The 72,089-nt window shown below is 44.2% G+C and overlaps 2 protein-coding genes across 2 annotated transcripts in view; both read right to left on the bottom strand.

The window, feature by feature from the left end:
* Positions 1-23,025: 23,025 nt before the first annotated feature.
* On the bottom strand, positions 23,026-56,516 carry NSG2 (neuronal vesicle trafficking associated 2). Its single transcript, XM_029960301.1, has 4 exons — positions 56,344-56,516; positions 43,124-43,243; positions 25,044-25,154; positions 23,026-23,490 (listed from the first exon to the last, which is right to left on the bottom strand). Exons 1-4 carry the CDS (start codon positions 56,470-56,472, stop codon positions 23,299-23,301), a joined length of 552 nt encoding a protein of 183 aa, XP_029816161.1. The 5' UTR covers positions 56,473-56,516; the 3' UTR covers positions 23,026-23,298.
* Positions 56,517-66,524: 10,008 nt separating this feature from the next.
* Positions 66,525-72,089, bottom strand: part of CUNH5orf47 (chromosome unknown C5orf47 homolog) — a 9,581-nt gene continuing 4,016 nt past the window's right edge. The window contains exons 3-6 of the mRNA XM_029960265.1: positions 71,878-71,969; positions 70,333-70,435; positions 68,111-68,157; positions 66,525-67,739 (exon numbers count right to left, since the gene is read on the bottom strand). Coding sequence (XP_029816125.1) covers positions 67,713-67,739; positions 68,111-68,157; positions 70,333-70,435; positions 71,878-71,969 — 269 coding nt within the window. The 3' untranslated portion in view covers positions 66,525-67,712. The remainder of the gene's footprint in view (positions 67,740-68,110; positions 68,158-70,332; positions 70,436-71,877; positions 71,970-72,089) is intronic.

The raw sequence follows: 72,089 nt of genomic DNA on the forward strand, positions 1-72,089 counted from the left end.
CTTCTCTTCTCCAGACTGAACAATCCCAATTGTCTCAGCCTTTCCTCATAGCAGAAGTGTTCCATCCCTCTAGTCATCTTAGTGGCCTCCTCTGGAATCATTCCAACAGGTTGATGTCCTTCTTGTGTTGGGGACAGTAGCTCCTTGCTCCTGTTGGGACCTCCAATTGCCTCAGCAGTGTCTTACCCAGCAGGACGAAGTGCTGGCGACACACTCAGCAGTGTGGAGAGAAGAGCTGCATTTGGCCCTGTGATTGCAGGGCTTGGGGGCAGGAGGGGAAGAGACATTTATCCCAGGACAAGATAGTGCCTTATTATGGTCTGAAGTGTGTTCTGCTCTAGCACACACCAATTCTTCACTGCAGGGAACTGCTGAGCTTTAGGACTCAAATCCTCACCCACAGCAAGCACACCTGCTATTGGAGTCTGTGATGCCAGAAAGAGTTTCTGAAGTTAGGAGCAAAGCAGATTTTCATATCTTTTGCAGTTCCCTGTCCTGCTGGTTCTCCTCAGTACATCTGGGCATCCTAGCTGGCTCTGCACCGGGGTTTGTCTCCTTGCACCAACATGAAAACTCAAAAGGCAACAACTGTAGTTGCAGGAGGTTCAGCCCTGGCTGATCAGCACACATCCCATCACCCCAGAGGAGAAGGGAAAAGAAAATGTGTGACCTGCTGAGGACAAGCTGAGCACAGTGAGGGGATGTGCAGGCTCCAGGCAGAGGAAAGCAGAGCTTGTTTTGGGAGCAGAAACTGAGCAAGCCTCAATCAGCAGCACACGGGAGTGAGTAGAGGCAGCTCCCTGTGTTATGTATGATCCTCCCATTGCCAGGCTCGAGGCTGGGGAATCCAGGTGGCAGAACAGCAAGGGAGCCGAGTCTATTCAGTTATTATTCAAGGACTCCCACAGCTCTGCAGGCTGCAGTGCCACAGGCAGAGAGATGCCTGCAGAAGGCAGAGAAGGGGGACAGGGACACAGAGAGGAGCCCAGGTACGGACAGTGCAGTGCAGAGCCAGGGAACTGCATTTCATCCTGAACCTTTAACCTTCTGGTGCTGTGCAGGGTCTAAACACTGAAACACAACTGGGAAAGCAGCAAACACATTGAATAAGGAGCTGTCCCCCAGAAACCTTGGATCTGCCTGGAGCAGCCCCCACTCTCCTGTCTCAGAGCACCAGTCAAGGTAGAGAAACTCTCACAGAGGCTCTTTGCCCCAGGGAATGAGCAGAGAAGGACAAAGGGAAATGTTCCTCTAAACCTTGCACGCTCACAGCCAAGAATTTAATTACATGCCATCTTTTGAGTCTGTCCCATACATTGCACCCTCAGGGGTTTGCTGATTTCTTTTCTCATTGAAACTAATCCCAATCACTTTGTTTGGATGGTTTAACTCCTTGGCTGGCCCAGATGCCTTATTGCTTCTGCCAAGATGCTGTTTCATTCTAAAATTCATGTTTCATGACAGAAGACTCCTGATGATACAGATGATTTTCCTCAATGAACAAGAGCAATTGGGAAATAAGGAGGACCAAACAACAGAAAAGAGAAGTGTCAGATGGATCACAAATCTGGAGAATGGCGTGTTCCTGGATGCCTGTTTTCTCAGAGGACCTATATTGTGATGTTAAAGTTCCCTAAGTAAAACAGAAAGTCACGTCTAGGAACATTTCCTTTCCATTCCTGGGGATTTGCAGTCATACTTCCACAGCTGTTGGGAAATAGCATCTTGTGAGCATCTGCCAGTAGTGACAATGTGCCAATCCCAGCATGAGGGGGTGTGTGTCTGGTGTTAGGGATATGGGTAAAGATGCACAGATAATCTTCAATATGAGAACAGATCTGGGAGACCTTTGGTGGTCCCTCATAGGCCAGAATTTGGGGCTATCCCCAACGGAAGGACTTTGGATTCCAGCTTCTTTGCTTCCACTTGTGACCCAGTGTGGCTCAGAGACACTTATTTCTCACAGGGACATTGCTTTGGTTTCAATCATTGTACATTTTATGTCCAGCAATTCTCATTGCAAACCCTGCAGGACTGCAAATTTGTCTTTGTTTTGGGTTAAAAAGTAGAAACTTAAACTCTGACTAAAGAAAGGAAGCACTTGGAGAATTTTTCTTTGGGATCCATTAGTGAGCTCTTTCCAAGTGATGTCCTGGGTGGATGTTTAGTTCTCAGCATAGTGTACTAGTCTGTGTGAAACTGGCTCTCTCTCGCCCTCCTAGTTTGGTCCTGGCTGTCCCTACATTCATCCTCTACTCAGTCAATGCAGACTTCATTACAATCCTGGCTTAGGCCTCAGGTTTTGCTACAACAAGGGAAAGTGAAGGGAGACAACAAAAATTATATCCATGGGCCAGGGAACGTATGTGACCCTTGTGTTTGTCACAGCTGCTTAAAGAAGAGGGTCTTGTTTGCTTCATAAGTGTTGCAATATTCTTCACAGGTGGCTAATGCATTCCACCATCACAGGAAAGAATAATTGGACAGCCACTTTTTTAAGCTGTATGTAACCAACCATATCAAATTTATCACTAAATGTCACATTTTATCATAATCTAATCACCAGAGAGCAAGAAAAATGAGCATACTTGTCTCCATCAATAAACAAGTGATTACTCAGACAATAACTAGGTTTATTTTCTTTACTTCTGTAAATGTTTGAAGTCTTATGAAGATGCTCTGGAGAAAGGATTATTATTTATTTTGGCATCCAGACGGTACAGTGACAGGAGGTTTAGAAAAGCTAAATATGTTAATTTAGAAATGCTCCTAAAAGTCTTACTCATTTTCATTCTGTGGAAGGAATTTTGGACATCAGATTATTTATCAGATTAAAATGCACTGCCTGTTCCATCTTGTACCGTGCAAGTCCAATGCACAAGCACATTACTGGAAAGCCAGTAACAAGGAAAGAGCCAAAATTCTTACTTTAGCTTTTATTTTTAAGGTAACATGGCTGTTCTTCTGCCAATTGGCCCTTCTTCCATGCCCCATTTTTGGAAGTTACGTAGTATCAAATGCTGACATTGCCAAAGACAAACCCTCCACTGACAATAGTAAAAATAGTTTTGATCCACATCAGGGAAAAAAAAAAAGGAAACTATAAAATATGACCTCGAGTCTCCAGTATGTTCTAACATGAAGGAAGTAATGGCTTGTCCCCAGGGGGATGACAAACTGCATCTCTGGTGGCTGAGCAAATCTAACACCACGTGGCACCCGTGCGCCCACCCGTGCCAGGGGACAGGTGTGTGCTGCAGTATTTCACACAAACAGATGTCCTCAGCCAATGCACCGAGCTGCCTGAGCCTCCTGTGAGAAAATAGAGATGTCAGGAAAGGAAAACAATTTCCTCCATGATCCATTTGCCCTCGCAGCTATTCCTCACGCCTCCAGACTCAAGAGCAAACATCTGACGGGCATTCAGGCGGCGGCGGCTCCGCGGCTGTGAGGAGGAAGCATATGAGGAAGAGCTGGGAAATATTTCTGTGGCAGAAATAGCAATACATCAGCTTGAGTGAACGATAAGGGATAAGGACTCATTTTCCTCGCTCAAGTGGAAATGCTAGCGACATCAGTCCAGGGAAGCTGTGCCAAATTTGGCTTCCAGAGTCCACAAGGTGCTTGCAGGACACTTGTGGTTAAGCAGAGAATCAGAGCATGGTTTGGATTGGAAGGGATGGTAAAGATGACTTTTCTCTTTACCTGCAGAGAGCTACCAGTCTGAGAGCATTTCCCCTCGATTTCCTTGGAAATCCAGGGGAGATCCCATGAGACAAGGTCTTTGTGAGTTCCTCATCCATCTCAAGTGTGTGTTCAGGGTGACAGACTGAAATCCCTGAGCAGGAACCCAGGAGACCTGGCTTCAATGCTTCTTTTTCTCTTCACAAGTTCTCTCTCCTGGCCTGCCCTTTGAAGCTGATGCATCTCTCTAGACACAGCTTCCCAGCTTTATTGATGGGGAATAACCAAGATGACTCTTCTCTATCCCCGCTCTATTTTATCACATTACGCAAGAAGTTCCTAGCAACAACAAATTTGGATCTTTTCAGTGCTGCTCTAACATAACAAGAAGACAGCTCCATATATTTTCTCCTAGGGTTTTTTATGTAACTTTCTGTGTCTCTGGTTTTCCTGGAAGAACCGAGAAAGGACCTGAGCTAGAAAATAAGCAAAGCCATTAGTCCTTAAAAAAAAGGTTAAATGAGAACTAAGGCAAATTGAAATCTAGGTCTAGAGCAGGATCGCCACTTCACAGCTTGGGTCTATAGCTGCTGGAGATCTCCTTTGAATATGTCCTTTAACCTCTTTCAGACATTCATTTTAAAGCCCTTGTTAGCTGACCTTTCTATAATGTCACTGCAAAATATCTTCTTAACAGTTGCTGCCAGCTCATGGTGTCTTGGTGACCTAAATGCTGCTTTTGTGCAACAGTGACCTGCAAACAGCGAATGCTGTGGATTATTTTGCATTTCCTACAGCCCTGATGTTGGGAAGAGGGAAAGGGGAAACAGCAACAGCAGGAGGGACAGGCAGTGGAGGACAGGAGGCAAGGGAAAAGCTGGAGAAGATGGATGGGGGTTCAAGAGGTACCGTTTCTGCGAAGAGAGAGTGCCCTCTGCCCCTGGCAGCTCCTGCCCTACTTCTGCCAGTGCCCACTCAACATCCCCCCAGTGCCTTGAGCAGACCCCTGCTTTCCATTCTGCAGCAGTTCTTCTGCAAGGTGAGATCTTGGGCAGCTACTTTTCCACTTATTTAACTGTAATTAAGCTGATTAGACCAGGGAGGCTAATGAGAGCTCAGTCCTCTCCATACCTTTTACAAGAAGCAGAACAAAGATCAAGAAGATTTTTGGTTTCCTCTTTTTAATTCCTTCATGCAAAATGAGCTAAATATACATTTGATCTTTCTAGTGAACAATGCTTTTTAAAAAGGCAGATGGTGCTTTCTTCTTACCTTTTTCAATTACTGTTTACAACTATTTTCTGCTGCATTTATGAACTACTTCAAAAGCTTTCTTGGAATTCATACAGCCCAGAGTCATTTGGATGTAGTACAAACCAAGCAATCAAGGAAAAGGGGGGTGAAAAAACAATAATAATAAAAAAACCCTACTTGCAGGTTAATAAGATTTCAGATGGTAGGAAAAAAGCAATAGTTCTGAGCTGCTGTGTGAGAGACTCTGAACCTATTCATTTCTGTTCTCTCCCTTCTTATTTTAATGCATCACAGTTGAATTAGCCTTAGCAGAATTTACAGCCCTTTTGGTCTATTGGGTTTGCTGAGTCTTTAATGTCCCAAGTGGTCCCATGATCTGTTAATTACCTTATTGCCTGCAAAGCTCTATAGGGCTGTTTCTCCACAAGAATTCTTTGTCAGGATCAAATTAGATCTGGGGACCCCTTTCTGTGTGATGTCGAGTGTCCTCAGCTCCACACAGGGAGTGTAAGATCCTCTACTCGTGGCAGGATGTGTTCAGCCCTTTGCAGGATGAAACATTGTGTGAAGTAAATGATCAAAGTGGTCCATTAGATAAATCCATGCTCTCATCATTAACCACCCTGAAAGTTGCAGCAGAGTGGTTTACATTTTTCATTCTGCATCAGGCTTAATTTTGACATTCCCTCTCTTTGTAGGGACAGTTCTCGTGCTTGGCTCTGGAGGGCTGAACAGCAGGGAACAGCTGAACTGGGGTGGTAAAACATCATCCTGAGTCTTCCTTACCCAGAGGAATTGTCATAAGCAAAGGCATGTTTTGAATGAATGGTGTTTCCATAATGGACAGCCCCATTCAGAAGCAATTAGTGAAAATTTGAGGTGCTGGAGCATGTCCAGAGAAGGGCAACAGAGCTGGGGAAGAGTCTAGAGAATCAGTCATATGAGGAGGAGCTGAGGGAGCTGGGGGGGCTCAGCCTGGAGAAAAGGAGGCTCAGGGGGGACCTTCTCTCTCTTTCCAACTCCCTGACAGGAGGGTGGAGCCAGGTGGGGGTCAGGCTCTGCTCCCAGGGGACAAGGGACAGGACAAGAGGAAATGACCTCAAGCTGTGTCAGGGGAGGTTCAGGTTGGACATCAGGAAAATTTCTTCACAGAAGGGGTTTTCAGGCACTGGAAGGGGCTGCCCAGGGAGGTGGTGGAGTCCCCATCCCTGGAGATGTTCAAGGAATGACAGGATGTGGCACTCAGTGCTCTGGTCTGGTTGACAAGGTGGGGATCGTGCACAGGGTGGACACGATGATCTTGGAGGTCTCTTCCAGCCTTAATGATTCTGTGATTCTGTGAACAGCCATTGCACCAAATAGTTCAGAGAGATTGGAGTTCTCCCTGTTTATACAATATCTTTCACCCCTGCCTGGCAGAAGTACCAGCAGATTAGGGACATTCACTTTTCCATCCCCTAAGCCCCATGCTAAATTTACTTGTCTTCACCCAAAACTGTTGTCCGTGACCTTCTAACATGGCAAAATACAGTAAGGACCAAAATGTCCTAACACTCTGCCCCTCACTGGAGTCTCTCCACTGGTGACATGACCACACCTTTTCTTCTCTGTGTCGGCTCCTTCCCACAGCACATCCCTCCTGGTGCCATCACCATAGCAATGGGCTTTCACCAGATGGGAGGTAAATTATACCAGGAATAGAAATGGGTAGGATTTTTCATGACTTTCCTTAAGGGAAATAATAACTGCAGTGGCATTCATAATAACAATAATTGTGCAAAGTTAAATACTGGATTCAGTGCTCATACATACAAAGAAGGACTATTCAATTCCTAAAAAAGAGGCCAATCCCAATTCTTTTTAGTAGCAAACCTGGAATGATGTGAGTCTAATGGCTAAAACTGCAGACAGTTTCTTTTTTTTTAACTTCTGAAATACATAGGAAATACCCACAAACCAATGTGGGTACTAATATACCCTTCACAGATGTGGTGGAGGACCATTTAACAGGATATTAGGAGACACTGGGAGAATTGACTTCTATAATCATTTAGAAGCTCCTCAGAAGGAAAAAACTGCTAAGTAAAATAAAATTAAGTCTTAATAAGCTAAACTTATAAGTCTAACATGCCCAGTATGGTCAGGGGAAGAGGTATATGTATGATATTCAGATACAAGAGTAAACTGGACAGAGCAAACAGAAGGATTAGGAATAATTCACAGTGTATAACATCACAGTTGAGGATTTATATGAAGATATGTTTTATGATGACAGAAAGGTCAGTGGGAAAGATGTGTGAGTGCTGCAGAATTGGAATGTGTGGGGATAGTGAACTATATCATAGATGGGCAACAGACTAATTGGTTCTAGTACCAACACAAAATGAGGACTATGTTGTAAATGAGATACAGACAATGGCAAGAAATACACAATTAAAAGAAGGGTGGGGGAAACCAAAACAAGGTGGTGTTTCCTTTGAAAAAAAGTGTTAAAAAATAACGTGGCAAATGAAAGTCTTGTCAAAGCTGGATTGAAAGAAGAAACTACAAGTATAGTCATGTCTGTAGCAATATGCAAAAGAAAAGATAAAAGGTAGAAAGATGTAATCCCAACTCTGCAGACATGCTCCAGGGTGTATTAGTGGTATTACAGGAGAGGTGCAAAGTTAGCCAGAGGTAGGTATGAAGCACAATGTGACAAATGAGGCAGGACTGAGCACTGGACACTCTGCCAGTATGAGCCACGTGTTACACTGTGAGCCTGACAAAATGATAGGGAAATAAGAAGATAAGAATAATGGAATTTCTTATTCATTGCTTCTCTTAAAATATTTCCCACAGGCTTGTAAAAAAAGATGAGAAGCATAAAAATTGTACCACTTAGAATCATAGGATCATAAAATGGTTTGGGTAGGAAGGGACCTTAAAGAACATCTAGTTCCAACCCCCCTGCCGTGGGCAGGGACACCTTCCACTAGATCAGGTTGTTCCAAGTCCCATCCAACCTGACCTTGAACACTTCCAGTTTTTTTCCACTTGTTTTCATACATCTCATCTCTCATGAAAGAGGTTATCACACCAGACAATGGAGAAACTGGATCTACCAAGCCTTTCTGAGAGCTGTGCTGATGGCTGAGTGTCTAAAACTTGGAGGAAAGCCTTCAACAGGATTCCCTGGCTTGCCTTGCCCTGTGCTTGTGTCCCAATAACAGTCAGGGACTGATGATGAAGACTTATGTATATGTCATGGTAGTGACACAGACTGGAAACAGGGAAAGCATCACTGGAGGATGTTGCCCTTCCACACTGCACGTTTATGGCCATTCCCTTTGCTCCCAGTCTGGTGATTAGACTCTGCTTCAGCATCTGGAAATGCCATGCTCAGCAATCCATATTTACTGGTTGGTACAATTTACTACAGCCTTATCCTCAAAGCCACATTTAGGAGCCTATGGAAGGTGCACAAATGTCTGATTTATAAACAAAAGCACCGTGACTGCGTAGCCTTTGTTTGGATTATAAATATCAGCCGAGTGCTTTGAGGGTCAAGGCTTCCCACTGCATCCCTTTCTGAAAGGGACTCTGTTAAATTATAGATGTGCTTGTATAAAACTGGCAGCTTTTGCTGCAAGCTGGGGTAATAAACAGGTATGTGGTACAGCTGCCTGACTCACTTTAAAGGGTGTCACCTTGTCGTGCAGAGTCACTGAAAGCCAAAGCCAGGATCATAGGGGTCAGCTTGGGTTTGATTCTTCTGGGAGTGGAGTTTCTCTGTGCATTTTCTGTTCAGCTTTGGGTGCACAGCTTTTGCAATTGCAGTCCTGGGACTGTGATTTAGGGGTAGGATTTTAATTCACTCCCTCTCTCCTATCCATTTCATAGTCTTAAGCTGTGTAGGGGAGGTTCAGGTTGGAGATCGGGAAGAATTTCTTCATGGAAAGAGTTGTCAGGCATTGGAAGGGAGGTGATGGAGTCCCCATCCCTGGAGGATCCTCCTCAATCTACTGCAGTGTCACAGCCCAGCATGACAAGTGACTTTTTGGGGGGGTGATTCCAGCACTTATCCGAGGGCTGCAGTACAACCTCCACAGGCAAGGTCATGTCCAACCTCAGAGGGACAGGCAAAGCAGGGCAGGAATCTTCTGCTCTTTTGATTCTCCTTTGTACCCCAGTCAGAGCCCAGGCCATGTCCTGCCCACCCCTCTCCATCAACGGGCTGCCCTGGGGCTGCCACTGAACCCCCGACATTTAGACAAAGGGTATTTTTGGAGCCTCCCGAACTTCAGAGAAGCACAAATGCTTTTTAATATCCTGTATCTCATTCTGATTAACAGCTGGGGGACATTAGGGCTGATACAGTCTCTGCGTGGCAGAACAAAGGCAACAACAACAAAAAAAATCTTTCTCTTATTCCTAACCCCCCGCTGGGAGTGGGTGGAAAGCGCTAAACTTTCCGGTACTTGGAAAAAGGGAAATGGTGATATGAAAAGGAGAGTGTCAAAGAAACATCCTCCATTTCCAGCTCCTCCTCCGACTTTGTACTCCCCTCCACCGCCTCCTCCCCACACACGTGCTCTTGAGCACAGTCTTGGAGAACTTTCAGACTTAAAAAATCAACTGTGCTTCAAAAAGAAGTAGTGGGAGGTTTCCCCACAAAATTGTGGCACCAGGCACAAAGGCTGGGACTGCACATCCTGGTTTGCCACGGGAGCAGGGTTTGGGAAGAGGAGGCTCTGCAGACTGGGAATTCTCCTCTGGGGAACACAACTGGTGAAGCTCAGTTTGAGACTCCCATGGCTGTGGCAAAGAGCCCAAGGTCAGAGGAAATGTGTCATTTCAGGTCGCTTCAGGCCTCATCAGCGATCCTTTAAGTGCACTTTCCCTCTGGAATGCCAGACGTTTAACCTCAAACATTAATGTAATTAATATGGGATAAAAGTGTTTACTCTGGTACCTTGGTGTTTTGACAACAGGTAGGTGCTGAGAGTACAGAATAAAATACTTTAATGAACAGGAGGAATAATTGCTCTTTATTCTAAACCTCCCTAAGTTAAATCATTTCTTTTCAGTTTGCTTTGCTCCTGAGCAGGAAAATTGCTGAAAATGGACAAGACTATTAAAGAGAGTTATAACTGGCATAAACAGACCTTCAAGAGGAGAAATGACGGGACTATATTAGACAAACAGATCTTAGTGCAGCCCAGTTTCAGTTTATATTGTAATTTTCAAGACCTGCAGGTGATTGCAGGAATACAGACAGGGGAAAAAGTCAGTGGTGTGAATTATTAAAAACCAGAGGGCCAGATCTTCCATTAATATGAATCTGCTTGGTCCTTAGCATTGCTAGGATATATAGAGAACTGCAAGGGATTTTAGCAAGACTATTTTGAAGGGCAAGACAAGAATGAGACAAAAACTCTCTCATTATAATTTGGGATGAGCTTAGTATTCATTATTGGGAAGGCTGGGAGTAAATCATCCTGACTATTACAACAAGCTGAAGATTTTCTTCAGCCACTCTGCTCTGTCATATAAATTGTGTGTGGTAAATGCTTAACTAAAAACAATTTTAAAAATGTTTTAGAAAACTAAAAATACATCCTTTGTGCTATTTACTGCTAAACCCTAAAGTGAGGTTTCTCAGCATCAGGTAGAAATCAAAGAAAAGCATTTGAAACACCTGGAATTACTTAATAATAGTCATTTGGTACCTAAATTACCTAAGAAGAACTCTGGGATTTTAAGTCAATGGAAGATTTCCTTCTGATCTCCGCACATTCAAGAACTGTGCTGAGGTAACATTCCCTGCTGTGGGGACCTGGCACAGTGCTAAGTGAAAAGCAGCTATTCAGGAAGCTGAGACTCTCCCCTTCCCACTGTTATGGAGATACAGGGAAGCTCATTCCAAAGAGTTCAGTTCCCTCATGCTTTCATGCCTAATTGTGGCTGTTCAGGTCTTCTGAAAATCTGGATACCCCCTTCAGAACTGAGGACAGCTGTGGGATAATTGCCTGGAATTACAGTGGGGTTTCTTGGAGAAAATTCCCCCTTTCCCTGGTGAAAGGAAATTCTTCCCTGGGAGGGTGGTGAGCCCCTGGCACAGGTTGCCCAGAGAAGCTGTGGCTGCCCCATCCCTGGAAGTGTTCAAGGCCGGTTTGGACGGGGCTTGGAGCAACCTGGGATAGTGGAAGGTGTCCCTGCCCATGGCAGGGGCTGAAAAAAGATGATCTTTAAGGACACTTCTGATGCAAGCCATTCCATGATTCTACAGTTCTATGAAATGATGGCATTTGCAGAAATGGGCGGGCACTCCTGCCCCACCAGCCTCGGGGACTCAGGGGGGTGGGACTGCTCCCTGTTTTCCATAAAGCTCTCAGTGGGCTTTGCCTTCACACAAGGAAAGGAAACTCCCCAGGAGCTGCCAGGCTGAATTCAAATTAGGAAGCAGCACGGAGCCAGTTGCTGGAGTGTGTAAGGACTGTCACCAAAAATCCCTGGGCAGCAACACTCCTCTCATGCCTCAGCAGCCACCACCCACCCATTTGCCATCAGAGCAATTTGGAGGTGGGATTAGTTTGGGATCCGTTTGATAGCCTTGGCAAATCTGTATCCAGGGGGATGAGACAGTCACATCCTCTTATTTCTCCACAGAGCCATTTGTCAGCAGGTGCTCACATCGTTCTGGGTTATAGAGTATCTGGTCTTTTCTATAGTACACACTCATTACATTGATAATTAATCCGATAATGCCTATATGTCTGCTGTTATCTCCGAGGAGCACACAGCCTGAGCAGGGAGCCATTAACACACCTCTTTGTCTTATAGCAACAACAAAAGCTCCCCTATGCTTCCCTCAGCTCCTTCCAGCCAGACTTTAAAGTCAATGCAAAATGATACAAAGGTAAGAGAGGTTTAAATGTCTTTTTTTTTTTTTCAATTCTGGAGCCAAGCCTTGTTCCTGTGGCTGGTGGTGGCATTCCCAGCCCAAGTGGATGGGATGCCAGGCTGAAAGATAAGTGAGAGATCCCTCTCCTTCAGCTTATTGCTGTGAGCAGCCCTCACCAGCTCTCAGAACTAAAGTGATGCCTCTTGCAGCCTGGACAGGGGACATGTGGGTTGAAATGGAAATAGAAATGGTCTCAATGGATTTATTTCATGTCTCGCAAATATTAAAAAATTAAGTCAAAATTAAGAAAATCCAGTCTCAGGTGAGATCATTCAGCAGGTTACTCCTGATCTTCACCAGGGAAAAGATGCCATCCCTGTGTCTGGCTTTAGGAAAATCCCTGATCAGAGCACCCAGCCCCCTCCAGGGCAGGTAACCCTGTGGGATCTGGATGAGCCACAGATTTTCTGTTTGTGTTTTCTCACTCCGTGTGTTTGAAGGAATTGGTGGCCAGAAGGCCACGTGGCTGGGACTGACAGGTGTCCTTTGCCTTGTGTTCCTTGGGCTGTATAAAGTCCTAATACAGGAAAGGAAAAGAACAGATTTAGGAAACAAGGGAAGGGCAGCACAGAAGTGATTTCTGCTGAAACAAATGAAACCGTGCTGCAGCTAGGGAGGAAAATCAATTGGAAAAAAAGGAAGGAAGAAAGAAAGAAAATAAAACAGAAGGAGCATTTAATCTCAATTACAATGTTCTTCTTTCCAGTGGAAGCTGAATTGAGTGGTCTTCAATCAGCCCACAGAAATATAATTCAAAATGAAATTTTCTATCCCCCACTGGCACACTGAGGATCCCACTGCTGTGGGTGGAAGGGGGTCAGCCATGGGCTCTGCTGGCCTTCAGCTCCTGCTTGTCTTCCCACCCTGCCTTTCCAAAGGGTCTTACAGCCCCTGGGAGCCAGAAACAATAATCCCTCTGGCAGCACAAACCTCTACCTCTCCCTTTAACCTCGAGGCGTGTTTCTTCACCAATCAAGAATGACTGTGGCATCAAGCTGTCGTCCTAAATGGCTGTGGTTTATTTCTCTCTGCAGGCAGCTCCCAGACAAAAGCTGCATCGTAGGTAATCAGGGATCCCAGGACAGCAGCCTCACCACACCAGCTTTCTCTCATCTTTCTGCCCAATTACATGTTGCAAAATGCTCTCCCTGAAAGTAATTAGGTTGTCTTGTTTAGTCCCTGCACAAGTGATTACAGAGAGATTCAAACTTCTGTGAGTGGTGAAATTACCCACAGCAGATCCAGATAAAAGCACCCTCACTACAGCCTTGGTGCATATCAGGAGTCTATTTGTACTGTTTGATTTTAAATACACACCAAAGCTTAAGCACATGTCACTTCAATGCACTGCACTGTTCACACTGCAGGACACCTCCCTGCCTCAGCAGCTCCTAATAAGCAAAGGAGGACAACTGCCATTTGGTAAAGAAAAAAAAGGAGGAAAAAATAAAACCCCCCAGAAATGAGTACACCATCATTTAAATGTCTGTAATCCCATGAGAGGCAGCAAATGTGACTCAGAGCCACCCAGCCAAAGGCTGTGGGGTGACCAGCATTCCTCACTTACAAACGGCACAAATTGACATTTTTTTGTTCCCATCTCAGGACTTAAGAACTCGTGTCAGGTTAAGGAGAGGGAGAACCCCCTTCTAAAGGCAGAATCCAGGCAAAGGAGAGAGTGGGCTGAGTTCAGGCCTGAGATTAAACACCCACACACATCACACCTGAGGTTCCCACTGCTCAACCAGGTTGCCCAGCTGAATTTCTCAGGCTTCAGAGTTGAGCCTCAAGGACACAGAAAGTAGAGCTCCAACAGCACCAAAATAAAAGGCAACTGGTTGGGTGTGACACAATTTCTTGTCTGGTTTATGTATTTAATAATTGTTAGAGCTCTTCCTGACTGGGGGTAGCCTGATCCTCCCCCTTCCTGGGGAGCTCTGGGCATGGGGGTTTTGCTGACAGCAGCTGCTCCCAGACTTCCCCTCAGTGCAGGGCTGTGCCTGCTCTGCTCTGTAATCACTGCTCAGGCTGTATTGACCAATGTATGGAGTGCTGAGATATAAAGCTCTAAATACCATCCTGTGGTTGTTCTCCACGTAAACTTCCCCCTTACCACCACTCTCCTGCATCTCGCTGTCTTATGTCGCTTTTAAAGGGTCCCCCAGGTACAATTTTACTACCCGTGGCAGAATGGAGGCAGATTTAAACACTCAGTGGAAGCTGCCATTCAGATTCTCAGAACAGCCTTTCTCCCCCTCATGGAGCTGTGGTTTCTGTTTGCAGGGCTCTCCCTGAGGGCCTGGTTTCGGTGGGATTTGAGATGGAGTTAGATAACAGAGGACTCTGCTGTCTGAGCATTTTATAGAGCCTTTTTTCATAGATGTGCACACTTTAAAGGGAGGCAGGGAGGGAGGGGAAACCACTGAATCACCCAGGTCATGCTTGGCTGTTCAATACAGCGCTGAGGCTCAGCCCTGGCTGGTGAGGCAGGAGTGAGGGTCCAGCCCCACACGTTTCCACACAGGTTCTGGGATCCCTTGGAGTTGCAGCATCTTCAGACCCACCCACCCCCCCCCTTGTACAGGCAGTGAGGCTTTGCCACTGCTGTGTGCACTGTGCTGTAGCTGGTGGCAATCCCTGGCTCACACAGACTTTTTCATTTGCCTTGGACAGAAAGGATGAAATAACCTGAGGAACAAATGGGAAGGCAAAAGGTACTGGAAGTGCAGAGGATTTGCCAAGTCAGGAGGTGAAAAGCTGCCCCTCAAATAATTGTGTTCCGTGCATTTTAATCAGGTGCAATATTAGCTGTGCTGGCAGGGTGATGACCAAGGAATATAGTCCTGGATACCCTTTGCTTTCTGAACTGACACTTCCATTCTCTTCTTGCCCAGAGACACACCATGACCTTGGATACGTGGGGCTCATTGTTCCTGCAAAGTTTGTTCTCTCCTTACAGTATTTGACCACCACAGTCACTGCCATTTGCTGAAGAAAAGGACTGAAATAAATAAAGCCTTGCTGAGACTCCCTGAAAAACCAACAGGTGTGGACACATGGTACCTCTCACTGCACAGCTCCCCTGGGGCACTGAGCAGGGAGTCCTTTGTACAGCTACAAATCCTCTGGGCTTTAAAACCAGTTCACCTCCAAGAGGACTTTCACTGCCCAGTGTCTGGTTCATGCTGTGAGTTTGATTCCTGAATACAGTAGGACTGTTAGAAAACACTCAGCCCTTGGGTGAGTTATTTTCCCTCTGTGCAGGGACCCACCCACCTCTGCAGTCCCCTTGTTCTGAGGCACTGCCTTTTGGCAGTGTGTTCACAGAGGTTGCACAGGGAAACCCTGAGTTCAGTTAAGACTGTCATGTTTTCCTCTATGAAGCTATAAAACATACACAGTCCCCATATAAAGCCCATTTCTTTTGTAGCAGTAAATCCCCATTGAATCATAATTAATTCTGGCAGGTGGATTATGGCTCTGTGTGCCTTCAAGAGATAATAATATTAATGATATATATATGAATATATGTATATATATATATATTTATGAAATGTAAGATTTTACCCTTCACACTCCCCTGCCCCATCCCTGGAAGTGTCCAAGGCCAGGCTGGACGAGACTTGGAGCAACCTGGTCTAGTGGAAGGTGTCCCTGCCCATGGCACATATTAATATTTGCCTGCACAAACATCAACAGCTTCTCCATCATGTACATGCCAAAATATTACTGGAAATAAAAGGGCTGAAGAGACAGCCAGGCATCCCTTTTTTATAGGCAGTCACTGCTGCGCAGATTGAATGCAGCAGGGAAAAGCAATAAACCCGGAGCTGAATAAGGCATGGAATAGATTTTTCACCCCTTCTTTGTTTATTTAGTTTGAGGAGGTTAAAGTGGCATGTCTTGTTTTTTTTTTTAAGAAAAAGCTTCACTGATATTTTTCTAAGCAAGGTCAAAACAGAAGTGAGCAGATCGTGGGGTAGGTTGCAAGGAGGGGGGAGAGGGTGGATGTGGAGCATGCAGAGATTAATGTAATTTGTATGAATCAAAGACTTTAACATCTTAATTACTCATCTTAGGGTCTCAGTGATTATGCCAATTGATCAAAACCATCAGAAAAAAGCCTTCTCCAGGGATAACATGGAGCAAGGAGGGAATGGTACATCTTTAAACGCTAAGTGACTGCAACACCTCCATGAGCTGGAGCCTGAACAGCGGTGCTGGAGCCCCACGGGGGCCACTTCTGCTGACAATGCCTCTTCCTCAGCAAACATCACAAACCCACTTCTCTCCCTCTGTTGTTCTTTTCTAGACCTTCAGCCTGAGGATCAGCCTGAGGAAAATGGTTCCCCTGAAATACCCATTACTTGAGGTATCAAACTAAAACTCCACTCCCATGAGCTTCTGCACCCTGCAACCTGCTCGTAGCCGTTGTCACCCGAGAGCTGTCGAGGGCTGTTTGAACGCTGGTCCTGCTGAGAGGTGTGGAGCAGTCCTTATCCCCAAACCACTGCCATCCCCATGGATCCACTCCTGTGGTAGAAGCACAGAAACAACCATGGTGCCTCCCCCCAGCCATGTGTTGGGTGGACAGTGAGCCCATAATTAACTGAATTTATGAAAACATATCTGGAAAATTTGGGAGGGGGTGTTTCACTGTCCTACCACCGTCATTTCAAAATTCCCTTCACCTGTATTTCTTTTTCTTTAGCATTCAAACTTGTTAATTCCCAAGGATTCTCCACCTCTACTACAAAAATTCTACTGTTAGCAGAAGAAATCATCTTATTCCTCCTCCCCCCATCCCGCAACAATTCCTTTTTTTTTTATTGATGGTAGGCAGAAGTTGTTTTTACAGTGAGCCAAAACTCCATAATTCACACAGTAATTCAAATGGCTGCTATAAAAATAGCCCCATCTTCCCAGTGGATTAAGCTGTCTTGCACACCAGACTAGCCGGTCCGGACTGCTGCCAAATGCTATATTTACATTTCCAAACTAGAATCTGTTTCTAATACATTTTTATGGGGAGTTTTGACCCTTTATATTTATTGTTAATGAGCTTTCATCTCTATAATAGCATTTCATCCCAAAGGATCCTGAAGAGTAATTGCAATAACCTGGCATACAAAATATACACAGAAATCAATTTACCCACCACTGAAATGTGGCCACAACTGGAGGGGCTGGGAGCAAGTGAGTGTTTTGCAGAACCCTGGGCTGCTGCAGCTGCTTCCACCACACAGGGACAGGCAACCTGTGCTGGCCCTGCTCCAGGTGAGATATGGAGAAGATATTTAGTGACTGCAAGGCTTGGGAGCTTGGATTTTGGGGCTGTCCACAGGTCATGGGGAGCTGCACACTGACCTAGCAGGGACATGGCACTGGTGGAGCCCCAGAAACAGCCCCTGCAGGCACCAAGTGCTACCATCACATTCAGCAGTGGCTGGGAAGCTGCTGGCAAAGCTGGAATTCCTGCTGGGATTGCTCCTCTTCCTCCAGCAAATCCTTCCTCGGATTTGCACTGTGCAACCACTTAAAGCAACCTGCTGGCCTGGACCTGCAGGCTCCAGAGGAGAGCTGGGCTCGCTGTGACCTCGCAGCCCCTCGTGGCATCAGTGTGGCTCTTTTAGCCCCTGGGACTGCAAAGGGCTGATTCTCCTTGGCCATTTGCAGCTGGCAAACACTGGCCTTCCCCAAGCCCTGCTGATGGAGGAGGGCTGGGGAGCAGTGAGGAAAATGCCACCATCCATCCCTGACTGCCACGGGGCAAACCTCCACACCTTCATTCATCTAAAACACCACTGCCCACGTGGTGCAAATATTTCATCATTGGCTGCTCAGTTTGCAGTGTTTTCCTTCCTGCTCACCCCAGTGGTGCTCACGCTCTGTGTTATCAGCAAGGGAAGCCACAGGGCAGGTTGTTTCTGCCCCCTCCCCAGAGCCCTCCGTGGAGGGACGTGATGCACATCCCACATGCCCAGCAGATGGGTCCTGCTGCAGCAGTGGGATTTGGCTTGGGCAATCCTGTCGTGTCAGGGCACTGGCCGAGCCAGGATGAACTGTGTAACCTGCTGTTAAGAGGCTTTTCCATGTCCTCTCTCTTTTTCCCAATCATCATCTGGCTGCTGCAGGACAAAAGCCTCTTCAGCACTAATCCTGGCCAGCCTTTCCCGGCGAGGAGCGGGTCAGGCATAACACCACTGCACCTCCCATCCTTCCTGTGCTTACCATGGATTATTTTCCAGGAGGAAGCAACCCAAGACCTTTCAAATCACTTGTCATCCACCCTCCTGAGTAAAGTAACATTCTCAAACAAAAGGATTTTACCTCTTTTGCCCCTCAAAGGGCACCAGTCCAGGTGAGCAGGGGAGCTGAGTGACAGAGACCCCCAACTTTGCTGGGCACTCAGTGCTCCCTGTGGGATCCCTGCAATGCCCTGCCACTGCTGGCATTTTAAAAAAAAGCAAAGGCCAAAGAGATGGAAGAAAAGAGCCTTTTCTTCCCCCATCCCTTCCTATAAGTCATTTTCCCTGGCCTATTTTACAGGAACTGAAAATCTATTAGAGGAACAGCTTAATCCGGTTTGACTGTAATAATTAGGGTGCTTTAAAAAACCCCTGACTAATCGTATAAAATGTGATTGTAGACAGTTCAGTGCATGACCCTTACACTTATCACTGGAAGTATTATTACAAACCAGAAACAGCTGGCAAGCACAGAGGGGGATAAAGGGAATAAAAAAAAAAATCACATGTAAAGGGACAGGGACTGTTACTTTTCTGATCTGGAACCAGAGGCTCTGGCAGCACCTTGAGCTGTCTTTAGTTCCAAAGCCCCAAGTTTTAGGAGTGAGCCTGTTTTAGGAGTGAGCCCCACCAGCCCTGAGGTCCTGTCACTGGCACCTCCTTTCCTCACCCTGTTCTTGCAGGCAGTCCAAGATGACTGGAGTTCCCCTCAGGGCCCTGCAGTCAGCAGAAGTTTGGAGCAACAATGGGCAGCTTTTCCAAAACAAGCCAGTCTGTGTCAGTCAAGCAGGACGCAGTGTTTTAGGGTCACTGGGTGTATTGGGACGAAGTTGGATGTTATTTTTTTTGGTCTGTGTTTGGCCCTAGCCACCTGCAGCAGTTTATGTTTTCTCCTGCCAAGTATTCTGATAAAGCAGTGAACTTGGCCTTGGAGGGAGAACTTCTGTATAAACTGTTTTAATTGGTCTGTTGTGATTGGTCAATTGCTCATCAAGGGCAGTTGGAGGACAAAGTGATGAGGAAGGTGATGAAGGCATCCCCCAGCCTCAATTGGAAAGACCCCCCCCAATTCACTGCACCTGCGTGGGGGAACTTCCAAAGTGCTCACTTCCAAAGGAGGGGTGCACTTACATAACCAAGAGGGTGGGATTGAGAGCCCCTGACGGGCAGTGCTGGCCACACCTCCCCGGGGCAGGTGCTCTCAATAAACTTTATAAAGGCAGACACGTTCCCTGAGGGTGGCTGGTTCTTCACGATGGACCAAGCTGCTTTTAGCAGGGATGCCTGCTGAAGTGGGAGCCTGCCACCCCTATGGAACTCGCAGCTGCTACAAAGAAGCTTTATTACTGGATAGAGTGGGTAAGACCTTCTTACAGGTGACACCTGGGTGAGTAGGGTGTCGAGCTATCTTTTTGGGGTCTTTTGTGCACTTTTTCCTCCGCCCTGAACCTTTTCCCTCAGGTGCCTGTTTTTTTCCCTTTTCCTTGTTTGCCACCTTTTTCTAATAAATAGCTATTTTTGCCAGCTAGCAACAGTGTTTGGTTTATTCACGTTCCAGAATTTCTCGAACCTGCTTTTCCCCTGACTTAGTTTTTGCCCTTCCCTGTTACACTGGGTTACAGCAGAAAAGCAACTCTTGCTTCCATGCCTTGGCTGGTGGCAATCTCGTTTTCTCTTCCTTCCAGTCTTTCAGGCTCCAGTAGCCATAGTTTCTTCCTTCACTTCCTAAGCCGAGACTGGGGGCAGCTGAGTTCCCACTATGGCATCACCACACCTTTAGTAAAGTTGGGGTTTTTTTCCACATGTTCTGCCAGACATCCCACAGGATTGCTGCCTGTTCAGGATGCCCTTTCCCCACAAGATGAGCTCTTTCATGTGCTGACATTTCTTGTTCCACCCTTCCTACCACTCCAGTAGGACAAACAAACAGTCCAGGCACCCACCCCTGCATGACTGTCAACTCTTCCAGTCCCTGTGGTCCACAAGCATATTTTGGTGGGGAATTCATCCTCTGAGCCCACTGTAGCATTCTAATATAATGGAGAAGATTGCCCAAAGGGATTCCTGCTTCACCAGGGTCAGTCACAGATGGAGAGGTTGGAGCTGATGGACTTGACCATCACATAAATGTTGGCCGAAGCACAGGGAAGGCTCTTATTCATCAGTACCACTCAGAGCTGAGCCTGAGCCCTCACCCAGACACCAGCTCACAAAAACACTGTTCTCTAGAGCCCATCAAGAGCTTTAGACTCCACAGAGAGATGACAGCCAGGATGAGTCTGTCAACACGCTGCTTTAATCAGCATTGAAACATATGACCAACCTTGAAGGAGGCTTTTAAAGACTGAAATAATAAGATGATGTACTACAATTCCAATTTTCTCTCTCTGTAACTGTGATTAAAATACATGGTTGATCTTGGAAGCTCTTCTGCAGTTTGTACAGAAACTGTAATAAGAACATTCACAGTGATGAAATTTGCGGCTGGAGTTGAGTTGTTTGGTTTCTTTTGCTCTCCCATGAGCCTTTCTTGGGTTTTTTTTTTTTTTTCATTCTGCTCCATACAGATTTTGATCTTTCCCTTATTAAATAGGAATGGTTATCCCCACTGACTCACTTATCTAATAATAGCTAGAACCTTTTAATTCAAATTATTTGATTCCTGGGTTTTTTAGATTAAAGTAAACATACAGTTAGAGTATTACTGGGAAACTGGCAATAGAAGTCCATGGTCAAATTATCCTGTGACTCAATCCTGCAAAGCACTGGATCCTTTTTAATACATTTTACAAGTACTCAGCAGTGACCTCTAACACCAGAGTGATTCCTCTCCTATGGTAGCTCAATTTCACAACTCTGAATACACTTTTTTTTTTGGAAGGAAAGCCATCCAAAGGTTTTATAAAATGTTCTTTAGCCTTTGGGAATGAGTCAATTTAATGCCAGGGTATCATTTCATTTCGAAGAGTTGAAGGATTTGAGGAAATACAATCTGCTTTCTGAACTATGTGAGATGAATATAGTTGTGGTTTTGTTATATGGCTCTTTTTCTGCTGGACTTCCCTGCAGTGCTCCTTTTTTTAACAGCCCTTCCTACGGAGCAGCACCAGGAGCAGGTGGCAAAAGAGACACTGCTCCCAGGCAAAGTTCCTATCATCCATTGGTTTTAAAATGGGAAAGAAGGGAAGGGCCACTGTAAAGCAAAAAATCACCAGCAGCAGATCAGCTTCTATTTGCAATTGAAAAATGGGCAGGAACACAAGGAATGAAAATGCCTCAAGAATGTGCCTCCTGAAAGCCAGAGTCACCTTTGTTCTGGTGCAAGGGTGCAGCCTCTGCTCAGCACCACATAGACCTCCCACCACCCCCCACCTCCCAGCCCAGGGCACGAGGAGCCAAACAAACCTGCTGGAGCCACGGAGACGCTCAGTCACATCAAGCTTTATTTTAATCCCGTCAGAAAAGTTCAAGAATTACACCAAAAAATACTTCAGTCTCTGCTACCTACTGACAAAAAATACACCACAAAATTATAAACTGTTCAGTGGTTCTGCTGGAGTTTGGGTTGTTGGTGGAGGGGGTGGTTTGTACATTTTGAGTGAGAAATGAATTTACAGGTGGAAAGGGAAGGGAGGAGAGGAGATCAGACAATGGCATTTGGCACTACATTTTTAGCTACACTATACAGTTATTTATCATGATGCCTGTTAGGACTGAGGAGTTCTGCCCTCACACACTGCCTACTGTCTATGTATGTGACAATGAGGACAAAACTGCCCAATGCGGGGGGAAAAGGGGCCAGTTCCTAATTTCCATCCCAGTCTAGCCACGAATCTGAAAAAGCAGCCTTAGTCAAATGTGAACCTATGCACTCTGCTCCTGCTGCTGGGCTCTCCCTGCCTGTGCTCCTGAGGAGCAGAGCTGCTCTGCAGCAAAGGCTTGCAGCTCTGAAAAAAAGAGAATCCTTGGGGTTTCTTAAAATCCCACCAGTCTCCACTAAATTTGTGGGAGATGATGCTTTACACTGCTCAGGACTGGATTAAGCTTGGGATCTGGTCTGTGTTTGCAAGCAGACAGACCCTTGTACTCTGAGAGCTACAGATACCCCTCTTTAGTGACCTGGAATGACATTGAATGCTGAAGTATCTGTAGCTGAAGGAGGGAAGCAGGAGCATCCCATTTCATGGGTGAGAGAAAATTAGGGGCTGAAAGTTAGAGGCTTAATACTGTTCTATACTGTCACCACTTTTGAGAGGTTCCTCAAATCATAATGGCATTTCTTTGTCTCTCAGTAACCCTCAGGAGAGAGGTCCCAAAGGACAAAGCCTCGTGGAATTGCCAAAGGTCATGCAGGAAATGTATGCCAGAAGCAGTAGGGCCCTGATCTCCTGACTCTGAGTCCTGTGCTCAAAAGTACGTTCATGATTTCACTGCAGCAGCCTCTGCCTGCTTCCATCCTGCTCCATGTTCAAACAGTAACTTGGATTTCAGCCTCAGAGCCCAGCCAGGATCACCAGCACTGTGGTGGCTCATTAGGAATGCTGAGATCTTTCTGGATTTACTTGGGCCACTGCACAGGGGTGTGGGCACATGTGTATTTGCACGTGTCTATGTTTGAGGGACGAGGGGATGCCTGTATTTCTCTATCAGTGAATGAACACTGACACTAAATTCAATTTGACAGCAAAATATCCCCCCTTTGGCAACTAAACAACATCATAATGTCTTTGTACCGGGTTCTTTCCACCCCCTCTTGAAAGGATTTCAGCTCTTCCTTCACTGCACGTTGAGCCTCTGTCGCAGCTTTCCAGCGATGACAAAACTTTGCATGATTCTCTTTGCTGCTTTTATCCTCTCTGGCTGTTTACCTAATTTGCTTTTTTTGTTTTTTAATTTATTTTTCTAACAAATAGTTAAGCAATGATTTAAAAATATTTTTACATCGTTAAGGTACAGTCAACATCAAACATGCCTTTGTACAAGAGCTCGACTCGGTTACAAATCAACGAGAACAATGCACGAAAAGAAATATCCATTAAGATGACTCCTGCACTTGGGTTTTATTTATTCCTGCCGTGCTGGTGGCACAGCACGCTCAGCTAGAGCAGTATAGACACGGTGTTGTCCCCCCACCCTCCCTCTTTGCCCAACCACCGCTCGTTCCCTTTAATGACCTTCTGTCTTGGCAGCCTTGGCTTCGTGGTTTGCGGATCCCGAGGACATCCAGGGCGATACGGCCCGGGAGCTGGTCTGCTTGGCCATGCTGTAGTGGCTGATGACGGTGTAGAACCTGCCCCGGGAGTTGGAATCCTGTGCAGAGTAGTAGGCGTCCAGCGAGGCCGGGATGCACCGCTTGTGCTGGGAAGGGGGAGAAAGCAAAAGTAGAGTGACCCCGCCAGCCTCTCTCCAAAGTCTCCTGGCTGGCTGTTTGCATGGAGGATGTTTGACTCAGACTTGCTGCAGTTGCCTTTCGGTGCCCCTGGGAATGCACCAAGTCGGGCAGCAGCCTTCAAAACCTGTTGCTATTGGCAACCCTGATGGCAGGCTGGTTTCAGCCCTGGATGGGAAATGGGGGCTGTGTAGGGAAGGTTTGGTGTGTTACTGACAAGCACAGATATCGAGGCCCCTTGCTGGGGGCCAGCCAGGGCTGGCTGAGCAGCTCTGCTCATGTGCTGGACCAAAAGCTCTGTAGATTCAAGTCCAGAATTAATCCTCAGACAAGCAGAGAGGACAGGCTGAGGCTGAGCAAGCAGCTTACGAGCTGCTCTGTTGCAGGGTGTTCTCCTGACCCGTGGGACGAGCACCTTGGTCAGGGATGGAAGCAAGCACAGCCCAACAGGCCAGCCTTGCTCAGAAGTGCGGGTTTGAATCTGATTCTGAAATTCATGACTGTCCAAACTTCACTTTTATCATAGAACCATAGAATGGTTTGGGTTGGAAGGGACCTTAAAGATCATCCAGTTCCAAACCCGTGCCATGAGCAGGGACACCTCCCACTAGCCCAGGTTGCTCCAAGCCCTGTACAACCTGGCCTTGAACACTTCCAGGGATGGGGCCCTGCTCTCTGTCAGAGGGAAGCCATTCCCCCTTATCCTGTCACTACATGCCCCTGTAAATAGTCTCTCTCCATCTTTCTTGTAGGCTCCCTTCAGATACTGGAAAGCTGCAATTAGGTTACCCGAAGCCTTTTTTTTTTCCAGGCTGAACAATCCCAATTCTCCCTTTTTATATAACTTAAGTGAATAATTCACAATGACTAATACACCAACATCTTACTCTATTTTCCAGCCTACAGATCATCCCTAGTGTGGTCAAGACTCCTGTGAGTTTATGAGTTTATTCACAGTGAGGAGTCAGTGAATTATTTTGCAAACTTTTTTTTTTTAATCACAACAGACCAGGCAAATAGTTCTCTGTGAATATTCAATATAAAATCACTGGGCAGTGGGGTTTTAGCAATTGTTACACGGTTTTGTTCTTGATAGAGGCTTGAAAGCACCTAAAAGTGAACTATATCTGGGCAAATCTGGATTTCTTTCACAAAGGACACGTGTCAGCACTCCAGGAGTTTGCTTTGCATTAAAATGTATGCCAGTAAACCTCAGCTACTTGAAAGTGTGGGAAGCAAAGGCAGGATTCCAGCTGCAATAAATCCATTCACAAATATGAGGGATTGTTCCTGAACATCTGTCTGTAGTGTTCACCAAATGCTAATCCCAGCAATTACAGTGTAACAGTAGCTGATGGAGGCAGATGCACATCCACATTTCCCATAACACTTTTTCCATTTCAACACGTTCTTGCCAAATGTTCTGTTTGGCCTGGTCAAAAAAAGCAGACTGGACTGTAACCATGTAGTCAATTAGAGTCTGTCATTAGCTCAGGCAATTCATCCATCTGAAGTTTCTTACCTTATAAACAAATCCATCTGGGCAACTGTGGTCGTAAGTAAAGGCTTTGTACACCACAAGAAACACTATGCAGGCAAGGAATGCAAGAGCCAGGCTGATGAGAATAGTGACCTACAAAAGAGGGATAATGTTACTCTACATATGTTAAAATGGCATATGAGCAACCTCATAATTAAATGACTTATAGGAACAGACATTCTAACAGACTGCAGCCTTCACTGCACTGTGCACTACTTAACTAAGCATGATAATTGAATGAATACTGGATCCAACAGCCCTGAATCCTCACTTCATTCCCATTCCCTCATACACTTTCAGGATTGCACATTCCTGTTTAACCCCTTGTAAATGTATGGATTTTGCTGAAGCATTTGTTGTCCTCAATGGCTTTGTGTTCCCATGCTCTTAGCTGTTGCACCAGTGTCATCATCTGCTGGCCCAACAGGAGCCCCCAGCAGCCAGAATTGTCATTTGGGGTCTGGTCTGTGTGGACAAACTGCCTTATAACCACGGAAGGTTCTGCTTTTCTGAGACAGAGGCAGGCAAGCAGAGAGGAGGAATGAGGCCTTTGTAGCACATATCCATTTGTGCCTTCTGGGTGATTAAACAAGGGCAAATTGTGCCTCGCAGAAGGAAGGGAGGGAGAAAGGGAATCCTCTATTTCTCAAAGCTGTAAAAGGACAATATCCCAACCACTGACAAAACCCAGCATGGAAACCTCACAGCATGTCCAAGAGCAGATGCTGGTGTTGGAGGCAGCAGACACAAAATCCACTTTGGGGCTCAAAAATTCCCCCTCTCCTCATTCCCAGCAGGTTACCTTGCTGCACCATTCTGTTTCTTTGCTGTAGCTCCCTTCTCTCCAGCCCTTCCAAGTCCTTCCTAAATAGTTCGTTCAACAGCAAGTTTTCTGTCCCTATTCTGTGTCTGGACTGAGGCCCTGACCCTTGATTTTTGCTGAGCTGTGTATTCCCTGAAGACTGCGCAAGGGTCTGTAAAGCACTCACGTTCTTCCCTTCCCCAAAGCTTTCTTGGTCCCATAATTCTGCAAATGCAGCATAAATGGCTCTGGACTTCCACTGCCTAAATTAGAGGTGGCTGCACCAGCAGCACGGATTTTGCAGGATGTTTTTCCTACCCCCAGGCTCAATCTGTTTGCTTCAGAATCCCACTTTCTCACCATGGCACCACAAGCTGAGCCCAGCACTGCAAATTTTCCCCAGTCTCACCAAAATCCATCTACTAAGAGAACTTCAGTGGTAGGATGTGGCAGGGACTGTGTGCCTGACCCTGGCTAATGCCCCTGCCTGCAGGAATGCTGCCACCATTCCATGTGTGTGCTCATCCCCCAAATCATGACCCCATTCCAGTATCAGAAGCGACCTGCACTAAAGGCATCAGTATCATTTACTGCCCTAGCAAGGAAAAACCACACATTTTTCAGCTCCATCCAGTCATTCAGGTTTCATCCACCCTGTTGTTGTTACAGTTATGTTACAATCTTCTGTATTTTCTGGTATGGGTGTTCAAGGTAATTGAATAATATGTACAGACAGAAGTTGTTCCTTGCCTAATGTATAGGAGAGATGATGGTAGAAAGTGGGGAAAACACAGGGATAATTCCTACAGGATAGTGGACAGGCTTGTCAGGAATAGTGGCTAATAAACAGCAAGCTGACTACATCTCAGAATTCACCAATAATGTTATTTTTATAACAATAATATTATGTATTATTATAATCAGTAAATATGAACTAATTGCTTAATATTGGTTCACATTGAAATTTGCTCTAATTCTGCCCCTCGATCATTCCAGCAGCTGCAGTGCTGGGAGCAGTGGGATATGCAATCCTGCACGGACTCAAGGGGCCACTGTAATTGCTTGCAGGGCAGGAAAGAGTCTTCTCACCAACCCCACAGAAAGATGAACTGCCTGGTGAGATGTGTTCCTACACTGCACACAGCACACTGGGACTATTACTGAAAGGTCCAGGGCTACAATTCTTGTTTTAAGACAAAAAGGAAGAGAGAAGGTAAATCTGTATGCACGGTGTTAAATCTTACCCATCCTGTCCAAGTCAAAACTCAGGAAAGAGAGAGGTGTGGAGACTCTATCTAGCAGGACACATTCCTAAGTTCATTGTTAAGTCAGAGTATTATAGTGTAAAAAGGTAAGAAGAAAGGGGCTAACAGGCTTTTCCAATGATGAACAGTTCATTGAAGCCTCAAACTGCCTTTTAGAATTACTGCTTGTATTAACCTCCTCCTTGGGGCCTAATCTGCTGCAAAATGGGTCAATTAAGCAAAAGGCAGCAGTAGAGGGAGAAACACTTACTGCTGGATCTTGTAAGAGAACATGTGTAAGAGAGTCCTGGAGTGTTGGAGAGGGATCTGGTGGAAAAGGAGTACAGTTGTATGAATTGCACTACTCTGACCAAAAAAATTTGGGATCCACCTTCACTCTATCAATGCCCACAGGGTTGAACAGAAATATTTCAGACCAGTTTTATGAAAGTCTTGGGTTTCCAACCTGGGGAAGTCATATCTCTTTTCATGGTGATAGAGGAAGAAGTCTCAGCTGGATTCAAGGAAGATGGAAATGTAATTTCACGAGTTCTCATCCCCAAAAGAAATAATATTACACCTGAAAAAATTGTGAAAAGTCATTTTGGAAAAGTATAGTTAAAAGAAGAGACTTTGTGGATTAACAATGCCAGCACTCTCTACTTTTTTCCAACAGGAGAACTGGAAAAAAAGGCCCCTCCCTATAAAGAGTCACCACATCCCTGCTCTGGCAGACCAATGTGGAAGAGCACAGAGTACATGTCCATCAACTCTCTCCATTTAAGAGGGGAGTGTGTCAGGCTTGGTACTTCCTCTGATTACAATGTAGGTACACAACGATGACAATGACACAAGTCTCCTCTGAGGTCAATCTGGAGGCACTAAGCCAGAAGTACATCTTGTTCTACCAAAGCCAAAGCTCAGGGGCAGCCCTGGCTAGAAATTCAGAAAAAAAAGAAATGCTCAGCTCTCCAGTTTGGCTACTCTGCCCCAAATACAATGTACAAGGAAAAAAGAAAGGTTGCTTGAAACCCAGCCTTCAGCAGAAGACAGAACTGAGCTGTCTGGAGTGAGAATGAATGTCTGTTCTTTTGTTGAATCCCACATACATGCACAGCCTATGGAAATGACCATTAGAACTGCAATTTGAGAGGTTCCTTTCTCCTTGTCTGCCCACTGAGTCCCTAAAAATAATAAATTCCCCTCTGTTCTGTCGCTCTGCTCTGGTAAAGTGCTGACATCCAATTCATTCTGTCCCAGGAGCTGGTCCTTCCATGGAGCCCTCCCCTCCCTCCAGGGTGTAATTGAGCCCATCCTCACCCTCCTCCTGCCTTTCATACACTTGCAAAATTACAGCATGACAATATTACACACGATGATAAATGGTGGAAAATTGCTCTGGATGAAATGTCATGTAAGATGTTAAAACCCAGAGGAAAGGGAAGAAAAATCCACCCTCAGATATTTTACCATGCCAGAGCTAAGATCCACCTCTCCAGCTATTCCAGAGCATACAAAGCTTCATTAACATTCAAAAACCAAAGAATCACAGAGCTGCAATACCTAATAAACCTCCACTTTTTTTTTTATGATTAACACGAACCTTGGCAGTCTCTAAGCAATATAAACACTCACAGAGGGGAAATAAAATTTAGTGAGCAGATAAAACCTAGAAGTGCTGCAGGCATGAATCTGTCATGTGCCACTGCTCAAGTGGGTAAAGGAAGGGGGGGATTTGCCTGCCCTCTCCTCAAAATCTTACATGATTCCCAAAGGTTCCCTTAAGAGGGGTGTGTCTGCTGCAACAGAGAACATCATTATCACACCAAAAAACTCCCCATACTCCCCAAAATGTGGAAAGAGGCCCTTAACATCCATGAACGATGATGTCAACCTCCCATCAACAGCAGCACGCTGGCCTTAGTTCCTCCCCCCTTCCCCACAGATGAAGAACACGTTGCATTATCACAACAGCATGGATGAATAAAAAGATCCATCCTCATCAGGCAAAAAGACATCAGTTGCCACTAACTTTTGTGCCAGGGAGATCTGTCTAATTGCAGCTAACCTGGCTTTCATGCTGCCCATGGAACCATCCTTCCTGCTCTCTTTGATTTCATCCACTGCCCAAGATTTTTTTTCATCAAAGATTCCCTTTTTCCCTCTCTCACTGCAATGCAAAGCCATATTTAAAAGCCAACCAGGTAACAAAGCCACATCCAAACAGCAGGGCATTTATTTAATACCCTTTTACATTGCAAGGTTTTTACATTTTTATTCCTGATCATAGAATCATTGGGTTGGAAGGGCCCTCAAAGATCATCCAGTTCCAACCCCCTACCATGGGAAGGGACACCTCCCACTAGCCCAGGTTGCTCCAAGCCCTGTCCAACCTGGCCTTGAACACTTCCAGGGATGGGGCAGCCACAGCTTCTCTGGGCAACCCAAGCCAGTGTCTCACCACCTTCCCAGGGAGGAATTTTTTCCTAATATCCATCTATCCCTACTCTCTTTCTTCTTTCTCTCTCAATTTTGAAGCCACTGCTCCTTGTCCTGTCACTGCATGTCCCTGTAAAGTCTTTCTCTATTAAGGCTGGAAAGACCTCTGAGATCATCGAGTCCAACCATTAACAAGCACCCCCATGTTCACCACTAAACCATACCCAAAGTCCTGTTTGAGCACTTCTAGTATTCATTGCTCTGGCTCTGCCTCTGGGTCACTAAAAATGGTTTCTAAATGAGGTGATCACCTAGTTTGGTACAACTGCAATCCTCATGCTCCCCTGCTAAAGCTCAAACCCGTTCCTGTTCATACTCAGGCAGCAGCCTTATCCTCTGCTGTGTAAAATTCCTTTGGAAAATCACTGTGCTTACCTTTCTCTGGGGGGAAAAGCACTCCATTCAGTACAGCTTTGGAGGAACTAAACAAGTACCACCTACTATTTGTGGATCAGGCAAACCCCAGCTGCCCAGGGGTTTGAAACCACCCTCCATCTGCCACCTAAGGGGAGCAATTCTCAGGATCCAAACAGAGGATGTGATCTCCATCAATCTGTCTGAAACAGCACAGACTACCTGTTCCATGCTCAGGTCACTGTGGGTGTCACTTCTTAGATATCAGGCATGAATTTTTTTCTAAGCCTGGTAAATAAATGTTTGACTCTGGACACCTTTCCCACCGCTCAGAGCACACAATCTGTACACTTACATACACTCAAAAGAGGAGCAGAGCCAAGAAGATGCCACGACCAGGAAAAGCATTGCTGCCTACAGGAAAACCAGCCAGGCCAGCAGCACCCAGAGAAAAGCTAATGCTCTCAGGGTGTAGAGTTCGGTGTTACTGTGAAGGAGATCAGTTTAATTCCCAGGTAAAGACCATTTACCATGGGAAAATCCCAACAAAATTCTGCACAGTTTCCCTAGTCTCAGCAGCTGTAATGTGAATAAGGGACCTCAGAGGCATGTGGCACCTCTGCTCCTGCACTGCAGTCTCACCCTCTTCACAAAATTCCAGTTTGTCAGGAAAGGATTCCACTGCTGATGCCACCTCTCGTTCCACAGGATACCTTCAGTGTTGCTGGGTACTGGGAAATTTTGTGACCTTTAGTAGGGAATTCAGTTGAAGAAACTCTCTGGGTTTTAATTTGCTCTTGGTAAAAGAAGAAAGGCGAAGAATGAGGCAAAATTTGTTATGAACAAAATTGGCAGAAATTCTGTCAAGGTTATTTCAGAGACAAGCACAAGAGCTGTGCCTGGCAACAAGGCTCTTTCTGTAGCTTATAGCAATGCCATCACACCTGGAAGCCTCTCACTCCATTGACAACCCAGTTAACTTGCATTCTAGCTAAAAAAACCACAGAATCACCCAAGGGCATCCCAATATACATCCATACACTCATGAGTCCATTTTAAGGATTTCTGCTTGACAGTGGAAAACTCAGCAGTGTAATTTTCTCCCCTTCATCCCATAACTTCTTCCAGCTGATAATCAGATGTAAGATCAACACCATTAGATCTCGACAGGAAAGGTACAGCTAAAGTGAAAGACTCAGGAGCACCTCCCAGCTCCTGGATCCAGCTATCCTGGCTGCCTCCCATCTGTATTCCAGGATGAAATCCAAGTGTGAACCACCCCAACATTTGAATCCAGGTTGCTATTCCAAGAAAACTCAGGTATGTAGGCAGGGAGGGAGCCACAGGTTGAGAGGACACTCAGATGGATCAAGCAGGGGGATGAGGAGTCTGAAATACACCTCAGGAAGAGCTGCCCCACTGTTCAGACCCAAAGAACCAGTGTGGTGCCTCGCCCAGCACCCTGTTACAAAGCCTGATGCATCCTGATGGTAAAAATGATTTGACTGCACTTCTTTAAACATGACATTTCACTCCCCATTGTTAAAAATGGTTTTGTAATAAGTTGCTGATTTTGTTGATCTTCTGGCAACAGCTTTGCCTCTGAAATTTTGAAAGGCTAACTGAGAAAAAGTGACACAATTGGGTCTTCAGATTTGCTTAGTACTGTTCAAGAAGATGTAGGATTTGCTCTTTATTATTACAGCACAGCTCTATTCCAGATGGTGTCCAGATTCTCAAGAAGCATTTTAAGGTGATGCTTTGTGAGAGGGAAATGTCCTTAGTCATGTATCTAAATGTTCAGGGCTATGGGAAAATGCTCCATAGTGCTGCGAGGCTTCTTACACAAAGTTTTACCGTGGATGGGTCTTTTTGGTCCTGTATCTTAGAATTCATAATTATTAAAAAATTTGGCCCCAATTCTCATGAGGACACTGAACACCATCCGTGAGGATGGGATTAGACACATCTTACATCTGCTCCTGGGCTGATCCCACAGCGTGGGCAGCAGGGGAGGGGATCCTGCCTCTCTGCGCAGCTCAGGTGAGACCCCCCTGCAGAGCTGCCTCCAGCTCTGGGGACCCAGCTGGGACACGGGCTTGGAGTGAGTCCAGAGGAGGCACTGAGATGATCAGAGGGATGGAGCAGCTCTGCTATGAGGAAAGGCTGAGAGAATTGGGATTGTTCAGCCTGGAGAAGAAAAGCTTCGGGGAGACCTAATTGTGGCCTTCCAGTACCTGAAGGGAGCCAACAAGAGAGATGGAGAGAGACTATTTACAAGGGTCTGGAGTGACAGGACAAGGGGGAATGGCTTCACACTGACAAGAGAGGAGGGATAGATGGTACATTAGAAAAAGAAGTCTTCCCTGTGAGGGTGGTGAGGCCCTGGTACAGGTTGCCCAGAGAAGCTGTGGCTGCCCCATCCCTGGAAGTGTCCAAGGCCAGGTTGAACGGAGCTCTGAGCAACTCAGAGGTATCCACTTGTAACAGAACTGGCTGTCTCCGAGCCAGTTTGCTCTCCCAGCCATGTCCCATTTGGCTCTACCCTTCCTACACACCACCCCACCATGACACCACCAGTGAACCTCTCCAAGTTTGTTAATCTTGAAAACAAATATCTATTTCCCGAGATAACCATGTACCCACCAGCAATTCCTCTGCTCTGTGCCTTATAAAGCTGTGAGTGCAGCTCGAGTGTGGAACGAGAACACCGTGTTTCTAAGCAATTTGTCAAATAATTAAATTATGCACACAATAACTAGCTGGCTCAATTATATTAGCCAGTCTCCATCATGTAATATAATTTCTAGTGGCTGTTTAGGCACTAATAGCCTCAGATCTTTTTAACTGTGTCTGGTGCCAGCTGCGGTCTGCATGACGTCTCTCTGTGCCAAGTCAAACCCCTTGAATGGAAAATTCATGGCTCGGTTTCCAAGCCCCCGTTCCTTATGGAAGTTCTAAATGTCATTTTCAATAAGGATGCTTTTGCCAATGAATATTAGTGAATTTCCACTTGGGTAAATAAAAAGCTCTGTTTGGTTTCCTTTCTCTTTTCTGCCATTTAATGCCATAAAAAAATTCCTTCATCAAATAGGTTGGTATAGTGAGATGGAATAATTTTGGTTTTAGCAACACCAAATAAATACACGACCTTTTTGGCAGACCACACAGGTGTTTAAAGGTCTTTTTCTTTCTTTTTCAACTGTCCTAGGCCTTCCCTCTGGAACTAAATGATCTTCGAGGTGCCTTCCAACCCAGGCCATTCTATGTCTGACTCTGCTGCCTTCAAAAGAAAAGAAGCAAACACCCCAAATTAAAGTGGGGGGACCCAAGAACACTGCTTATAAAGGTGCTTTTCTTCCCAAACCCACGGCCCTAAGAACACCTGACACACCATTTCAGGAGGTGAGCAATGCTGGGAGACGCTTCCTCCCAGATCACTAATTTGTGATGGTTTTGCAATTAGTGGGACTGCAGCAGACAGAAACATCATCTCCAACCCCTCCAGAGGGACATGCTGCCATTTCCCACTGCAACGTGCAAAGCCTTGGCTGTGACATTTCCTGCAGTCACTCCACGGGGGACATGACCATGGATACCTCGGCTCACCAAGGGCCTTTTTTAAATGCATTAACAGGAATACAAGATAAATCAAGTCATCAGTAAAGTCTCTCCCTTTGCCTGCAAGACTCAACCTCCTGAAGAGTCTCCTGCATGCAATATCCTCCCTTCTTCCTCTTTCCTCATGTTGGAATTGGTGTGGGGAAAGTATTAGGAGCCCTGAACAAGAATGGGTTCAGGGATTAGCATAGAGAACACACCTGAGCTTGTGTTCCTTGCTCTGCCACTGATTTTTTTGACACCTGACACACCCCCAAGTCCAGCTCCACAGACACTCCAGAAAGAGCCACCCAAAGCTGCAGGCATGTAAGTTCTCCAAATCTTGGCTTTTTCTAGGACAAAACCACTCAAACACCAACACCATCCCACGGCCAAGGATCAGGCTGGCTCTAGGGAAAAGCTGAGGTGAGTTTGCTTTGTGAAATTATATCTTCCTCCACAGGCAGGGCAATTTTCAAAACAATTTCAAACTTGAGTATTGATGTAACAGCCTTATCCTCCAGACCTGTTTTCTGTGTATTTGCCTCTCCTATCATTTTCTTATAGTTTGATTTTCCATTTTCCTCATGAACCATCAACAACAGAAGACTAGATTTAAAAATGCCCAGAATAATTTAAGCTCTTTATATGCCAGAGCACAAGATATCTTTCCCCTACCAATCTCCAGTCCCTTGGACATCAATAAAATAAAATCAAGGGTCAGGCTTGCACAAATTAAAACCTCTGTTCAGTGCGGTCTTGTGGTTAAAAATACAAAATCACTTGGAAGTTTGTTCCTTCAAGAGGACCAACAAATTCACCTGTATTTCAGCATCTGTGTCTACCATCATGGGTAGAAAACAGAGCCAATAATATGCCTGCATTCATGGTCCAGTACATCCATCTCTCTTAAAAAGCTTATTATGTGGGTGCTTCATACGAGGACAAAGTGAGGACTTGGCGAGCAACGTCCCTGGGTAACTTGAGAATTAAAAGCCTTTCCATTTTGAATTAGAAATATGAAGCTTTATTGCTGCAAATGACTTACAAGATCTACTCTTTTAAAAGCGAACAACAAAAATGAACAATCGAGCTGATTATGATGCCTTCAAAGGCACGAGGCCAGTTCCATTAGCTGTGGATCTGACCCAACAGGCTTAATACATCTGCAAGTACCAACAAGAGGCAGCTCAGGTTTGTTTAACATTCAATCACAGCTGGTGCTGCTTTAGAAATAGAGAGTGAAACATTACATGGAAAAATATGTATGAGTAAAGCATTTCACTTCCCTGACTATTATTTTTTTTAGCATTCAGTGGTTTGGCTGCAAATGCACTTCAAAATACACTTCACAACACTCAATAAACTTTGCCTTGGTTTCATCAGCTGAAAACTCTTTCCTCCTCCTCTATCCTGTTCAGTCCCTTTAGCCAGAGCAGCATTAAGCATCTTTCTTTTCACCTCAAATGCTGACAAGTAAATTACCCAACAAGCAGGGTTTCCAGCAGGTCTACCCCACAAACCCATAGGCATTTGAATATTCTCTGTGACTTCCATTTTTAGACATTTTCTGCATAACAATTAACTTTCTTCTTCTCTCCAAAAATCAATTAAATTAAAACAAAACAAAACAAAAACCAAACCCACAAACAAATCTCTTCAGCTGATTACTCTAGTAGTGCTAGCAGATGGCAGAAATAAAATATATTTCGGAGGGTTTTCCTGACTTTGCAAAAAAATATGTCTGTGTGTGTTTCTGTAAAATCTAATATAAAACAAGAATGCACTGTAAGGAATGATCCATTTCATATAAAAGCCACGTTTTGGGTTTTTTCTTTGCTCTGTTAGGTGGTTCCTAAGTCAGTTGTATAGAGCATTGTAGTTATATCAAAATATACTTTTCTTGCATATGTTTTAGACATGGACATAACATTCTTGGGACCTTGCCTGTACCACAAAGCCAGGTATTAGCTGGGAACTCTTACAAAATCCACAGGGGGAACCTTGAAGGGTTTATAGTGTCATACCTGGGGATGTGATCAGAAATATCTGTTCTCTGGCAGCTGAGCCACAAATCCACATTCGGTTCACCCTCACAGCTCCAAAGTGCCACTGATGATCACAAATGGCTCCATCAATCTGCCTCCATGCAGCCTGTGAGGCCAACTGGGACAGATATGACCTGTTCTCTTCTCTTCCCATTACAGCCAGAGGAGAAGAATGATTTCTGAGCTCAGGCAGAAAGATGATGAGCAACATTTCTCACTTGCATACACACCACAAGTGAGAGTCTGAATCCACACAGGTGTGACATTGCATTAGACAGAAGCAGACAGAAGGCCAGGCAGGGATGAGCAGTGTTTTTTTCAGAAAGGAGAAACTGTGACCCTCTGCACTGCACTGGGAAATATTCAACCTCCAAAGATAAGGCAAAGCTTGGGCTCCAGAAACAAGTGACTCCACCACTGTCTTGAGAAGACTTTGGTGCAGTGAGAGCTGACTGACACCCCCGCAAGAACATGCCCACTGCTTCCGAGCCCGTGGGAAAGGAGAGTCCTGATGACAGCTGAGAACTCCCAAAGGGAGGGAATAAGCCTCCAAATCACTCCCTGGGGACTCAAATTAACCCTTTCATATTGACACCTCTCCAAGCCCCTCTCTGAATGCAAGTTTCAACAGGAAAGCACTGCACCAGCCCCAGTGCTACTGTCACTGCTCCCCTGTGCCTGCCACCTTTCTGGCTTTCCTCTGCTTTGTCCCTTTTTCTCCCGACTTGGCTCATCCAAGTGCTGTGCAACCTGGAAACAACATCTCAGCCACAGCAGCAATTATCATGAAAGTGAGAAAAATCTCTGTGCATGAGCCCATGTTCCCTCCCTGGAGCACCACTCACATTAGTGAGTGTAATGGGATCCTTCAGCAGCCACTCTGCATCTCCCAGATAACCGATGTGATGTGGCAGTCGCCATGGTAACACTGTTATTGTTAGTATTAAAAAGCAGTACAGAAAATTGTCCTGCTCGTACTCAGAGGAGTCCTTTCTCCATGAGTTACTCCTGCCCTGTGGTAACTCAACAATTATAGGAGACTTTAGATTTATCTGGCTATTGAATGGGCACAGTGAAAAGCCCCACACCTTTTTTCCTGGGATTCGTTTCTTTGCAGGTTAGAGGAAGAACTATCAGAATACAGCAACAGTCTACAGGTGAAAACACAACACCCCATGGAGAAGTTTGCAGGAACCAGGGCATGGAAGGCGAGTTTTGGAAACAGGAGCAGGAAGAGAGGAATGCCACATTTGGGGCTCTGTGTGTGTGTGCAGCAGAGCAAGGGACAGTTGCCACCTACACAGCTGCAGTGATGTGCCTGTTGAAAACAAGGGCACGGTGGGAAGGCAGAGAAATGTATGGATTTGAGGGAAAGGAGGTGTTTCCCACGGCCAGGCTCAGGTGCAGGCATTTGGCAGGCCAGAGGTCACACAGCAATTCTTCACCACACTGCACAAGACACTGCACAAGACTCCTTGTGCTTATGTCCCAGATCCTACCTATGGGAAGAACACGATCCAGACCCGCTCCCCACCTTCCTCCACACATGCCCAGGACCTTCCTTTCCTCTAAATTGTTATATGGGAGTCCTCCCAAAAGATCTAACTGAATTACCCGTGGGTTTGCTGGGTCACCTTCCAGTGGGGGAAGCAAAGGAAGCATCTTCCACTTAGCAAAGCTGCTACCAACAGGAAATCAAGGCCTGGCCCTGACCCAGAAAAATCCTTCTCAGTTAGGAGCCAAGTGTTTCAGATATTGGCTTGGTTTCGATAATGAACAATTATTGCATCAATGTCTGGTTTGCAGGGTGTGGCTGGACACAAACCAATTTTCTTCTAAATCCTTCACATTAGGTCAGAGGAGAATAATTGTTTCAGTATGAGCATTTCAATAACAGCAACATTTGAATGGGTTCTGCTATATTTTAAGAACCTGATGAAAAGTGTGGGGAATAATTACATCCACTGTTTCCTGGATCTGCATGTGTCAGAGCAGTTTCAGAGTGGAGGGAGGAGAGGGCTGATCTAATGATAAGAGATAGATTGTCATTGCACACTCAACAGGAGCAGATTACACAGTTGGTGACTCTGAAAATACACCTTGCCAACTTGTAGCAAGAAGAATGAAGTTCACAGCCTTCTTCACCGAAGTAATGATCAATACTTGCAGATGATTTTTCCAGGTAGATAAACTGCTTGTAAGAAAACATCTTAAATATCTCCACTTCTCCCCCATACACCCACACTCAACTTGTTCTGTTAAAGACAAGTACAGAGTTTAATTATTCCAACTCTGAGAATTTCAACTTCCTTAAGAAAAATGATCCATGAAAAGGAAAGAACTGTTGAAGACTTGTGAAGTCAGGTAACTATGGTAGGTAACTATCACCCAGTAAATCATTGTCTCCCTGAAAATAATGAATAGCTCTGTGGCAATTAGTGATAAAGGACTCAGACTGGTTGTATGTGCACTTACTTATGTCATAAAGAGACCAATTTATGTAAAACCAGTAATGGACCAGCAGTTACATGTGTCAACCCAACAGTCCACAAGCCTACACTTAAAGACCACTCCAGTACCATTTCTGCTGCTATTTGAATAAATAAATGCTTCTGGTTGATTTCTGTGTTATCTGGACTGGCTGGAAGAGAAAAGGAGTCCCTGGAAATCCTGTTCTCCAGAAGTAACACGACTCCATTTGATGGATAATCTGCTTGAAAAGCAAAAGAGCATTTGATCTCTTTTCAGTACTGAGAGAAAGAAATAAGGGCAGAAACTCACAGGAATGATGATACTCACATATGAGAGACTGTTCTTATGAGCTGTAAAATAGGATATCACTGGTGAAAAGAAGCAGTAAGCCCTACCTCAGATGCAAAGGGTTAGACCTGTCATCCCACAAAGGAATCATAGAGAGAGTCATCACATTTGCAGACCTTCTCTAAAGCACCTCGGTGTTGTCACTGGATGGCAAAGAATAGGAGGAACGTGAGCTGCCTTCAAAGCAAGCAGAATGAAAGGCAAACACCAGGCACCATTCCCCTTCAGACTGGGAAGCCTCGGAATATAGCGTGACTGCAAAGATCTTTGCAGTTCAAAAACTTCTGAGAGGAACACACTCTAAAGGTATAAACACTCTGGAGAAGGCAAGGTCTATGAATCACTGCCAGTCAGCTTAGAAAAATGTTGTCTTTGCTTCTCTGTGGAGAAGTAAAACGATAAAAGAAATTTCTTTTATGTATGGATGGCTCAACCATAATGCTATTTTAAGTTTCTTGTAACCCATCTACACACAACTATTAAAACACTTGTTATAAAGTATGCATAGGGTGACTCATCCAGCTGAAGAATCAGCCTAATTGGTCAAAATTTCAGGACACTGTGTGCTGAGCTATAGAGAATCATAATCTCATCTATTAGGGGATGTGACAAGATGCAGGAGCTATCTCAAATTCCTGGAAGAGCTAGTGTGGAATAAGAACCGTTGCCTAGGGACAGTCTCTTCTTTATGATAATTAAAGAGCTCAGATCTGTGCTATTCTGGATGTTTGAAAAATATGCATGCATAAGCTTAAATTCTGGCTTTGGCTTGTTCATGTGAGAAAGTTGTCTAATAATTCATTAGTCTCTTCAATAAAAGATACCCAAAAGGAAGAATAAAGGGCATCTGTGGATTTTTCTGCCAGGTTCACATGGTCCCAAAATTTCCCCCAGATATCCTGCTCTTCTATATCACAGAATCACAGAATATCCTGAGTTGGAAGGGACCCACAAGGATCATCAGAGCCCTGCACAGGACATCCCCACAATCCCACCATGTGCCTGAGAGCATTGTCCAAACACTCCTTGAGCTCTGTCAGCCTTGGGGCTGTGACCACTGTCCTGGGGAACTGACCACCCTCTGGGGGAAGGACCTTTTCCTGATATCCAACCTAAGCCTCCCCTGAACACAGCTCCAGCCATTCCCTGGATCCTGCCTCTGGTCACCAGCTACCTGACTCAAAAAAACCCCCAAGAACTTGGGGAGAGTTTCCTTCTTCCCTGAGAATATTCCCATACCAGTTGACAAAAAGTAGAGAGAAAAGAAAGGCAACTCATAGACTGAATCAAAAACGTTAAAAACCTCTCCAGAGAGGCTACTAGTGGGTGGGGAGCACAGGCATAAGTAGTCCAGCAGAATTTTTACACACACACTCATTAATGATATTCAATCTGCCACATTTCTGTTTGAATTGATAATAATTCTACCGTTTGGGTGAAAAATAAAATATGAGACATCTCACTTTGTATTCTCCAGTAGCAGATAGGAGAGGACCTCTTGGATATGTCTTTGCATCCCTTTACTCTCCTGTCTCTTCCCAGCATACAACTACCACGTTCTGAGATGTTGCTTCTCACACACAGATCATTAGAGCTGTAGAAGCAAAACAGCTCCCCAGGAAAACCCTTAATTAATCACTGCTGTGGACTCACACCACTTGTACATCATTTCCCATACAGCTCTCACACATTTGGAATGCACCAAACCAGTGGACCATCTATACTTCATCTACACTTGGATGGACTGTTGGCCTTTCCCTCCAGCATTTTCTACCTGACAAGAGGTTGGAGTCAGGTGGGGGTCAGGCTCTGGTCTTGGCTACCAGTGAGAGGACAGCAGGAAAGAGCCTCAAGCTGGGCCAGGGGAGGTTCAGGTTGGACATCAGGAAGAATTTCTTCATGGAAATAGTTGTCAGGCATTGGAAGGGGCTGCCCAGGGAGGTGGTGGAGTCCCCATCCCTGCAGGTGTTCAAGGAATGACTGGATGTGGAACTCAGTGCTCTGGTCTGGGTGACAAGGTGGGGATGGGTCACAGGTTGGACTCGATGATCTTGGAGGTCTTTTCCAACCTCAGTGATTCTGTGAAATTCTCTGAAATCATCTCTCTTGCAAAATTGAATGGGATGGTTTCCCTGCTTCTGCCAGTGTACAGATACCAACAGCCCAGCTCATAATTTTCCTCAGCGTGTAAGCAAGACGTTGTGGATGGTATTTCCAACACACCACACACTTAGAAGCCTATGCAAAGCAACCAGCCAAAAAAAGAAAGTTTGATGATCACAGTTATATCATCTTTTTCAAAGCTTTTAAAAGTATAGCCAAACTGAGATCATAAAAGTTAAGTATTTACTATTATTCCCTCTTACAGAAAACAAATGTAAAATGATTTCATCAGTACCAGCTAATAGGCCAGCTTATAACCAGAGGGCAGGATTTTTTAATAACTTCATTAACAATATGCACTGGCACAAAAATGTGGTGCAGTAAGGAAAAAAAAGTACAAAAGGTAATAAATATTACCTATTAGTTCACTTTTGTCAGGAAATAATACTACAAACTTAATGGGATACATGGAAGCCTTATGAAAAGCAGGCTGAGAGAGGCTTATGGTCTTATCCAGTATTAGATGGGAGGCTGACTGATTAATAAGTTGACATTGAAGAGCAGAGAATGAAAATCATATGGACTTCAGGGAAAGGAAATAGTTTAAAAATGAAACTGTGATGCTGCCAGGCTGCAGAGGAAGAGGCCCAGCTCCCACTGGCAGCTCCCAGAGTGCAGGGAGGGAAGGCAGCTCACACCTCTGCCAGGGCTGTGCTCCCAGCTGGAGCCTCCGGGAGAGAGTGGTGGGAGAACTGCACCCAAAACAGGAAGGAGAGAGGAAAAAATACATGAAAGCAGAGGTCTGAATACAACAGCAAGTTGGTCATTTCAAGAATAGGAAAAATAAGATACTCTATAGAAGAAGAAATGAGATTTATCCATAGCAGTGGATGAGCTATATATTAACTCAGTGTGTAAGGATGAGATGTTCTTGATTGCTTTTTTAAAATTACAGGGCTGCAGGATTGAGTTTTAAACACCCAGTGAGGCACCACTACTTACAACATCAACAACGCTGTTTATTGGAGCTCCCAAACCAACAGATCATTTCCAGGAGACTCTACATTTACTGTTGTTTCTCAGGCACATTGTGTCTGGTTTTGATTTGTATGTTGCTCACACTGGAAAATGTCTGCTGTGGTTTCCAAGACTGGGATTTAACTGTGGTTAATTCACTGTTCCCTTTACTAGAGACACCAATGGGGAGTTACCACTGGTGGTAAATTGATAGTACACACACAATAAGATCAGTGAAGAATTCAGTCAAAATCAAAAGCATGTAAGGCCCTGGTAAGTAAATTTAAATCAAAACGTGATATCCACTAAAAAAAAACCAAACAAGAACCTATAAAATTTAATTCACACACTTTTTAAGAATAAATTATGGCTTTAAGTATGCTGGATAAAAGCAAGAGTCATCCTTGTAAAATATATATAAGTGAATTTCTGGAAAAAACAGAAATGGTACAGTTCTGTAGTGTTTCAGGAGAGAGCAGCTAAACATTTCTCCTTGTAATAAGCTGAACAAACCTTATCTTGAAGCTTATCAAGGATGAATGGGAACAATTTTTCCTGTATCACATTGCAATTTGAAGTGATGGTTTTCTTCTAAATTACTAGAAAATAATTATAATAAACTTCTTTATTTCTTGCAACTAAGAACAATTTGGGCAAATGAAAGACTATACAGTTCCTTGAGTCAATTCCTGTTAGTTGTTGAGAATGACACCCTTTCACAAAAATTTCTAAGCCCAATCTGAGCTTTCCAAGGAACAGAACTATAAACAGGCATTGCCTACTTTCTGTGTTTTCTACTCAAATCACTGGTGTTTCCTCTGACTTTGAAAATGTAAAATAAGGTCTCACATTTTTATCACTGCCATGCTCTTGGGTTTAGGAAAAGCACCAGGTCTTCCAATGAAAAGGGAGATAATACTGGCAGCTACACACTTGGAGTCTAATTTTAGGAGGAACTGAGCCATTCTAATATGCTGCAGTCAACAGGAACTCAGGGCACTCAATAATTCATGAGTTTCTTTCCACGTTTGAGTAGAGCCTGTTGAAAACCTCTCAAGGAAACATTTTCCATCAGAAAATTCCAATTCCTGTGAATCAAAATTGCTTACAGGGCAGGTTATGCTTGGATACTTCTCTAATATCTCTTCTTCTATGCAGTCTCAAGTGGCTTTAAATCTCTAATAATAACTTTTTAAATGTGAAGAGGGTTGTAATTAAAAGGTGAAACAAACTGTTTCAATCAACATTCACTGTGATTTTTTAAAATTCTTTCTAAACACAAAAGCTTGAGGAGAAAGAAGATTCGAACTTGTTTTACTTTCAGTTTGGGCTTGTAAATATTTTTATAATTTTTCCTGGGAAAGAAAAGGATTTCCTACTTTAGATGTAGTTAAGAAGGTATTTTTATGCCCATCCTAAAAAAAAAAAAGCTTTATACTCATGCAGATAAACCTCTCTTTGACCCTGGTGATGAGTGAATTGTTAAATTTGTTATGTCTTTACTGTCACTTTGATTCAGTTGTTTTACAATGAATGGCATTTGCATTAGAAGGCAGCAGAATAACCATTTCTTACCTTTAGTCTTTCTGTTACACCATCAGTGAAGCTGACTGTGAATTCAGCAATTTTGGGCACTCTGAGTTTTCCTTTGTTCTTCTGGTCAGGCTGATACTCTGTTCTTGTTTTCACAATTACCTGGAAAATATCAACACTTTTAAGGTTTCTGCCCACAGAACAAAACATTTTGGATTTGTTATCTAAGCTTTCCTATATAAACCATCCCCTGGACTTACACAAGCACCATAAATTAACACAAGCTCATCACAGCCTCAGGAATAAGAGAGACAGATAAACAGTCAGGCAGATACACAGAACTAGGACAGTGAGCTTATCACACTGAGTCTTAAAATAGCTGACAGCAAAATGTTTCACACCCACTTTTGTTTAGGACTAGGCATTTAATTTTTATATTGTGTTCAACAGGCACAGTAACAGCCCATCCTAAAGAAGAGTTTCACTAATTAAAAGCTCCAGCCTATCAAGCTCAACTGGAGCCAATTTAAATTTAGGCCATTTGATGTCTCATTCATTCAGGCTCCAGATTATCAATATTAATCTGATATTATCACCTGGGGTTTTCCCCTGAAGATCTGCATCAGTTGCTGATTAATCCAGGTTCTATTAATCTTACAAAAATGAGGTGGTTTATGCCAATGGAGAAACTGTAAATGGCTTTTAAGAGGGTTTGGTCAAATTACCTCTGTTGCATTGTCAATCTACACTGAATTTAACTGTGATCTAGAATGACCCTAAATATTTTTGGTGAAATGCACCCACTGCAAACACAGTGAAGGTAACAGCTAATTCCAACTGCTCCCAGAAGGGATGAGTGTCAGGGCTGTACTCAGAACAGCCCTTCAGAGGAGTGAGTGTATCCAACCCATTATGGAGGAGAATCTTGAAAGACCACCCATCCATGAGCCCATGCAGCTAAAGAGTGTCTGGAGAGCATTCCAGGAGATCCACATGGTCTCACTCCTGCTGGGAAATGCAAAAGAAGACAAAATAGGCTCATCTTCAGCACTGCCAAGACCTGGAGCTCATCCCTGGAGAAGACACTACTGCTGAGCTTCTGCCCAGGATTCCCAACCCAGGGACAAGGTCCACAAAGCAGCTGATGGTTTGGTGTGGTTTGCAAGGTTTGGGGAGGTTAAAAAAGGATGGAAAGAACATTGCAGCTCTCAATCCCAGGGCAAACACTTCTACTTTTTGGTCCCCCCATTCTGAGCTGCAGGATGTGCAGCCTGGTGAAAATTAAATACTGCAGGAGTGGTGGTTGGTCCAGACTAGAGTGACAAGAGTGATCCTAAAGCCCTTACTTAGAAACAAAAACACTGTGAAGGATTGAAAAAGATTAAGTGATGCACAAGGTTGAGTTCCCAGCTAATCAAGGATTTATTTCCAAATGAAGACAGCAAAGTCTGGTTTGGACCAAAGAGAACCCCAGGTATCTAATCCTCCTGCACTTAATGCATGTGAAAATCAGAGTGACAGAAAACCAGTGAGGAGTCATAAGCCAATTTTCTGGATTCAAATGCAAATCATTAAAGACTGATGAATATTTACATCCTTCAGTGAATCTCTCTCAACAGTATTTATTACAGTAGCATTTGCAATATTAAGACTTGGGAAGAAGAGGGGAGAAAAAGCCACTCAAATACATTTATATCAGCATTTTGTAGCTCAGGGTTTCAGATGGCACAACACAGATGACGGGAAATGACAAATGGGGACAAGCTTGATTTGACAGGTTTGGGATAAATCCTAGCACTGCTCTGAACCTACTACTGAATCAAACCCCATTTTGCCCACTATGTCCAGCACGCTGCGGCCAAAATAAGGCAAAGCTCACTCTCCAACCAAGACCATCTGGCCCAGGTCAGCTCCGAGTTTCAAACAAGCAATAACCTCATTTTCTCCCTCAAAAGGAGGCCAGTGCAGTCAGGACTCATGCAGCTGGCCAGCCTTCCAGTCTTCTTGCAGGCCTTTTGTAAACCCAGTATAGAAAATTACAGAGTCTCAGCCAACAACACCTGCCAACCAGTGTTTAGAAATTGCAGTCATTCTGTTTTCAAACAATATCCAACTCCCCCAAATTCATGCTTCCTGCTTGGTATAAATCTTAGCTGCAGACATAATTTTTAAATTTACATGAGGGCTTTTTCACAAACTCTAGCGCTGGGACTTAAGGAAGGACCATGAAGCCAGAATAAAAGAAAGAAAATCAGATTAAAACCTTACTTGTTTCTACATACAATTTAATTTTCTTCCATTCTCTGCCATCAACACCAGTTTTCTTATGGGTATTTTTTCCACTGTTATTACATTCAACCAATACCCTATAAGCTGGAAAGACTGAATTATGCTGTCTGCAGGGATACAGCATGAGACTGAAAATAAACCCACACAGCCCTTCACAAGGCATCCGATTCAGGTCCGGTAGCAATTCTATCATGTCTGTGAATAAATAACCAAGCTCAGTCCCCAGCCAGATCAGAAGCTACTTGAAGCACAATTTGCTGACTGTGCCAGCAGTGAAATGTGTGTGCACAGAGCCAGAGTCATCCTGCTGGTCAGTGTTTTTCAGAGAAATTTGCAGAGGTATCAAAAACCTTTAGCAGAAGAGGTAAGAAGTACCTTTGCTAAATACCTTCTGGCATTGCAAAAGCTAAAAGTCTACTCTCCAGAAGTATCTTTGTCAGACACCTGGTGGAACTACTCAGCAGAAAGACAGGGCAGTCGGTGAGGTCTCCTCTTTAAAGGAGAGCACAGAAATCAAATGACAAAGGTCAAAGAGAAAACTGAAAACCTGCAGTGGGGGGGAAGCATTCAATATTGTGCCAGTAATGACAAAAATGCAATTTTGCTGAGGACATGGGGTGTACATTTAGAAGAAAAGAGCTACCTCTTGCTCAGTCCCCTGTAGCCTAAATAAATCACCCTGAGCAAACTCTTGCAAAGTTAAAAGTGCAAATTTAGAAAAGGAATAATAATCTTACAAAGAAACTTTTCTGTATTTTAAGCATTACTGGATTTTTTTATTATTATTTTTGTTGGTTGATCTGTTTTCATTTTCCAGTTTTCTGTTTGAGCTGGGTGGGAAGGTTCTGCTTTCCCCACCCTCACCGTTCCCTGCCATCACTCCTTTTCCACCTTTTCTTTCCATTTTGTCAGTGAGAAAAAAAATTCCTAGCAGTAAAGTTCCAGAAATGCTACCCAAATTGCTGTTGAATGTGGAGTAATAAAACCCCCCTGACTCCACAGTCGGCGCAATGATCAGCGTTCATTCATCACCGGCTGCCCCGGAGCAGTTCCAGCCCAGCCCAGGATCCCACTGTTTCCATGCAAACAAGGTACATTCATCTCACACCAGGACAGGCTTCCTGGGAGAGCTACCGGCGTTTATTACAAGCCACAGCAAACACACTGACCCCCACTCCCTCTCCTTGTGGGTTCTGCAGCGTTGCTGACTTGGGCAGAGTCACTCTGGATTGAAACCAGTGGAAGTGAATATAAAACTGGGCTCCTGTGTAGGCTGCAATTCAAACTGAAGTGAAAGAAATGCTCATCTCCTCGTTCCCTTCCCTGGCATGCTCTCACTGTTGGAAACGAGCTGCTGTAAGGGGGCAACTTCCAGAATTGGCAGCAGCTTGGCTGTGCTCGGGCCTCCTGAGTACTGACAATAAACTGAATCAAACCGGTGCTTAAATGGTCAAGTAATCTCTAGAATACTCACACAAAAAAAAAGACAATTAGCCTCTTCTCCACTCCCACTGCAGAAACACCTCTCTGCCCATTCTCTTCACTTGTCTCCTTGAGCTCTCAGTTCCTGCTGCCAGCTCCACCAGGCTTGTCTTAACTCAGTCCTCCTGGTGAGAAGGGTCTGGCTGGTCTAAGCTGGCATCCCTAACCATAAGCTTATTGGAGTAGAGAATTACTGTATTATTATTTTATTATGATTTATTTTATTGTTTTATTATTTCTGAAGCAACCTGCACACCTGCAAATGAATATTAAAAAGCAAGAGCAGTCCCAACAGCTCTTCGAACTGCCTGAGCCTTTGCGATTGCTGGATAAAAACCCTTAGAACCCTTTTGGACACTTATCAGCCTCTGTGTTCTGTTATCTAGGCTCTGAATCAGCACCAGCTCATAACTGTGACCCACCTGGTGTGCTGTGATTGTCCACCAAAGAGAGCAGCCTCCCTGCCAGCTTAGTCCAGCCCTTCTGTAGCCCTTTACAGTCTGAACTGGGGATGGAGCCCAGGTGAATATAGCTCAGGGGATCTCCCTGCAAATTAACTTGCTGCTGTGACCTGTTCTTAAAAGTTTTCACACCATCTCCCAGAGATCATCTACCTTTAGGTTGCAGAGACTGTGCTGTTTATGGCAGATGCAATAAAGGGGACACAAATAAATTACCTGTGACTTTCTTCATTTTACATCTGATATAAAACTGTTCTTTGAAAGCTGCCTCCGAGATGAGGTTTGCCCAGTGACTGTAAGAATACCGGAGGAGAGAAAAGGGCTTCCATGGACCACCAAAAAGAGGAATCTAATGACAGGAATCCACACTGCAGTCCTTGAAGCTTCCTCCTTAACCAGGTTTATCTGGTATTCGAACTAATTAATTACCAATTCAGCAAAGCACTTAAGCATGCAAGTAGTCCTATTAACATCAGCAGGATTAGCTGGATATTTAAAGTTAACAGTGCATTTAAGTGCTTTGGCTGATCAGAGCTTCAACTGGCTTGAGGCACCTTCCCACAGCCAGTTCCAATGCTGCTGGCAGGGGATCCTGGGAATTCTTAGTCAAGTGCTCAAGGGCTGTGCACACCAGCATGACCCCAGGATCCCATATTACTGAGAGAGGAGGAGGGAAAAAAAGGACAAAAAAAGAACCTCAGTAATGTGCTGAGTCACACCAGCATTTGGTGGCAGAGTCAGGAGTTCAGACCACAGGTCGCTGCTACTTACAGTGCACCGTGTTTCTCAGGCTTTCATTAATGACTGACAATAGTAGCTCCAGCAGATTTTCCATACAAATATAACATTTGTGGGATTAAGGGCTAGCAAAGTGTGACTGGGATGGGAAGGAAGTCATATGCTCTATGGAAAATGGCAGCTCTCTGCAGAGTTGTCCTCAGCCATCCTAGGTCAGCAGATGTAATAACACTCCCCACATCTGGAAAGGTTTTGACTTTCTGTTCTTTTTCTTGCATCTTCTGGTTCCTCATTCCAATCCCTCATTCTTCTGGAAGAGCTCAAAGCAGTCTGTAGGGAATGGCCTGTGGAAGCTATAAAACCCCAACACAACAGGACCACGAGCCATATCCATCACACTGCTCCACACAGGCAAGACGTTTGTAATGATACTGTTTGCTAATACATTTATTGAGTCCTAAACCTAAATGCACTTATTATTCCAGGCTTAATGTTAGTGCCATGACTGGAATCAATAGGAAACCTTTCCTTGACTGTAATGAATGCAGGACCAGACATCTTCTCTGTAGTGATGCTTTGGAAAATTATAGGTGTGCTGAGATGAGAAACAACAGATGAGAGTCTGCCTACACCAGCAGGAAATCCATCACTGACAACCTTGAGAAGGTAAACAGTAGGAGAGTGCTGGGAAGTCTAGAGATTTGGAACTCTGAAATGAAAAAGAAAGCAAGCTTCTAACCAAGTGGGTTATATTAAAAGCATTTGCTTTGAGGAGGAAGGAGCAGAGTAGACGTGAAATGTGACAAATGGAAAAATATCGCATTAAGCATGGAACCTTAAAAAGGATTTTCCTGCAAAGGGATGAAGTAAGTGTTTCAGAAAATGAACTGATATGAATTCTGGGTCTTGTGTCCAACTGGCTAAACTTAACATCATTTATTGCCACTTTATATTTGCGTTTGAGCTCTACGGTTTTCCCTGAAGAAATGAGTAATAATATTTAACATAACAGGCATTGTGAAAACTTTAAATTATTCATTTGGAAAAGGACATGTTGCCCTGCTGTAATTCCCAGTTCACTGCCACAGTGCATGTAATATATTGTGGTTCAGGTGCTGCAAAGCACAAGCCATAAAAATTTAAAATACTACTTCCTGGGATTATTAATAATGAAGAGTCTCTCACTCGGAGTGGCTGTTGGATTGACAGAAGAGATAAACAAAATGTGTTTCTGCTACCAAGGAGAAAGGTTTCTTCTGAGTTCAAAGCTGGACTTTGTAGTCCCACAAAATGGTTGTAACACCCCCACTCAGTATCTATGTGGATTAGTCAGGCTCTCTTTTAAATGAAAATGAGACTCAGCTTCATTCCTTTCCACACCTTTCTTCATTCCTTGCAGAGAGAGAAGGAAAAATATAAACTCCTCACTGGCACCAGTGTCATGGTTTCCTTTGCCTTTGTTACCCAACTGAGCATCAGTAGCTGAGCAGGACCTCAGCCTGAGTCCCCCATGCAGCACCTGCCCAAGGTGTCTGGTGACAGCAAAACGTGACCTCCAGTCTGGCACTAAACCCACTGCGACTGAGGCAAGTTCTCTCTCCTTGAGCTCCAAGACAAGGAATGGCCAAAATTCACCACCTGCTCACACAGAATTCTCCAGTGACCTGCAAGCCTTAATCCTCACACAGAGCCAGCTTCAAAGAGCAAATGAGATGTACACAATACTGCTAAGTTAAAATACTTAGCAGTAAAAGAATGTAGAAGAGATGGAAAAATCATGTTTCAGGGCTTAAAACAATCCTTTTCTTTTCAGGCTCAGGATGAAACATGCTAGGCATGAGCAGCTCCATGTAGCATCTCCTGTACCTCCTTCTGACTGTTGCCCTGGCTACTGCTAGAAACAGGACACACTGGAAAAGGTGAACCAGTATTCTCAGACTCCGTGGCAAACACCATGCTGCAAATTCCCAGATTTTTAGAGAATTAGGTCTTTAAAAACTTTCCCAAATAATTATAGTCATGTCCCTTCCCATGGGATAGACAGCTATGCTTCCAAATCTATAGGATGGACACATCTCAGCAGGCAGATTTCCCAAAGGTTAGTGTTAAAATTGGCATTTGGGATGTATGTAATGGTAGTGCCCACAGCACCCCAGTCACTATCTGAATACACAACATGTCTGAAATATCAAGCAGCAAAAGGTAAAAAAAGGAGGAAAATTTAAGAGAAAGGTCCCTTGGATCAAATCCATAGTCAGTGGAGAAAGCCAGGGTCAGTACTCTGCTATTTTTACCCCTCATCTAATAGGTGTTGTGCTGGAAACGAGTTTCACAGAGGCTGGTAGGAAAAAAGTGGTCTCCTGAATCAGTGCCAGGAGGATATTCCAGGCATAAGGAACATCACAAAAGGACAAAGACAGCAAATGTAATCAGCCCTGGCATCACCAGTGAAAGGCAGCACAGAATGCAAAGGCTGCGCTGGGAGCTGAAAGGAGCTGAGAAGGGAAAGGCAGGGCTCCAAGCACAAAAGGAGCTTGGAATTTATCCAGCTAAGTCTCCCTGCAAATCCCTAGGTGACTGTAACCAGCAGGAACCCACAGGAGGCTGGGAAGGGGTGACAAAAATTGATTTCAGTAGGTTCATCCAGGAGAAGGTTTAGCAAAGCAGACAAAAGAATCAATCTCTCAGCTGTAGTGAGGGCAAATTGGCCGGAGTAAATTAGCAGGGGTAAATTAGCAGAGCTCCACTGATTTCCTCTAAACTGCCCTGATTTACACCAGTCAAGGATGCAGCCCAGTTTTCCTTTCCAGACCAGTCAGTAACTGGTATGTGGGGTTCATTTCACAGTCTTGCTGAAATGCTTCCACCCTAAGTAATTGGCTTTCATGTTAGAGAAAAGAATAGACTGCAACAGGCTCGGCCAAACCTCCATACCCTCACACACCTTCCCTGTGTCCATTCCTGCTGTTTGTGCAGAATGCAGCTCCAGGGATTGCCGCGCAGGCATAACTGAGTTTAAGAGAGGCAACGGAGCTCACAAAACCAGGCGGCTTTAAAGCCCCTCACTCAGACACTGATGGCAGTGCAGTTAAGGAGGGAGATTTCTGCACAGGCTACAGAAATCCTGGGATGTTCAAAGTGAAGCTGTGCAGCAGCAGCATGTTATCTGGATGCACGGGAGGCCTCCGGATGCTGCCCCAGGTGCCTGTGAGCAAGTGCCTGGATCGTGGCACAGCCCTGGATCACCTGCGAGCGGAGGGGTCGGTGCGTGGGGGGAAAGCCAGAACAGCAGCAGTGACATCCAAAAGAGAGGAGCATGAACTGCCAAGAATCACAAGCAGGGCTGTCCAAAACACGCAAACAACATCAAAAAGGTTCCCCCAGAAACGCTGCTCTGCCAGAGAGTGCGATGCTGCAAATATTTATTACAGCTTAACAAGCAGAGGTGGTGTTTACCTTCAAATACACATTTAGAGGACAAATGGATTTGCATAGTATAGGAGGGGGACAATGTCACAGGAGAGGAAGCTCAGACTTTGGCATTTGTGGGGATTAGGTAGAGTATCCCAAGAAAGGAGAAAGGAAAGGATGGGGAAAGGCAAGGCAAGACAGGCCTGTTCCTTTATATTTGCAATGCTGTCTTTTTATTCCCTTCCTTTCTTTTATTCACACTTTCTTTCCCTTTGCATCCTCCTCCTCCCTTTCACTCCTCCTTTCTCCACCTGCCACATAAGTATCCCTGCCCCATCCCTCCAGCCTCACCAGCAGATGAGCAGGAGCACAGCAGCCTGTCCCCAGCTATATCTCAAGCCCTTCCAGACGTTGGTGGGGAAGGCTGAGCTGCCTCTGGCCCCACCATGTGCAGCAGCTCCCCAAAACCAGCTCCACACACCCCGAAAACAGCCCCACACACTCCAAACGAGCTCCACACCGCCCAAACCACGTGTGCCTTCAGCCTGGCCAGGCTTCACAGAGGGCAGGCTGACATCAGTGTTTCAGGACAGAGCTCCAAGCAGTCCCCGAGGTACAAGAGCACTCATCCAGCTACTATTAATTATTCCTGCTCAGCTGGCCAGGACCAAACATTATTTTCTGTTAAACCAACAGGGACAGGCTGTGAACACAAGGGACCCCCCTGATTTTCAGGAACTCTTGATTGCTCTGTGTAAACGCATGGCCTCAGCCAAGGGCAGGAGCACAGGGCGGGAAAGGCATTTGAAGAGAGCAGTTACATCTATTTTTTCCTTTCTTGGGTTGGATGGCAGGAATTTGCCACTAGAGAAATTAATTCTCGAGCCTCCTGATGCATTCAAAATAAAGAACAATGGACCACATGATAAGCCTTCTGCAGTCTTCACCACAAAAGAGATGCCGGATGTTTTTTCCAGCCCTGACAATAGCTTTCATGCACTTTTGTGTTATGTAAAATTAGGATTTTTCTGCCAGAAGTGAGGCATTTCCTGGTGGATTACACTGAAGTGAGCCCAGAGACCAAGGGGTTCCCAGTTGTTGGTCTCATTTAAACAGAATGGTCCCTGAAAAGCTGCACATCTTTCAGCATTATCATTGCAGAGACACGATTACAGCTGAAGCACTTTGTCAGAAAACAAGGCAACACCTCGTCTTTTCCCCTTTGGTCCTAAAAGATAAAAGGCTTGGTGGTTTTTTTTTGCTTTTTGAATCAGAAGAAATGAGATTCAGATACATAAAAGGCCAGGTCAAGAGCTTGTCACAGGTGTTATACGGATGGATTTCAGCAAAAAGGCCGTGCAAAAATTATTTAGGAGCACCTGTCTCTGCCTTCTGCCCCAGCAAGAAAACAGGGGACAAGGGAAATGATTGAAGATAGTCAATAAATATAAATACACAGCAGGTTTAGCACCCTAGGGGGGAAATTACAATCCTGGGTACATTTCTCCCCTCGCAGCCACACAACTGCTGACAGAAGGACGAGAATGCTGATGCTGCAGGAGGAACAGCACGAGCCTTGGGAGGGAACATCCTCATTTGGTGGAAAAAGAAATAGTCCAGTGGCCCTTAATTTAAAAACAAAAGATTCCCAAATTGAACCCTCATGAATTCCTGCCTGCATTTTTCCAGCAGCATCAAGGTGGAAGTCAGAGGGAGCTGCTAAGCTCACAGTGCTTTGAGAAACAAGCCTGTTAGGAAAGCACCTCCAAAAGGACAGACAGTAAATTTAAGCACACCTTTAAGAAAGTGTTTTGCCCTCCCACCCCCCACTTCTTAGAATCAAGGAACTATCTGAAAACAGATGGGCTTCAGGGATTACATCACATAAGCAAAAGCCTCATTATTTTTGTTCTTTCTCCCTATCCTTTCTCTGAAAGGGGAGCCAGACATAGAAAACTCTTTGAAAGACATCATGGAAGCTGTGGTGAAACACCTACAGAGGTTAATGCTGAGAGTCACTCAAGTTACAGAAATATCCTTAAAGTGAAGGAAAATTAGGTATTTAAAGCCCTTCAACAACAATTTTTAGCCTGTAAATGCCATAGGCTTTGTGGGGTGCTTTAAGGATCTGACAAATAACAGGTTTGATTTTCTTCAGCCTGCATATAGCTGTCTAAAACTCAACTGAAAAAAAAAAGTCTATAAATGAACAGAGCTTGCAAATATACAGCAGGTGAAGGCATTATTGCACACTGGCAGTAACAGCAGATGGGTTGCTCAGCACAGACCTTGTGCACTCTTGGATCACTATCCGAAGCTGTTACTACTCCTCCTTTACGACAGACTGAAGTCAAAGCAAGGACAGAGCCCCAAACCTCCTTGCCCTGGTTTTGATGCACCCTGGACTGCCCTGACCCCAAGGTTAAGATCCAGGTCGAGAGCTCACAGTTTCATAAAAGAAGATCCCTTCTAAGGGCAAAGAGAAGCTCAGAAAGGGGAGTATTTAGCAGGGTTAGGGTCCTTTTTAGGTTTCACTCACAGGAGAATGCCAGGACAATGCTCAGCTCTTTGTTGAGTGCCGAGGCAGGAGCTGGCCGGCAGCATTGCTTCCCTGTGGTTGCTGTCAGCAGGATTGGGTTTGCATTGCAGAAAACCTGTGAGCCTTTAAATCCCTGCTGAGCTGTCACCCACAGACCCCAACACCAGGGCTGGTTTAGCTCTGGTCACTCCTGCAGCATCCTATGCAGGAGGCACAGAAAACACCTTGCCTTATGCTCTCACTCTCCCAGGCTAAAAATCAATTGCTGACAGGTTTCAGGAAAAGACAGAAAAAAAGTCAATTTTAGGTAGTTTTTTTAACCTTGCCTCCTGATTGCCAAGCAAGAATACACCCTGGAATATTTGAAATCCATGTCGACTCCTCCTCAGACTCACAGCCTCACTGAATTCAGCAGCAGCTTTGCTTTCCTAAGTACAAAACTGCAATTTCCCCCTCTCACTTAACCTCTGCCCAAGCTTTTCACCTGAGGCTCAGCTCCTTATTAGCAGGTCTTTAAACAGCCCCTCTGCCCTGGAGTGAACTCACCCCAACAGAACCTGTTCTACAGAGAGCAAAGGAAACAGATTGTGAATTATTTTGCTTTTATCATAAATAACCTCTCTTCCTAGTGAAGGGATCTCCAGCCCGTTAACTCCAGGCCTGCTGCACACAGGAGCTGAACCACAGCCTGCAGAAATCAATACCTCTGACTCTAATGAGTTCTGAATCATGCTCAGCACGCCTGGAGATACATCCCACTCTTCCAGCAAAGAAAAATATGGATGTCAGTAGATGCACTGACAGTAATGTATGCTAATGAAGGTAATGTAACCTAACAACACGTGAATTATTGATGTAGGCATGTTTAAACAGAAAAATCAGCAAGGAATCACAGCAGACCAATACACTCCAGTGTTTGTTCACCAACAGGCAATTGGAACATGGTGGTTGTGAGAACACTCATTACCACTTTATCAGGCTGAAAGAATTCTTGTTGGGTAATCCATGTCTCACCTGATCCACGAGTCATTTAAATTCCACACCGTGTGACACTGGGTGACCTCAGTGCACCATTTGTAGTGGCATGAAAGGAGCTACTTTTACACACCTATAGTTTCCTCTGAGGTTTTCAGACATCTATGACAAATCATACTGCTTTGCCTGAATTATTTTGCTTAATCTTATTTACCAGTCATAGGTAAGGGCTGGTTTAGCCTCTCATTCACAATAGTTTTGGAAATCTAACTCCCTTGAATGCAGCCAAGTTGCACCTGATTGTCATGAGGCACATGGAGAATGAAACCAGCTCCTTTGTCTGGCACAGCCCTGGTTTCCAGGATGTCAAGGCAGTTGGCTCAGCTCTACCATAATATAAACACAGTTTGTCTACCTAGGCAGGTTTATCACATCCATCATCATGTTCTCCTAATGTTATTTAGGGAAAATTCATTTTGTACCACTGTAAAAACAGGATATATGTTCAATAAACATCAGTGTTAATTTTGCTGTTATTCCATTATCCTGTGAGATCTAATCATTCTGTCTGTACTTTGGGGTGAGTTGGCTCCACCTCTGTGGTATCTGGGAACTACATTGCAGACAGGCTTTGTTTTGGTAAGGACTGTTGGGGCATATGGATTTTTACAGTCTCATCATGTCCTCACCAGGTTATATTGATGTGCATCATCCCTGCACCAACAGAGACAAAAGATTTCCTAGTACATGCTGCATCCAAAAAATCCCAACCACAACCCACAGCCAATTGCCAACACACATTCCTGGACATCTTAGTGCTGCATTCAGGTGTGAGAGAGTTGAGAGGGCAGGGGAGAACCGTGTCCTCTGGCCAGGGCCAAACAAACCCCTGGGCTGCTCCCCAGGATCTCAGCCACTCTCCTCAGAGAAATCAGCATCCTCAGTGCCCAAATAAGCTTTGCAAAGCCACGGAGAAGAAAACGGAGCTTAACTGAGATAATTAAAACAGCTGCTCATTTCGGAAGAGTTATCACATTACTCTCAATGCAGGCCATTAATCTTACTGATAATAACACATTTTAAATTGCTCCTCAGTTTCTTCAGCACTTGCAAGAGAAACACGCCAAGCTTTTTCCAGCTGTATTTAAGAATATTTGGGAGGGGAGGGAGGGTTTGAAGAGGGAAGGAGTTGGGGGATAGTTGCGTGCTTATTTGCCATGTAAAAACAGGTAAACACACTATGAAAGATAGCCCCTTTTTATTTATTGAATAAATATGCCACAGTTCCTATCACCAGAGCCCACTGAAAACCACGGGGCACATAGGTGTGCACAACCATGCAGGAGCAGCATCTGATTCTGCTTTACCTTTTCCGGAGCTGGGAACTGCAGGTGATTTACTTCCAAAGGTGTGATCAAAGGAACTGTCTGAAAACCATCTTCGTTGGATGGTTGTTTGTTGTTCTTGTCGTTCAAATTACTCCCCAGCTTCACCATCCTTGGACCTTGCTTTCCAGACCTAAAACCAGGAGGGTGATCAATGTCACGGGGGCAGTGGGAAGGGGAGGATTCCTGCCTTTCCCTGCTCGCTGTGGGGTGATGCATCGGTCCCTGGGTTCCAGGGAACAGGACTTCGCTTCACCGACACACTTGCCTTACACAGACATCCCAAACACACTCCTTGACCCCCCCCGAGCTGTCAGCACAGACACGGCAGACCCCACACCACCGGGAATGCCACCAGCACTGCTGGGAATGCCACCAGCATCAGGGGGAGAGCCACCAGCACCAGCAGGAATGTCACAAGCACTACCGGGAATGTCACCGGCACTGCCAGGAGTGCCACCAAGCACCACCACTGCCACGGACATGCCCGGGGACACGGGGACACGGGAACAGCGGACATGGAAAGACAGGCACACGGGGACGGGGCGCCAATCCCCCACTGACCCTAGGGGTGGTTTTGATCCACCTCCCCCCCAATTTTTGCAGCCCCTTCGAGGGTGCCGAGCCCCTCCCCTGCCACACACCCCGCGGTGCACTCGGTGGGTCCCCCCTCCCGGCGGGCCCCAGGGGCGGCGGGGTGGGGGTCGGGGCGGGGGTTCCGCGGGCGCTACTTACTGCCAAAGCAGGCGAGCGAGAGAGGGTCGAGGCGGGGCCGGTTCCGTGCGGTGATCCGCGGGGGCGGATGCTGAAGGGACAGCGCTGCGCCCTTGCTCGCTACAGTGCGGTCTGGCAGCGAACTGAGGGCGGGCGGGGCGGCGGCTCCCCCTCAGCCCGACACCGGGCCCGCCCGCCCGCCGCGGCATGCGACGCGCCCTGGCGGCCCGCGCGCACCGCCGCCGTGGGGCGCCCCCTGCGCGCGCGAGGGGCCGCGGCATCCGGCGGGAGGGAGGACGTGAGGGACGGGCCGTGTCCCGGTGGCACAAAGGATGGAGAGGGACAAGTGGGAGCTGGGACACTTCCACAGCGCTGCCCGGGCACAGAGACTGGGCACAGAGAGCACTGAGGGTGGAGATGACCCAGGGCGGCTGCACGGAGGCGGGATCCCCATTGCTGCCCTTTGGCCCCCGGTGACATCGACCATTGTGTGCTTGCTTCACTGGGGCATCACTCGATGTCATAGAATTCCAGAATGATTTGGGTTGGAAGCGATCTTAGAGATCATCCAGTCCCACCCACCCTGCCATGGGCAGGGACACCTTCCACTATCCCAGGTTGCTCCAAGCTCTGTCCAACCTGGCCTTGGACACTTCCAGGGATGGGGCAGCCACAGCTTCCTTGGGCAACCTGTGCCAGGGCCTCGCCACCCTCACAGCCAAGCATTTCTTCCCTATAGCTAACCTAAATTTCCCCTCTTTCACTTTGAACCCATTCCTCCTTGTCCTGTCACTCCAGTTCCTGATGCAGAGTCCCTCTCCAGTTTCCTTGTCAGCCCCTTCAGATCCTGGAAGGGGCTGTGAGGTCTCCACACAACCTCCTCTTCTCCGGGCTGAACAGCCCCATGTCCCTGTAGAGAAGGTTCCCCAATCTCCTTAGGAATTTCATGGCCCTCAGTCAGGGCTCCCAAGTGCCCACTCAAAGGTCAGTCTCTCCCTCTGATGCCCATTCAAACACCTGAAAAGATGTTGGAGCCACATGGGGATCAGCCTCTTCTCCCAGGCAACAAGAGACAGGACAAGAGGATACCCTCAAGTTGCACCAGGGGAGCTTCAGATTGGATATTAGGAAGAATTTCTTCACTGAAAGGTCAGTCAAACATTGGAACAGGCTGCCCAGGGAATCACCATCCCTGGAAGTGTTCAAAAAACATGTAGATGTGGCACTTATGGTTTAGCAGTGGAACTGGCAGTGCTGGGTTAATGGTTGGACTCGATGATCTTGACGGTTTTTTCCAGCCTTAATGATTCTATGATTCTCAAATGATGGGATAGCAGGACAGGACCAAGCCCCCAGCCCTGCTCAGCTTTGTACTGGATTCCCCTCCAATTTCCAGCAGCCAGACTGGTGTCACATCACCAGGAGCAGTCACAGTCCCACCACCAGCATCCCCCCAAACACCAGCTCCTGCAGTGTGAGGCTGAACACTTCACTTGGAGACAGAGGATACTTTGGGATGACTTTAGCCTGATTTGTTTATAAATATAGAATTTGCCTCCAGAGCTTGCTACTTGGCATCTTTCACAAGACCTAAATATACTCCTTTAAGGCGTGAACTGTTTCCATAATAAAGCCTTTTAGAACTGACTCGTGAAAACTCATTTAAAGCCATATTTTGGCAGAGCAAAGGGAAGTGCTGAATGCAGTCGTAAAGCTTGCTCACAGTACAGAGGGAAGAGCTGAGAGGCAGCTAAAACTACTTGCTACTAACATCACCTTACATGGTCCATTAAAGGTCCTGATTCCAATAGTTTTGCCAGTTTTTAATGCTTGGAATTTAATGGGTTGGAATTTTCTCCGACACATTTCTGCTTAATACCAAACCTCTACAGTAAATTTCATCCAAGAGAGTTTTTCTGGGATTAAGAATAAAACTCAACTGTGAACAACTTTTTCTTGGAACATTATAAATTTTTGTCAAGTAGCTTTTTGATGTTCTCAGAATCATCTGAAAAAAATCAATCGTGTCATTAGGTTTTGGGAGTTCTCATCCAGGAAAGATTTCTTTAGCTCAGTAGTAGGAACTCCTGCAGATCTAATCCATCAGAGGTGTGTTCACTGAATTTCCACTGAAACTACAATTCCAGGTTGCTGCAGACTAGACCAGGTGTAGAGGCCTACAAAGAAAGGTGGCAGGTTGCATCCCACAGATATGGGAAAGTGTAGGACTTGTGCTCTGTAGGTCTGAGGAATCACATAAAAAACCCACTCACTAAAAATTACTGATTAAGTTACTACAATATAATGTTTTAATATTGTAGTAATACCAGAAATCATCCATCCATGCCCACCTGGGCCAGGATCTGTGCAAATGCACAGCAAGTTACACACCCTGCAAAGTCCTTGTCTCGTGCTCTGCACAGAGATGATGGTTTGGTTCAGAGTCATCATTAGGACCTTCAAAATGAGGCTGTAAGAAAATCCAAAAGCACAGACTTTGCAAATGATGACAGAAGCCCAGTCTCGTCCCAGGCATTGTCAACTTTCCAGATCCAAGCTAGACAGCACAATTGCAGCAACTCTTTCCCAAAGTTCCAACATATTACAGATTATGTCATCTGAAGTGATTTGACCATCCAAAGAGATTCACAAATCTATCGCTATCCGTGCATTGCAACTCCATAACAATTGCATTGTGGTTTTCCACCTTTATCTGGTAATTACCAAATGAGTGCTTTGTTGAAAAACAAAATTATGTCCTTCATAGCTTGCAGATGCATCTGTGATCTGAAAACCAAATCATTTTCATCCACATCAACACTGGCAATGAATATCCTGCTTAGCCAAAATATTACATTAGTGACACCTAAGCAGATCCTCTGACATGAGATCTTGAGCAACAATTCACAAACACACTGATGTGAAATTTCCAGAATCACCTGTGCAAACCTATGGAAACTGTGGTTACACAATGAAAAATAAGGCTGTAAATAAAGTTACCTGCTTGTTCCACATCCCTACTCCGTTGAACACACTGATATGCTCATAGAGTTAATATGTTAATTTTTGTTGGTTATACTTGAATACTCTTCAGAGTAACAAAGCTAAGGGGCAATGAGGTGAATCCCCTTCCCTCTTGTGCATTGCTACCACTGTAAAATACCTTTCATGTAGCTGCAAATCTACTGATAACTAAACAGAGCTTAACTCTGCTGGAGATACTCCACAAAACCCAGAGAAAGCAGCTCAACAGGGCCAGCACTCGAGCACTGGCACTTGGAGCCACTTTCCTGCTAAAAGGCTTTTAGTTCTGAGTACCAGCAGCAAGAACCTGCAAGAGATGAGCAGGGACTGCTTTTACCTTATGACTTTTTACAGTAGAAGCACATTTTAAGCAACATGTGTCAGTGGCACCATCTGAGAATTCTGGCAGTGTGGTGGAGGAAGGTGTGCAGGGAGATACTGAAACTCTCAGAGCCTCTTACATCCAGAAACCTCCATTTCCTCCATGAAACTGAACCAGCCCTGTGACTACTTAGGGTCAGTGTGGCCCATTTCAGTTTGAAAATACCTCTTTGCAAAATCCCTCTTTCAAAAGCAAACAAACAAACTACCAGGAGTAAATTTATATAGGAGGATGCTTCATGGAAAAAAGAGATGCCTAAAGTTGCCAGCAAAAGTGAACATTCTGTAGGGACAACATTAAAGCAAACCCAACTGAGTATGAGAAATCAGAGTAACACACAGATTTTCTTGCAGAGCCAATACAGAGTCTGACATTTCCGCCCACACAGCACAGCTCGGTGACAGGCAATAAGACACAGCAGCAATATGAGCAACATGAGACTCCAGAGGAATAAACAATATATTTCTTCTGTCAACAAAAATATATGCCTCTCTTTATTCCTCTAATAAGTCTCCCACAATATATTAATGCATTGGGTTTGTGTGGCGGGGGGGAGGGGGCTACAGGGGTGGTTTCTGTGAGAAGCTGCTGGAAGCTTCCCCCATGTCCGACAGACCAGTTCCGAGGGGTGGCACCTCTGGGATAACAGATTTAAGAAGAGGGGTGAGGAGGAAACTGCACAACTGCAGCCAGGAGAAAGGAGTGAGAATACATGTGAGGAACAACCCTGCAGACACCCAGGGAAGTGGAGAGGGAGGGGCAGGAGGTGCTCCAGGAGCCAGAGCAGAGATTCCCCTGCAGCCCATGGTGCAGACCCTGGTGAGGCAGCTGTGCCCCTGCAGCCCATGAAGGTCCATGGGGGTACAGAGATCCACCTGCAGCCCCTGGAGGACCCCACACTGGAGCAGGGGGATGCCCAAGGGAAGCTGTGACCCCATGGGAAGTGCATGCTGGAGCAGGGTCCTGGCAGGACCTGTGGCCCCATGGAGAGAGGAGCCCACACTGGAGCAGGTTTGCTGGCAAAGAGTTGTGACCCTGTGAGTGACCCAGACTGGAGCAGCCTGTACCTGAACCCTCCTGAACTATGGAGGGATCCATGCTGGAGCAGTCTATGGAGAACTGCAGGAAGGACTCACGTTAGAGTTCATGGAGGACTGCATCCCATGGGAAGGGCACACACTGGAGCAAGAAAGGAGGAGTTCTCCCCTGAGAAGGAAGGAGAGGGTGATAAGCTGACCACAGCCCCCATTCTCTGTCCCCCTGTGCCTCTGGGGGAGAGAAGGTAGTGAATTCGGGAGTGAAGCTGAGCACAGGAAGAATGGAGGGTAACAGAGTTTGGGTACAACATTTCACTGTATTGTAAATTCTACAATTCTATTGTAAACAAAATGTCAGTCAAAGTGGAGTTCAGCCTCTCCCCACTCTAAGCCTGAACACATAAATCAACTTCTCTTCAGCATTAATGAATATTATTTTACTTACCTGCTCCTTGATGTATGAGACTCTTATGTTCAGTCTCACTTCATAAAATACATTTCCTGCACACTATGCATTTTTCCCTATAATGTTCCTGTTCATTATTACAAGAAACAATATTTTTGTCTGTTTTGATATATTGAAAAACTGGTATCAGGCTTTCAGTGAAAGAATTGGAAAATGTGTGAACGGGAAGTAGGAATTACTAAGAGCAACTAGAAAACTTGAAGACACCAGGTGAGAACAAAGTCTCAGGAAGTCCCAATACTTGAGGTAGGGCAATTCTAGGAGTAACATCATCCACCTTGGCCTATTCTACCCCAAAAATCTTGTTTGTTCCTCAAACATTCACAGTAATTCATTTAAAAATTAGTCTAATATAACAGTGAAAACCAGAACAGAAGTTCAGGAGATGGTTTAAGCCAAATCCAACCCTGCTCTTAATTCCCTGACTTAATAAATACATACAGTCAGAATTCAGATTTTCCTGGAGAAAACACCATGATGTGGAGAGAAAGTGACTTTAGACAGAGCACAGCAACATGGGAATGAATCTCACCACAACCTCAACCTAAACCCAAAATGTGAGACTACTGCCACTAAAATGTTTGCCTGGGGGAACTGCAGAGCTGTAAAAGGAAAAGTCTCTGATCCTTGTCCATGTTCCAAACTGCTCCTTACTGCTCATCCCCCATTTTTGGCTTAGTTTAGGACAAAAAAGTCAAGCGAGGAGAGCATTTATGTTCTTTTCCAGATCACTTCACAGACAAATTAACATCATAGTAAAAATTTTTCACCTTCTATGTAGTTGAAGGAATTTAGAATATCCAGGGGTGTAAAAAGTGATCAGGTCCATTTTAAGCTGGGGTTAACTACTCGTAGTCCTTGCTGTGAGGAGCTCATCCATTTTACAGAATTACATCAGCACCACTGACTTCCCGTCACACGCTCATTAGGAACAAGAAAATAATCATAGAGCAGAACAGGGGGAAAAAAAGAAAAAGCCATGTTAATTTATTATTCATTTCAGAATACAAGAGATTACAGAGATTCTGGAAGAGAAGGAGAATTTGTTAGTGCCTTACTGAACCTTCCTGCACAGCTCTTTGGATCTGCCTCTATTCCTCCTGGATGCAGGAGGCAATAAATCTCACAGTCAGAGCACAGATGAGTTCTGGGAGATGACAGAAATCAGACATATTCACAAGCAGCCCAACAACATCCACAGTTCAGCTGAGACACTGGGATGAGACACATGTGTGGGTTCCACATTTAGTGGAAGAAGAGGAGATCCTCTCATTAATCTGCTCCATATGCTTAGCACAAGAGACACGACAGAGCCCAAAGAGGTGCCACAGTCAATGGGAGGTCAAAGCACTCAGCACCTTCATCCTCCCTGGATCAAGGCATCCTCCCTTTTTCCTTAGGGGCCTCCATAACTTTTGCTTCCAACAAAATGAAAGTGCAGCTTCCCACATTAATTTTCACAAGGCAGTAACTTTCAAACGTGGATTTTTCTGCATCAGATCAGAGGCTCCTGATGCTTTCACTAATAAATGAGAAACTTCCTGTGATTATTTATTAAAAATCCACTGTGGCTTTAATATACTTCAATAAAATTTGCTCTTTTCCCCCTAAAGTAAACTTCCATTTAAGTGATAGGCTCTCCTGATACTTCAGTTTGCTGGAAAGCCCATGTTAAACCCCTCCAAGTATGGCTGCTTTGGGTTTTATGCAAATTCCTACCATCACAGTTATATAAGTGCTTATGCAATAAAAATATACATGATACACAAACCTGCCCATGTCACTGAGAATTATTTACAAGAGCTATAAATCAAAGTTTCATCCAGTTTTGCTTTATATTTAAGGACCTACTGCACACACAAAATGTCATATAAGCCCAAAGTTCGCTTTCAGCCACTTCCCCCCCCAAAAAAAGAAAACTAGAATTCAACTGCCTGCTGAAGGCTATTCTTTAGTCAGAGTCCATGCAAAATTGTATTAGAAGCTTTGAAGTTAAAACATGAACATTGACTACCAGAGAGGGCCCTAAAGACAAAGACATTTACTGGATGTAAATGTTCAGTGAAGACAAAGGTCACTTTATACTTTCTCAAAATCTGACCATGTTGGAAACTCCACATCCTGTTCTCAATTTTGCTTAAGAGTTGAAATCTTTTCATTGAAGGAATCAGCAGGGAAATATTATTATCCTTGGTGATTGAATACGTTGTAATGGCCAAGTTATGATAACCTCAGTGGTCATGGGATGGCAGAACCTCAACTGTTGGGGCAGAGAAATCTGTTTCATCCCAACTCCAGAGCAGATGGGGCATGAGCAGAAGAACTGCCCAGCAAGCCAAGCCTCCAGTCTGCAGGAAATGTGGTTTTATCTGAATTGGTGGCTTTGGTCCAAATCAAGCAGGAAACAAATCCTTTTGAAAATGCCCACAAACTGGAAATTCCCAGAAAGGTCACTTCAGAAACATCCAAACACTTCCAAAACACAATTCCCTAGTTCCCAAGCCTGTGGTTGATCAGTGACATAGTCTCTGGCAACAGCAGCAGCATCTGCAAACACCAGCTCCACACAGTAGCTGTGGGAGCTCCCAAGCCTCTCTGGCTCCCGTGCAGCCTGGATGCTGAGGACACCCTGGGAAGCCTGCCCAAAGTCACAGCTCCATGTCAGGGAGGGCAGGAGCTCCTGCAGTCCTGCTTCAGCCCAGCCTCTTACCACTTCCAGACATGGAAATCAGCATGGAGTTCAAGCTCCCAGGACTTCCTTGCTTTTAGCTTTACACCAGCTGGAGTTTCAAGCCTAAAAGCCCTGGACAGTCCTTGGTGACAGTGGACAGAGAACTCCAAGACTGAGTTGCCTGGGCTGACCTGCCAAGAAGTGCTCCAGGAACCAGAGGAGCTCATTTTGGCAAGAACTCCCCAAATGGGATAACTTCAACCAAAATATTTGAGGCCCAGAAGATGTGCTATTTCCAGCTAAACTGTGTCCAATAAATCTCTAACTAGCAGGGAATAGGGATATAAACCCCAAAGGCCTTATTCTCCATTGCTTACCTTCATACAGAGTCATTTGTATTTATGAAACACAGGTAAAAAAGCACTTATCCAGAGCAACTTTTAGACCTTGAGACAAGTGACTTACCCCATTGTTTATGGATAACAAGAATTCAGCAGCAATGCCTTCAGCTCCTCTGTGTGCCCTGGCTATTTCCTCCCCACTCTGTACCACAAGGAACCTCCTCAGATCTCTTGGCAACTGTTCACTGAGCTGAGATGAAAAAATTTCAAACTTTTAGAATAAGCTAGAGTTTGTGTTCCTTGTAGAAAGGTAAATTATGCACTGAGAGCAAGGCAAAGACGAAGTGTGACCTCTGTATTTGCACATCTGCTTCAGTTCACACTCCAAGTGAGATTTGTTATTAAAAACTTCAGGTGACTGATCTGTGTTTTGAAGAATGTGAAGGAACAACAATTGCTGCCCAGGAACCACAGCAGGACAGTATGATGTGACACTTGCTTTTGGTTCTGCAGTGATGATTAAGGACTTCAGAGGAGAAACAGTTGTTTTCTGAATCTCTGCTATATGATCCAGTGCCCTCAGGTTCCCTTATTTATTTCTGACTCCTTTTAACAAAGAGGGCTTAAATAAAGTTTTTCATGTATAAACCAACCTGTTTTTTTCCTTGTCAAATATGTTACTTACCTGGACCATATACAATATTTTAATGCAACATTACAATTACTTTTCTTCTGCAGTTTACACTTCAGTGGTCACATGAATTAAAAAAAGAATGCCCAGGGGTCTGGGTGGATGGAGATGGCTGTCTGGTTTGTAAAGCTTGAGCTGGGTTCTTCTCCAGACCCTTTTTTCAGCAGTTTAACTGCTCTGACTCCCCTTGTTCCCAGCTGTACCTTTCAAATCTGGTCACTACAGTAGAAAGCTGCATTTCATTGCACAAGTTAGAAATGGAACCTGAATCAGCATTTTGCCCTGCTGCAAACAGCTTTTGTGGCCCAAAGTGATTTGAAATGTAAGAGTCCTTTCAAAGTACTGCCAGCTGAAAGTTCTTTTCAATTAATAGATCCAAACCAATTAATTATATCATCATCACTGTACAGACCTTTTTAGACTGCAAGAGGTAAATGGATAGGGATGATCTAGGGCCATATCCATCTTTTAAAATTTCTTCCTTTTAAAATGGTTTTGCATAGTCCTGCAGACAGAGGTCTGTGTTTATCTAAAGAATCTTAACGTGTTTGCTAAACTTCATTCAGAGATTCAGGTTAATGCACCTCATCTATCCTGTTAAAGTAGCAATTATGCATCTGGAAGAAAAGCTCTGTTTCCAAGGCCCCTTAAGTCTGTGCCAGTAAAAGTACCATCTGCAGCTGTGGTTTACAAGAAAAGAAACATTAGAGCAACAACTCTCCAATTTACAAACCAGGATTATAAACTCCCCACACAAATATTTCATTGACAGAACTGTGGGGACAGGGAAACCATCTCATTTAGTCAAAAAAAAACACCAAACACCGAAACCCCATGTGTGACTCCAAACATGTATTTTGAAAATACCAAAGAACTATGACATTTTTGCTCTGCCAGAAAAATGATCACATCTTGATTGAATACTTTGCCTTCTCATTTCCTTTTCCAAGCTGAAATGTCAACTATTTTAAGTAAAATCAGAATATTACTCAACCACAAATCAGAAAAGAACCTTGATGCCAGAGCTGTCCTCAAAAAGGCACATTCAGTTATACACCTTCAGTTTTACTATTAAAAAGCAGAGATGAAACCCTTCCAAATGCTTTACTGCTTAATGACACAATCACCAGCATGTTGTTAAAGCTCAACACTCTGACATTCTAGTCTTTATATCTGTAAACACCAAGATATTATGCCATGAGAAAACAATTCTTTTATTGAAACTAAGGATGTCTAATTGTGACAGGTGAATGTTTTAGCTCGAGAGATGAAATTCATATACATAACTATTTTTATGCAGCTTTCATGTTCCATTTACACAAATTGCTGGTTTAAAAGGCTTTAACAGTCTATCAAGAGTTCAAGTACTAAACTGCATAACACAAAAACATTATATTGTGTTATTGAAGTCAGATAGATAAACAACACCTTCTGATTATGATGATACCATTGTGTGCCTCACAGTGAACAGTAACACAGAAAACATTCACCTGGTTTCATATTCAAAATACTTGCTGAGAATCATGTATAAATGGATGAATGAACAGAGAGGGCTATTGTGTAATATTTTAATATAAGAAAGTCAAATTTATTCAAATCAGTAAGAAAAAAAAGTAGGGTTTTATCATGTCTGGAGTTCTGCCTTACTGAATTTGTGTTTGTTTATTATTCTGACAAGCTACAAAAATAAAAGATAAAAATACAGAGACAACACTAAATGTGTATCTTTTCTTTTGCAAGAAAACTGTCACAATATTATGCTCATTAAAAAGCTTTCGAAAAATAATAGCTCAGTGAAACACTAGACTTAATGGCTTGAAATAAATATCTTGCAACAGAGCTGTTTAAGCCACTATAAAAACAAACCTCTGAAACAGCAGAAGCACAAACACCAACCAAACAACAGAGAACCTGTGTTCACTGAAGTCGCAGTCTCACCATGGACTTCAGGAAGAACTAGATCAAAATAAGAGCTTTCACTACTTTCACATTTCCTTTTCAACTGAATCTTCCTTTATTTTCTTGCTACACCCAGCCAAAGATGGACTCCTCCTGGAGAAAAAAGTGACAAAAGTGAAGTGGTGCATTCCCTTCAATAGAAAAAAAGTCTCCATTTAAAGTGTGTCAAATAAAGAATATTCAGATTCCTCAGATTTTACTTTAGGATTTAGCACAATAATAGGACAAAATCCACCTCCCCACCTTGGCAAAGCATACAGTCCTTCCTGTGAGGATGGAGCTGTTCTAGTCCCCAAACACCACTGAAATCTTGAAAAAAAATTGAGTTCAATGTCAATAATACTTAATTTTCTAACTGGCAATTATTATTATAACATTAAACAAGATCAATGCATCTCTTTTAATATTAATTTATTTCTTTTAGTATTTAAGCTTGCTTGGCAGTTAATGGACTGTATACATACCCTGTCCAGGTATGCCCCATCCTGTGAAGTTTGGTTCACACCAGAGCCTGCAGGAGAACATTATGTGGAGGCAAATCATCATTTTCAGTCACACTGAATCTAATCTTAATTGCAACATTCCGAGGGGTAAATAGGGAGCATCAGAATTCAAGTAGACTTTTTTTTTTGTCCTCAAGAAAACCATTTATATAGACAGTAAAATGCAACATTAATTTCCAAGCGTTATTAACCCAGAAAAAAAAAAAAAAGATAAAAATGAACCCACTTTATTCAAATTTGTTGATCCATATCTAAATGTATGATTCCATTTGCTTCTTGATTAATGAAAAATTCAGATCAATAGGAGAATTATCTCCTAGATTTGATGTTGTGCAAAATCTGCTAATTAGAAAGAAGTTATTAGACTTGATGCTTTTCACCTAAATAGGGCTTAATAGTAGATTCTCAGCTGAAGCTCCAGAAAAAGGAGATACAATTACAATTACAATTACAATTAAGGACAGAGTAAGTGGAGAGGGGAAAGGGTTGGTTGATTGGTTGGTGGGGTTTTTTAAGTCACTGGAAATTATCTATAAAGAAAATGCTCTCCCTCAGAAAAGAAATGAATGTCTGAGAAGGGAACAGGCCCTGTCCATAAATACAAGTTTAAGCAGCACGTTGTTTATCCATAAAAAACAGAGAAACCATTATGGTGAGATGGTAAATCCACCCAGGATGTCATATATAAGCAGAATTTTGGTTTGGATTTTTTTTTTACAATAATTTGAAATGTTTGAGGCAATAAACCATTGAAGATTTCTCCTCCTTTTCCTTGTCCCTTGTTCTCCTTTTTCTTGATAGCAAACAAACAAAAGTCCAGGAAGATTTTTTTTTTTAATTCACTATCCTACATATCCATAGATCTGTGTGTCTTACATATATGTCTTTGTCCAACATATACATTCATAGCTGTGCACAAACACTTCTGCAATGATCTAAGCTGTAGGAGAAAGCATGTGGAACAGTTTCCATACAAGGAGAGATTTTAGTAGACTGGATCTTCTTAGCATAAAAATATGACAGAGGTCAATGGAATCTCAACTGATATAAAGAATATGAATAGCACATAATGAACACCCAGCATGTCATAATTCCACAATTAATCAGGAATTGGTTTTAAAGCCAACAAAAGAAATGCTTTTCCACATAATGCAGAATATTTGCAAAATAATTGCAGAATACATTATCAAAGTACTGTGGAATTTCTTCTCCTGTTCCAATAACATCCTGGATTGCAGGGGACATTCACTGGGGTAGAGATTTCTGTTCTGAACCAGAATTGCACTTCTTTTGTTCTCATGAAGAAAATTTTTGAGGGAGTATTTTCTTGTCACCTACGTGGAAATCTAATCTAACATTTTACAAGATAAGATACTGGCAGAAATTGGCCTACATTTTGGGATATACCCTAACTCCATGTGGAAAACTTCCATCAACACAAATGCAAGCGAAGCAGAAGTGTTGTGGGTGAACATGTCATTTTGTAACTTGCCTGGTAACTCTTCATGGATTAGCATATTCTTTTTCCTAAAAATTCATCAGACTGTGAGGCCAGAAATTCCAATTCCATTTGTAAGCATACACTGTATTATCTTAAATTGTGCAGCAACTACAATGTCTCTAATTGAAGTTGGCTCAATGCACAGCACCAGTTTTAATTCCCAAGTCATTTTCCAGTAATGAAAGAGCTGAATTCAGTGCACAGTGTGAGAACATGTTCGATGGTTATGTTAAATTGTGTTACAGCAGCCTTTGGGGAGCATCTCATTTATTTATTGTCTGTATGAAACCAACTGCTATTTTCCTACGTGGAAAAATAAATTGTTATTCACACAAGTAGTGCCTTGGACCGATCTGTGAATAAGTTCAGTTACACATTTCACATGTTCAGTAAAACTTGCAGATGTTTTATGTTCATGTCTTTAATGTCAGATTGCAGCAAACACTTCCACCATCCTTCCTCCAAATTAATGCACAGAAGACCCTCAATGAAACATAAGGGGCTTTTCAAATAAGGCTGGAAGTGTCTAAAGTATGCAATGAATTCCATTTGTGAGTTGTAAAACCTACTACCCAAAACAAACAGCTGAATGGACCTTAAACCTTGGGATCTTGAGTCAAACCAGTTGTATTAATAGTTTGTTTTTTCTAGTAAAATAAAAGACTATCAGTTTATTTCCTACCTTCTCCATCCAGCTGACTGCAGGCCAACAGTCGACTTCTGAACCTTTCATTTTCTTCAAGCATTTTTGAAATGACTTTCCAGACCTTATGCCAGACTTTGGACTGAAAGATAAAATGTGAAGCATATCAAAAGTTTGCATTAAAACATCTATTGGGCAGACCTTTAAATTCTACACAATGTCTATGAAGCCCAGCTGTTGTTTTTTGTTTTGTTGTTGAGGATTGGGAAGGAGGAGAAGTGAAGAACGGACATACATGTGGAATACTGGAAGAATTGCCTCTATTTGTAAGTTAAAGCCATAAATTCCTCCACAAATTTCCACATGAGATCTCCTCCTCCTTTCTTGCCTAGAACTCTGTGTTTATCCAGGACTTGTGAAGTACCCTTCTAGATAAGTAAAGCTTAGGAAAATGTGTGTAGAGCCATTAAGCTCTCTTCAAAGCCATCCAAAATGGGGGGAAAAATAAGATTGTTTATTTTTCCAGGAGCAAAACCTTTCCCATGTGATCCCTCAACAGCAGCATAACTCAGGCCCCATGCTCAGCTTCCAGAATGGTGTTGCTTATTTCATATCAAATCCATATTAATGGATATGGATAATAATTTGATATGAAATTTATTTTAGAGCAATAAAGCTCTGTCTGTAGTTGGCACATTTCAAACTTGTACCTTGAAAAGATTAAATTGGAACTGTTGATAAAGGCACCCAGACAGAGGTGGCCTAACAAACAGAAATAGCTGTTGATACACTGAAGTTTGGACTTTTTCTCGACCCCATTTGTGAAACTAGTTTAAAGATAATTCCTTTCTCGTGGATATTTATTGCTAAAACATATCACATATTCCTCATTCTTTTTGAAGACTATTAGATGTACCAGCAGAGTGATATTCTAGGATGTTATTAGCTGTTCCTCTGCAGTCAGTAGCATTTTACTGTTTTCAAATCAAGTATCTATGACATTACTCTATTCCAGTCTGGCTGATTACTTGTACTTCACACATTACAAAATCTCATAACAAGTTACTGTTTAATAAATGTCCCTTTCAAAATTTCAAGCATTTGAAAAACTAATGAACAGGAACAGGAATACATCTGTGAAGCAGAAAGCAATTTTGCATTGCTACAAGGATGGTGTTAATACCTCTGATTCCTGCCTTCACTTATTTGTAACCTGTGGGAGTTCTTTGTTTAAAACATGAGAAGAAGAGCTGCAGAGCTTTTTCCTGCTGGGTTTCACCCACAAGGTGTGCAGTGCCCTGGCCCAAATCCAGCAAAGCATTTCAGTACAGGCTTTAAGTCAACAGCGTACTCTCATTTTTCAAGGTAAGCGCACACTTAAGTGCTTTATTGAATAAGAGCCAGGATTTTAAAGCCTCCAGAGAGGGAAAATAATACCATTTTTTCTTTTCTGTAAGTAAGGATTTCAGTAACAGGCTACCAATTCCATCTTTCAATCTCCCTTATGCGCTCTCACACACAGAACAAACAGGAAGCAGTTTTCTCAAATGCCAAGGCAACTAATTCAGCTCCCCCAATTTATACCTTTTTCTTCTTTCGTTTTATGGCTTTATCAACATGTTTTGAAGGGATGGGAAAGTCAAAGGTGTGAGCCTTAGCTCTAGCCTCCTGGTCACCTAGAAAGAGAAATTAGAAAGCATTTTTTGAGTACTTACAATATATTCCTAAGAAAGCAGTTGATCACTGGAAGTGTTCAAGGCCAGGTTGGATGCAGCTCTGAGCAACCTGGTCTAGTG

This window comes from Manacus vitellinus, unplaced genomic scaffold (genome assembly GCF_001715985.3).
Source record: "Manacus vitellinus isolate BGI_N305 unplaced genomic scaffold, ASM171598v3 scaffold_25_pilon, whole genome shotgun sequence".
NCBI lineage: Eukaryota > Metazoa > Chordata > Aves > Passeriformes > Pipridae > Manacus > Manacus vitellinus.

Excerpts from the sequence above, each read along its gene's own strand:
- NSG2 (XM_029960301.1), bottom strand. The coding sequence starts at position 56,472 with ATGGTGAAGCTGGGGAGTAATTTGAACGACAAGAACAACAAACAACCA. Across the intron at positions 43,244-56,343 it reads AGTTCCCAGCTCCGGAAAAG|GTAATTGTGAAAACAAGAAC; the intron begins GTAAAGCAGAAT and ends GATATTTTCCAG. Across the intron at positions 25,155-43,123 it reads GTGTAACAGAAAGACTAAAG|GTCACTATTCTCATCAGCCT; the intron begins GTAAGAAATGGT and ends CCTCTTTTGTAG.